This window comes from Schistocerca gregaria, chromosome 3 (genome assembly GCF_023897955.1).
Source record: "Schistocerca gregaria isolate iqSchGreg1 chromosome 3, iqSchGreg1.2, whole genome shotgun sequence".
In the NCBI taxonomy this organism is placed as follows: domain Eukaryota; kingdom Metazoa; phylum Arthropoda; class Insecta; order Orthoptera; family Acrididae; genus Schistocerca; species Schistocerca gregaria.
The window spans coordinates 91,503,485-91,575,573 of record NC_064922.1 but is presented as its reverse complement, the minus strand read 5'-3'; positions in this window follow the sequence as shown (position 1 = coordinate 91,575,573).

Here is a 72,089-nt window from a genome sequence, read left to right as displayed (position 1 = left end):
GGGTGGCAGCAGGACCTAGGGACGGCTGAAGAACCAACCAACAACCTAATCAATTGCCTTCCACCCAACCAACGGCATGACAACTGAAAATATCAGCGAGGACGAAGATCGAAGCAGTACTACGTCTTGATATTTGGCATCTAAACACAGTCAAGGCACATTCTCTCGCAACTGACCGCCTGGCTACTTCAGTACGCAGACAGCAATCATCTGCTCAGCGGAAATCACAGCAGCTACACAAAGTTGCACGCAAACGATTGCACCAAGAACTGCGACAATCCTAAAACCAATCACCGTGGAACAACGAGGAGAAATGACAAGTCACACACACAGAGTGTTTCCATAAGCTGTCGGCGACCAAATACACGTTGCCCAATGAGACGACGGTCCGAATGATCAACCGGCGGTCGTTCCCGCTCCGGTCTCCTTCCGTCGGACAGTTCAGGTGTGTGGCCAGCGGTCGGCAAGCACTGGCTGTCCGCTCCTCACTGGCGATCCGTCCCCGAATTAATTCCAGAGACACGATGACCCGGAAAATACTAGCGGTCGCTCCAGAGATGGTACGACAGTGCCCTTATCGATAAGTGGTGCTGCTGCCACTCACGGGTAAGCAAACGAGCAACCTAGTGACGCTAGTAAATAGAATTAAGAGAAAAACTAGGCTACAGACGTAAAGACGAGGTGACAAGCAGTAAACGGCCTGAAACCGAGCCGCGCATGTCTCAGTGGGATGTCGTGTGTAATGCTTCTTTATTACGGGTGACATCGTTTTCAAAGGCAAAACATGGATCTAAACTTGTAATGGTTGTAAATATTATAAATACTGTAAACTTATGTAAAGCTATATGAAAAATGTTTCTATGGGATCAATCATACTTGTGTTAAGGCAAGAGAAATATGTTTGTATGTTTATGTAAAGCTAATATGTAATATGTTTGTATGTATTTGTACCTATGTAAAAACCTATATATATATAACGTGTTTTTCTGTATATATCTGTATTTAGGTAACGCTAAATGATATATGTTCACTTGTATGTTAATTGTACTTGTAACATATGCCATACAAGAAAAGTTATGAGACTTACATAACTTGAAACTATTTGTGGACGTTTACTGTACGTCGCTGAACGTGTAACTACAAGGCAATTGGTGTCCAAAAGCGTATAATTGAGAAAGACTGCTCATGATACATTGCTATGTGTATAGACGTGATGAACTGTTAATGCTTGAAATTTCTTTATAGACTGTTAATTTAAAATTGTGTTACGAATTGTTTGGGTAAAGACTTGTCAACAGACATTTGTTCTACGACACAACTACTTGTGTAGGAATATTTATATATCGCCTGACAAACTGTGTACGTGAAATATTGTCATAGTGAAGAGCTCCGACATTTTGTCATAGTGAAGTTTACCGACACTTTTGAGCGCATCGCAAATTGACTTTTACAGCGCTACATCTCTGTATATCTGCATCTTTGCGAGTATGAATAGCAAGAACTGGTTCACGACTGCACCTACGGTCGCTTTGCTACAAAACAATGACGACCAATCGACGGGTGGAGGAATTTTGGACGGGTGCTCAGAGAGCAAAATGTTCTCGGAAATGACGGACACTCTTGTCTGGTCTAAAAGAGGATCGACTGCAGCGTCGTGACGTCCGAGGTCCTGCTCCCATGCCTTCACGGACGTACGTTGCGGAATGGGAATCCACCAGTCTTCTATCTGGCGATGTCCGGCCTAGGACAAAAAATAGTGGCATCAGTCTAAATAAACAGTGTAACCTGTGAAAAAATATAAACTGTGCTTCGAGTGATCGCGCACACACATTTGTATCAAAACTGCGAACTGTGACAACGTGATTCCAACGACATTTACGTAACATTTAACTGCCATAAACAATGCTCATCTTTATAATGTTATCGTATGTTTTCGGCTCATCGAACTGTGAACGACGACACGTCGTGAAAACATGTTATATCACAAACAAAATGACATTTCCAGCTCAATACTGTGCGAAAGAGACTATCAACAATAAGAATTTGTAATTTTATGTTAACGAATGTCATAACTTTAGGAATTTGTACCTGTTTTAAATGTTAATCTACATTTGTGACATCCATGATGATAAATATTGTCTCTGCGACGTCTTGTGCACATGAACACACGGACTGACTATAAAATATGTGTCACTGTGTCGTGTGATGAACTCGCTTCGCAACGCTCGCGCTAATTCTGAACTGTACGCGACTGCGCGTGCAATACCAACATAAAACTGCTATAGCCGCACGCGTAATATTCAAACATTGAAAATCTGTTTGTGTGAATATTACGATATGTATGTTAGATATGATATTTACGTGTATTTCTAGACTTATGTATGCAATGTGCTTTAGAGTGAGTTACTCGCCTGCACGTGTATCCTTTCGCCTCGCAACTCAGGGGACAGTTTAAAGGCACATCTGCATGCTGAGCTTTTATTAGAAGAAAACGTAATTATAAGTAATGAAATAAGGAAATAATTTGAGCCATAGAGATAGTCCACGGCTGTGTAAATATTCTATGCAGCCGCTGGAAACACTAAGATTTTTGATCGTCAGATGATTGGCAGAATAAGAGGCACCTTTTGTTTTCTGGGTCTTGTCCACATCGGATGTATTTAGGCGCACCGCCATTAATACTACATTATTTAATGAATACATTCACAAGTTGCAACCAAACGGCACTCGTTACTGCGTGATACAAGTCTCAATGTAAGTGTCGTAATTTAATTGTGTTATATTTCAGAATATACTGTTATGTATGTTTTATTTTGTATTTTTAGTCATTGTAAGATTGTTAGGTGATTTCGCATGGAAAAAGGTTTCTTACTTCTAAGCAAAAAGTCGCCCAGCTCGATCCACCGTCGTCTTCGGGTGCTGTCTTATTATGAAGTCCGATTTCAATCAAAATACAGAGAGGAGGAACACAGTTAAAATACATGAACGGACCTTTAACAAAAAAAGCCATGCTGAAGCGCCCAGAGTTTGTACGATATTTAATATTCATTACTATAATTCATTATATTGTCTCGATCTAGGTACGAACGAGTTAAAACTGAAAGATTTCTCGACCTGGCTCTGATAGACCGGGCATAAACCAGTTTCTTCCGGCGAGTTGTTTTTACCCAATAAATGGGATTATGGAAAATCTCCTATAATCTCTATACTGGATTCTAAGTGATTACGAAACAACTCTCATTACATGTGGCAACAGGTTGATCTTGTCAATGGTGGGTAGTACAGAAATGCATACCTGAAACCATTCATTACGAAAGCAAGGCAATTTTAGTGCTAGATGCTTCGTTTCAAAGAAAGATAACCTAATTCGTTTCTTAACCAGGATTCGTACCTCGTACGTTTCCATCCAGTTACAGATGATTTGCGTACTATTAGTCAGGCCACCTGCAGCATCAAAAATCCAAGTCGATGTTTCGACGATGGACTAACTGAAGATCGAAAAATGTATTACGCCAAGTGAAGATGGGTGAAAGCTCGAAACAAATATTGGCATAAAAAGAATTAACTAAAAAGTGGTTGGTTGTGGTATTTCTTAAAATAATAGAGTGCCCAACCACGGTAATCTACAACCAATAAATTGGATAAATTTTTATCAGTGAAGTATTGTTTCGCTTAATGAACCAAACAGTCTGAATCACGTGTTTCATTTGTTGAATTGTAACGACGCACACCAGTTGATGCAGTTTCAAGTAAGGTTCGTCTGTATCTTTAGCGTTAAATCTGAAGATAGACTCATTTGGCTAAACACAGTTAATAAAATGTGAGCTAGACTGTGCCTTTCACTGAATAAGAAAACAGAAGAGTGTCTTATCTTCCAGCACCGATTTTCTGTATTATTTTACTCTGTTAAAGGAAACAGAAAACAAAATTATGTTTTTCACCTCAGAAAAAAAACTCGATGTAAAATGTTTGTAGCGGACAGGAGCAACAAGCACCGTTACCGTATACGAATATAAAGATTTATCGTCGCACGGCTCACATGCTTTTACTAAAAAGCATGGAGGTTCTACTACAAGTCAGTAGGCTAAGAACAAACACAAATTCACAGTCTCAGAACTGAGAATGGTGACAGCACTACGAACCTGTCTTAGAATTTATCTTACATAGTATGACAGACTTTAATATCCGAGTCTTTTCACAACTAATTACATCGTCTTGGTGGCCAGGGTACTTCAGTGCTTCAGAAAACGATTCTCCATACACTCTTCGCCCGCATCTCGTGGTCGTGTGGTAGCGTTCTCGCTTCCCACGCCCGGGTTCCCGGGTTCGATTCCCGGCGGGGTCAGGGATTTTCTCTGCCTCGTGATGGCTAGGTGTTGTGTGATGTCCTTAGGTTAGTTAGGTTTAAGCAGTTCTAAGTTCTAGGCGACTGACGACCATAAATGTTAAGTCCCATAGTGCTCAGAGACATTTGAACCATTTGAACCATACACTCTTCCTAAAACTGAACATAGATACAATATCATTTAGCTACAATATAGCAGGTCAGCAACTGGAAGTAGTTAATTCCATTAGTTATCTGGAAGTACGCATTAGGAGTGATTTAAAATGGAATGAGCATATAAAGTTGATCGTCGGTAAAGCAGATTGCAGACTGAGATTCGTTGGAAGAATCCTAAGGAAATGCAGTCCGAAAACAAAGGAAGTAGGTTACAGTAAGCTGGGTGGACAAGTCATTCTCTCAAAATGTTCAAAATATCTTTAAAACATTTGTAGACAATTGTGGCCCATTGACATGCAGCTTTGTCATCCATAAGAATTCCACCTTTGTATGGGAATATTAAGTTGATGAAATGTTGCAAATGATCTCCAAATAGCCGATAATAACTATTTCCATTCAGTGATCAGAGAATCCAGCCCATTCCATATAAACACATCATATATCATTATCGAGCCAACGTCAGCTCGCACAGCGAATTGTTGACAAATTTGGTCCATAGTGGGGTCTGCGTCACACTCGAATCTTGCCACCAACTCTTATCAGCTGAAACTGGGGACTCAACTGACCAGGCCACGGATTTCCAGTCGTCTAAGGCCCAATGAATATGGTCACGAGCCCAGGAGAGGCGCTGAAGGCGATGTTGTGCTGTTAGCAAAGGAAGTCACAATTACTCATCTCCTACCAGAGACCATTAACCCCAAATTCCGGCGCACTGTGATGATGGACGTGTTCGTCGTAGGTTCCACATGATGTCTGCGGTTATTTCATGCAGTGTTGCTTGTCTGCTAGCACTGAAACTATAAGGAAAAGATTCTACTCTCGGTCGTTAAGTGAGGACTATCGGCCACTGCTTTGTCCGTGGTGAGAGGAATGTCTGTAATCTGGTATTCTCAGCACACTCTTGACACTGTGGATCTAGGAATACTGAATTCCCTAACGATTTACGAAATGGAATATCCCATGCGTCTAGCTCCAGCTACCATTTACCGTTAAAAGTCTAATAACTCCCGTTGTGCGACCATAAACACTTGGGAAACATTTTCACATGAATCACATGACTACCAATGACAGCTCTGCCAATGCACTTCCCTTTTATACACTGTGTACACGATACCATCGCCATCTGTAGAGGTGCATATCTCTATCCCATGATCTTTGTTACCTCAGAGTATTACTGACATTAATGGACCTTCTACCTGATTCTTAACATACTTTAATTACTTTGGACATATGGGTATTCTCAGCTCGCTGCATCCATGGATTCATTCTGGTGTTTCAAATCTCTACTTTCGTTACTTAGCTGGTCCCTGGTGATTCTTTCACTTTTCCTCTCCTCACGCTTGTTGCCAGCTGATACTATTCTATCTCTTGAGCCTTACTTAATATAAGGTTTAATGTACAATATGTGGTGCACAACTGCCGACCATTCTTAAGAATGCGTTTAGTGTGCAGTATGACATATTTGAAGTGGTAGACTGTACGCATTACAAAATTTATGGAACTGATTCTTATGCTTGCTGGAGAGTCTGAACGATTTCACCATAACCTTCTCCCTTACGAGAAATTCGTGGTCCCCAACCTTCTTATCTTCTCATCCATTCCTCTCCTTCTGGGTTCGCAGATCCTCTGTAGCGCCAATTCGTTTGTTTCTCCATGCGGAATCCGTCTCCTACGAGGAAAATCTAGCCCTCGAACTTTTTCTGACGTTGGCCAGAGTTTAAACCTTGCTACCGATCACTGATTATATTTCCGAAATCCCACGACCTGTACTGTCTGTGGTATTATTTGACAAGGTCCATTATCCACCGTTCGAAGGTTTAAAAAGCAAGTGACGTCCCGATATGTAAATGGGTACCATTCTATATCTCACCAGAGTCGTCTTCCACCATTATGACCTGAACAGAGGCCCATTGTCTGATGATTTCGTCAACTCTGCCTATGAGTATGAGGAAATTACTGGTCTAAGCTTTGGGAGTAAATATAGCAATCCTCGAAGTCAGCTGTTTATGACCACAAAAATATGGCGGAATCCATGGCGAGTGACAGGGAGCTATAACGTAAGACCAATGGATCCAAATGTCACAGGTTGTTCAGGACGACTGTATGCACTTGTGCCTTCATTGACTGACTACCTGATTTTGCATTCTGCGGTCATCAGTCCCGTAGACTTAGAAATGCTTAAGCCTAACTAACCTAAGGATATCACACACATCCATGCCCGAAGCATGATTCGAAGCTGCGACCGTAGGAACAAGGCGGTTCCAGAATGAAGCCCCTAGAACCTGTCGGCGACAGAGGCCGGCGTGCCAGTATCATAAATGTTCACAAGCAGGATGACTCTGACAATGTAGTCGAGGCTTATGCATTAACCAACCACCCGTGTATTGGCGAGTCAGTTCCTGAGGACGGCATCAGTGCGTTGGAAAGAAGTCGATTGGGGGCCTTTGGTATGCACAGTGAAGAAATTTCCGTGTCGCATCGTCATGGTGAGGGTGCGAGGGTTACAGGAAAAGGGCAGCAGAGGAAATGGGCAGCAGTGCATCGGTTACATGTTACAGGACTCCAGGAGAGCTTCCATTCACTGACCGCAGGCACACTAGTGTCATTTATGTCGCTAGCAGAAGAGCTTGGACAATGTCTTCGAGGCTTATGCAATAGCCCTACATCTGCCTAATAGGGAGACTAGTTCTGAGGGCAGCATTAGTCTCTTGGAATGGAGTTGACAGGGAACCTGTACTATGCAATGGTGAAGCAATTTTTGTGTCGCATCGTCAATGTGAGGGTACAACAGTTATAGTAAACAGGCTGTGGTGCATCAGCTACAAGTCCCTAGACTCCTAGGAGAGGTTCCTTGGCTTAACGAAGCCACACCAATATCATAGATGCACAGTATCTGACTGACTCTGATAATGTCTTGCAGGCTTATGCAACAGCCCAGCACCCACCTAATGGAGCGACGACTCCGGAGGGATGCGTTACTCTCTTGGACAGTAGTCGGCAGGGAACCTGTACTTTATCACGAAGAGAATTGTGTGTTGCATCAGAAATGTGAGACGGCGGCGGTTATAGTAAACGTGCAGCGTTGCATCGGTTACAAGCTACTGGACTCTCAGGATGGGTCCCATTTGCCGACAGTAGCCCCACCAGCATCATAGATATACTCCAGCAGAATGACTGATTATGCAAAAGCCCAGTATCCGCCCAACAGCGAGTCAGTTGCTGATGGAGGCATTACTCTCTTGGAAAGGTGTCGGCAGGGAACCTGTAGCAAGCAATCGCAAAGCAATTTTGGTGCCGCATTCTCAATGTGAGGGTTAGAGTAAAGGAGCAGCACAGTGCATCGGTTAAGAGCTACTGGATTCTCTGGATCGTTTCGATTCGCTGACCATAGTCAGTATCATAAATGTACACTAGCAGAATGAATCCGAAATAGGCATCAAGGTTTATGCCGTAGCCCAACACCCACTTAATAGATTGACAACTCCTGAGGGCAGCCATTAGTCTCTAGGAGAGAAGTCGGCAGGGAGCTTGTATTATGCAATCGCGAAGCAAATGTTGGGGTGCGAGGGGTACTATAAACCAGCAATAATGCATCGGTTACAAGTTACTGGACACCCAAGAGAGGTCCCATTCCCTGACCGTAACTTTGCCAGTATCATGGATGTACAGTAGCAGAATGCCTCCGACAATGTTCGTAAGGCATATGCTACAGCCCAGCGGCCACCTAATGACGAGACAACCCCTGTGGGAGGCCATTCCATACTGCAGGCTCCCTGTTATAGGAATCTTAGGTTGAGGTGATAATGTACTGAAAGCTATTTTAGAAAATAAAGAGGTTGAAAAATAAATGGTTCCATAATGTCATAGACCTTTTGAAGAATTTGAGATGTACCAGGTTAAGTAAGTTCAAAGTGTGAATGGTATGTTGTTCATCTTGCTTTGTATGGTTATAGATGATATGAATAGGAAATACAAGGTGCACTGAAGAAGTTTTAAGAAGAGACTGAAGACAGGAAAAGGATAGATCAAGCTGAAGGTGAAAGTAGGTAAATAAATATAAGTGAAAGAAAGTTAAAGTATATCAGTCATATAGTGAAGAAACAGTTTTTGAATTGAAACCAGCTAATATGTAAGTAATTTACAGTAAAATTTAAGGGGGATAAATTAACCATTGGTGGAAAAGAATGTGAAGGTGCAGATGGACCAATGAATCTAGTAACTGAGAAAAAGATTTGTATGGATGAGTGAAAAATTTGATCACATTAATTTATAAAATCATGCACATGTGTTATTCAATTCATGATATTATTCTGTTCTGATAATAAACCAAATAAAATAAGATCAAGTGAAAGTAAAAAATGTAAAAGTTTGGTAAATGAAACTGCTGAAAATTATTTTCCAAAATTAAGACAATGACTTTCAGTTTCAGATTTTTCCCCTACTGAAAAAGGTTAAGACTTAATAAAAAAATATATGGGAAAACCAACTGAATGCATTTGTGTGAATGATGTTAGAGGTTTAAGTGATATTTTAATAGTTACTCGTGAATTAGCTGGAAATAAAAATTACGATAATGTGAAAGTGGGAGTAAACCACATGTTACTTTTGAATTATTGATTATTTAAACGTTAAAGTTATTTCTTCACATATGATCAGATTTTTGAAGAACATGCCATACATATTCTGACAAAGTGAAAATTACATAAAATTAGTTTGTGACACTTTGATTCGTAAGTTGGGTTTTGAAATGCATCTACCTGGCTATAAATTTTGTTTTCTGGAGATCAAATTAGATGAAAGATTAACCTCTGGTGAGGAAGGTATAAATCCCTTAGAAGAGGTATGTAAAAAACCATAATAAACACTTAGAGAAAAGATGTGAAGCAGATAAACAACCTCAACTAGCTGCAAAAGAAAGAATTCACGCTTCTGAGACACCAACTGGAAAAAAATGAACTGCTACAGCAGTTAGACGAATAATTTGATGCAGGCTGGGATGGCCCTGAAGGGCGAAGTATGAAGTATGATCTTGCTTCAGCTGAAGCAAGCTTTACACTGCGCCTTTTTATAATGACTGTGGCTACAAAAATATTAACCCTCATAAATGATAAAGAAATTGATAAAATGTATGATGTGATAAAAGAAATTATTCATGTAGTGAAGGGAGACCAAAACTTAATAGTCATAGGTGACTGGAAAAGGGGAGAAGGAAACATAGTAGGTGAATATGGAATGGGGGTAAGGAATGAAAGAGGAAGCCACCTGGCAGAATTTTGCACAGAGCATAACTTAATCATAGCTAACACTTGGTATAAGAATCATAAAAGAAGGTTGTACACATGGAAGAATCCTGGAGATACTAGAAGGTATCAGATAGATAATATAATGGAAAGACAGAGATTTAGGAACCAGGTTTTAAATTGTAAAACATTTCCATGGGCACATGTGGGCTCTGACCACGATATATTAGTTATGAACTGTAGATTAAAACTGAAGAAACTGCAAAAAGGTGGCAATTTAAGGAGATGGGACCTGGATAAACCGAAAGAACCAAAAGATGTACAGAGTTTTAGAGAGAGCATAAGGTAACAATTGACAGGAATGGGGGGAAAATGCTGTAGAAGAAGAATGGGTACCTCTGAGGGATGAAGTAGTGAAGGCAGCAGAGGATAAAGTAAGTAAAAAGACGAACGCAAGTACAAATCCTTGGGTAACAGAAGAAATATTGAATTTAATTGATGAAAGGAGAAAATATAAAAATGCAGTAAATGAAGCAGGCAAAAAGGAATACAAACGCCTCAAAAATGAGATCGACAGGAAGTGCAAGATGGCTAAGCAGGGATGGTTCAAAATGGCTCTGAGCACTATGGGACTCAACTGCTGTGGTCATTAGTCCCCTAGAACTTAGAACTACTTAAACCTAACTAACCTAGGGACATCACACACATCCATGCCCGAGGCAGGATTCGAACCTGCGACCGTAGTAGTAGCACGGTAAGCAGGGATGGCTAGAGGACAAATGTAAGGATGTAGATGCTTCTCACTAGGGGTAAGATAAATACTGCCTACAGGAAAATTAAAGAGACGTTTGGAGAAAAGAGAACCACTTGTATGAATATCAAGAGCTTTGATAGGAACCCAGTTCGAAGCAAAGAAGGGAAAGCAGAAAGGTGGAAGGAGTATGTAGAGGGTCTATACAAGGACGATGTACTTGAGGACAATATTATGGAAATGGAAGAGGATGTAGATGGAGTTGAAATAGGAGACACTGCGTGAAGAGTTTAACAGAGCACTGAAAGACCTGAGTCGAAACAAGGCCCCAGGAGTAGACAACATTCCATTAGAACTACTGACGGCCTTGGGAAAGCCAGTCCTGACAAAATTCTACTATCTAGTGAGCAAGATGTATGAGACAGGCGAAATACCCTCAGACTTCAAAAAGAATGTAATAATGCCAATCCCAATGAAAGCAGGTGTTGACAGATGTGAAAATTACCGAACGACCAGTTTAATAAATCACAGCTGCAATATACGAACGGGAATTCTTTACAGATGAATAGAAAAACTGATAGAAGCCGACCTCAGGGAAGATCAGTTTGGATTCCGTAGAAAAGTTGGAACACATGAGGCAATACTGAACCTATGACTTATCTTAGAAAATAGATTAAGGAAAGGCAAACCTACGTTTCTACCATTTGTAGACTTAGAGAAGGCTTTTGACAATGTTGACTTGAATGCTCTCTTTCAAATTCTAAAGGTGGCAGGAGTAAAATACAGTGTGTGAAAGGCTATTTACAATTTGTACAGAAACCACATGGCAGCTATAAGAGTCAAGGGGCATGAAAGGGAAGCAGCGGTATGGAAGTGGCCTCTCCCTGATGCTATTCAATCTGTATATTGAGCAAGCATTAAAGAAAACAAAAGAAAAGTTCAGAGTAGGTATTAAAATCCATGGAAAGAAATAAAAACTTTGAGGTTTGCCGATGACATTGTAATTCTGTCAGGGACAGCAAAGGACTTGGAAGAGCAGTTGAACGGAATGGACAGGATCTTGAAAGGAAGATATGAGATGAACATCAACAAAAGCAAAACGAGGATAATGGAATGTAGTCGAATTAAATCGGGTGATGCTGAGGCAATTAGATTAGGAAAAATGAAGACTGGCAATGGCAAGGAAAGCATTTCTGAAGAAGAGAAATTTGTTAACATCAAGTATAGATTTAAGTGTCAGGAAGTCGTTTCTGAAAGTATTTGTATGGGGTGAAGGCATGTATGGAAGTGAAACATGGCTGACAAATAATTTGGACAGGAAGAGAATAGAAGCTTTCGAAATGTGGTGCTACAGAAGAATGCTGAAGATTAGATGGGTAGATCACATGACTAATGAGGAAGTATTGAATAGGATCGGGGAGAAGAGGAGTTTGTGGCTCAACTTGACCAGAAGAAGGGACCGGTTGGTAGGACATGAGGCATCATGGGATCACAAATTTAGCTTTGGAGGGCAGCATGGAGGGTCAAAAATCGTAAAGGTAGACCAAGGGATGAATACACTAAGTAGATTCAGAAAGATGTAAGTTTCAGTAAGTATGGGGAGATGAAGAAGCTTGCAAAGGGTAGAGTAGCATGGAGAGGTGCATCAAACCATTCTCAGGACTAAAGACCATGATAACAACAACAACAACAACATAAATGTTTTATCTATATAAATAAATAACCTTAGCATTGATTATGCCTTGCTACTGAGTGGCAAAATATAATGAAATCAGTTAAATTTGAACATAATAATGAACAATGGAAGGCTGTTGATAATTGTTTAAGTTTTCAAATTTACTCACGTAATTAGGTATATTTGTCATGAAAAAATTATCCAATACCTAACAAAAAAAGAAAGAATGATTGGGACTAACCAAAGATATAGTAGAATTTCTCCCTCTTTTATCTGGCAGCAGGTTTACTACCTGGTACAGCAGCTGGTACTACAACATAAGTAATGATGAAGAAAAAAGATGATAATGAACTAGAAGAACAAAAAATACATAATTTAGTCAAAGAGAAGAAAGCTGGCCCTGTAATAAAAGAACTACCCAAGTTATTTTGATGTAGAAACACTTCTAAGCAATTAAAATTAAAAAAATTGTTCTTGATGTTGTTAGGATAGATTAATTTTCTAATCATCCTAGGTAATATGAATCTGGAATAGTTAATTTAGATAGATATCATCATGCTAGCTCACAATGGATTTGTCATTATGAGAATAAAGATTAAAAAAATTGTGTATATTCCTAAAAAAGTGATTACATATCTCAGTTCAAGTGAGTTGTACTTCAGTAGGCAATGAATGCAAAAGGTTAATGAAGTAATTTGTAGCCATTTGTGTGTAGTTGTTTAAAAACTGATATCAGATAATATAGGTTTAATGAAACTATGTAAAATTACATTTTTTGGAAACAAGCTGTAGCCTAAAGGTGCAAAAAAAATCTTAAATGAAATTGATCAAAAACAGAGGGTTTAACCAAACAATTTGGTAAAGAAATTAGTTCCTTTTTTAAAGTAACTTAAGGATATATTGATGTAAAACATAGAAAATTAGTAGGTTTAAAAGATCCAGTAAGATTTTATGTTGCAGTTACCGAACAATACTTAGAAAAAGAATACATTAGAAAACATGAATATTCAAGTATACTACCACAACTTAGTAACTACATCTCTAAAACACATCTTAATCAAAAAATTAATCAACTTCATAGTGATAACTGTAACAATATAACAAATTACTTTACGAAAAAGGAAGTAGAAGAAGTATTTACAGACTGTCAAATCCAGATTTAATATAATATTAAAATGCTTAAATAAACTACAAACTAGAATGTATGACAAACATATCCTGAAATTTAATTTTGTTACTGGTGCTGAAGTATTGAAATACACATTATTGGTATGATGTGAAAAATCAAGAGAATTAGTATCTTTGTGGCCGATATAAATGGTGAGTTAATACCTACTGATTTCAAAGTAGAGATTAAAAGATATAATGTCGATGAACTGCAAATTTTATATCCAACACAATTAAATAATCATTGAAAATGAAAGGTAAAATATTTACCTTTCTATATCAATATGTTAAAACAGTACCTGTTTCAAGTGAATTATTCTTGTTAGGGGAATTGTTTTTAGAATCAAATGATGACAATATAATGCAGCAATAAATTTAAATCTTACTAAATTTTTAATTTATGTAAATGGACAATCAAATGTGGCGCTTGAAGTGCAGAAAATTTACGGAAACACATAATACTCAGAGTGTAACAGCTAGAAATGGAAGACAAAGAATTGGGGGGGGGGGGGGGAATACATACAGTATGTAAAATAAAAATAAGTAAATTTGTTAAAAAAATTGTGGGGTGATGGTCTGAATACATATGATAGATGTGTTTAATCTTACAGGACGTATTTGTGGAGAAATTATTAATGGATTACATAAACGTATGAGAAAATTTTTTAAAAGAATGAATGTTATTTCTTTTGGTATACATGATTTATGGAAAGAACATTTATTAGAAATGGATTCTGGCAATTTAAAAGAAATTTCAAAAATTATTAAAGTCTACAATATTTATTAACTACTATGGCTGTTTTTTTCAAAATAGGCTTGGGCAGTTCAAAGACTGTTCTATAGTCACTAGAAATCCAAGAAATTTACGAACAAGTATTGGTAGAGAATTCCATAATTAAAATTTTCAAGAACTTATGAAAAAGTATAAAGTAATCATTATTCGACCTTTACTGATTTAAAAGCATCTGACATAGCAACATTCAATAGAACGCTTGAAGAAAAGATATGGTAAAAGTTGACTTACAAGTATGTTATAAATGGATTGAACTGCTTAAAAAATTGATAGTAGAATACAGTAACACAGAAATTCAGATTATTAATGAAGACAGTGCAAGTTAACAAAAAATTAGAAACCAACCATAGTTCTGTCTGATGAAAAACATAAATATAAAGTCGGTGATAAAGTCAGAATTAACAAAATTAAAGGAATTTTTGAAAAAAAGGATGTACAAACATTGGTCAACACAAAGTTTTGATATTGAAGATTTTATTCACTAATCCAGACATATAGAAATGAAAGGCTTGGGATGGATAAAAAATGAAAGAAAATTTTCATGAATATTAGCTACAGAAGTGAAAATAGCCTTATGAATATCTAGCTGAGAAAATTTTAAGAAAGAAAGGAGTTTAAGCATTTGTTAAATGGTTGTTTTTTGATAACTCAGATAATTGTTGGGTTACTAAGAATTGGCTCATAAATCATTTGTGTTTTTCTTTTTTGATTTGGGAACTGATGACTCCACATTACTTTTTAACCCTGAGGGATCCTTGGGGGTCTAAATTTATCAATATTTTTATTTTCTCTGATTAAATGTTTTCTAATTGTGTAGTAACTGTCTTCATACTACAGCATCACTGAACATTAAACAGTCCTGTTGTTGAAACTTCCTGGCAGATTAAAACTGTGTGCCAGACCACGACTCAAACTCAGGATGGGGCACGAGTCGTGCTTGGGTAGCTCAGTTGCTAGAGCACTTGCCCGCGAAAGGCAAAGGTTGAGTCGCGGTCCGGCACACAGTTTTAATCTGCCAGGAAATTTCATATCAGCGCACATTCCGCTGTAGAGTGGAAATTTCATTCTAGTCCTGTTGTTCTTCTTAAATATTTTCACTGATGGTGTGACAGCTGAAGCAGATATACTTGGTGTTGATTCCAGTTAACAGAAAACTTATTTATTACATTTTACTTTAATATTTCCAATTTTTGTCACATTTTTCAAAATTAATGTATATAGAACAGACAGTAAATAATGTTTGTGGCTGCATGTCTGAAGGGCGTATCAAGTTGCTACTCCAAATATCTGTATAATATGTTCTGTATTTTTCAGTCACATGATATAAAATAGCTACCCCTGTATTCTTATATTCTTAAATTTTAGCCTTCAAATTTAAACCATGGATCATTCTCTTTATGAATTATCACAGTAACACAGCACTGACGATTATTCATAAAAAATCAACAGAAGCTTTGCTGTGCCCCTTATTTCGAAGATTATGGTACAGTAGAATAGACCCTCTGGAACATCTCCATGTAGATATTTCCATGGTATTCAGACTACCATGTCAAAACAGATACATTTGTATGATAATAAAATCGTCTATTTTGCACGAAAGTATTTCACAGCACTGCCGAATGAAATGTTCCCTTGCTCAGGTGCAAGCTTTGAACTGTCTCAGGATGCCATCGATGAGGTCATCAGACCTGGTCTAAACTGGTGATTCCGTGTAACTCGCACTGAGTATGTGGCCCTTATCAAAGTCCAAGACAATGTCAGTAGTTGAGCAAGGCCAGAATCAGTGCATTTTGTTAGTGCAGGTTGCCTACATCAGGGGAAGTATGCACTCTGGGGCTAACCTATTGCTCAATTTTAACAGCTATGAAACATAAGGTTCTCCTTTGATTGAACGGAACTTAACCTATTATTCTGCTAAAAGGGTCGTTCCTTTTGATTGACAGGCACTTAATGGGTTTCGGCATTTCTGTTGAAAGTGAGGCACCAGTATGATCGTGTCAGAGTCGTAAGTTGAATGGTAGAGTGACCGTGCATGATGTTATAAAGGGATATCGTGACTAGTGAGCGAGTCTGTATCATGTTACAACCAGAAGGCCTACTGAGGAAGTTGCTCAGTGTATGCAATGCAGTCGAAGTGAAATGGTGTAAATATGCAGTCACTTCCAATTGACAGATGGTTTTTAGGCCTTACCTCCTACAGATGGCCCAAATTCGACAAGTGCACAGAATGATTGACATTTAAGACTTCTGAGCAAAAGCAAACTTGTGCTGAATGCTACAAAACTGAATTCTGCGTCAGAAGTGGTTACAGGTCGTCATCTGCCACATCAAATGGTTAGGAGATGATTACATGATGTGCATATCTATTCCCTACGAACATGGAGAGCAATAAATTATGCACCACAGTACCATTGGCTCCGTTAATGATGGACAATAAATCAAGCAGAATGGATGCCCCTGCCCCGGCATTGGCGTGGGTGTTGTTTACAGATAAAACGCCAGTCTTTCGTACTATGGGAAGTGCAGGCAAAATGTTCAGAGACAAACTATTGATATTGAATGCTTCCAACAACGTGTCTCACATGCAACATAATATCGTGTTGAAGAGATGTGGGATGGCACTACATGGGGCTACTGTACACCTGAAGTGGTTGTTGAGGGCAAGATCACTTCTGTGCTGTATGGGGACAATATTCTGCAGCCAACAGTGGAGAATTACCACCAACATTTTAATGACAATTTCATCTTGATGGGAGGTAACTCGTGTGCTCATCATGCTGTACTTGTGGACACATTTCATCAGCATTCTAGCACCACCTGAATGAAGTGGCCTACCTGTTCCTTGTACATGCACCCATTTGAACATATGTGGGGTCGATTAAAACGACATTAGTAGTGGAGCTAGTCCGTCATCAATACATTTTGTTTAGCAGGTTGCCTACATCAGGGGCAGGTTTGCACTCAGGGGCAAACCTATTGTTCTCCTTTGATTGACAGGTACTTAACCTATTGTTCTGCTAAAAAGATCCTTCCTTTTGATTGCCAGGCACTTAACCTATTGTTCCCCCACCCACTCCCCTTCCCTTCTGCCCCCTGACCCCTCGCTGCTGCAGGTGCACTTTCAGGAGCCACACGAAATGGCCATGCAGTTAGAGCTGTCATGTTAGTGACTGCACAGCATCTCCCACCAGAGGTTCAAGTCCCACATTGGGAATGGATGTATGTGTTGTTGTTTATGTAAGTTAGTTTAAGTAGTGTATAAGTCTAGGGACTGATGACCTCAGTAGTTTGGTTCCTTAGGAATTCACACACATTAGAACATTTGATCATAAGAGTCTATATTATCACACCAGCAGTGCAGTTACACGTCGTCGATGGCGAACCCTTGTAATAAAATTCCTGAAGTCTGAAAGTGATTCGGTTGTGGTTGTTGTTCTTGTGGTCTTCAGTCCTGAGACTGGTTTGATGCAGCTCTCTATGCTACTATATCCTGTGCAAGCTTCTTCATCTCCCAGTACCTACTGCAGCCTACATCTTTCTGAATCTGCTTAGTGTATTCATCTCTTGGTCTCCCTCTAGGATTTTTACCCTCCACACTGCCCTCCAGTACTAAATTGGTGATCCCTTGATGTCTCAGAACATGTCCTACCAATCGATCCCTTTTTCTAGTCAAGTTGTGCCACATGCTCCTCTTCTCCCCAATTCTATTCAATACCTCCTCATTAGTTATGTGATCTACCCATTTAGTCTTGAGCATTCTTCTGTAGCACCACATTTCGTAAGCTTCTATTCTCTTCTTGTCTAAACTATTTATCGTCCATGTTTCACTTCCATATTTGGCTACACTCCATAAAAATACTTTCAGAAACGACTACCTGAAATTTGAATCTATACTCGATGTTAAATTTTTCTTCTTCAGAAACGCTTTTCTTGCCATTGCCAGTATACATTTTATATCCTCTCTACTTCGACCATCATCAGTTATAACAAAACTCCTTTACTACTTTAAGTGTCTCATTTCCTAATCTAATTCCCTCAGCATTGCCCGACTTAATTCGAATACATTCCATTATCCTCGTTTTGCTTTTGTTGAAGTTCATCTTATACCCTCCTTTCACGACACTGTCCATTCCGTTCAACTGCTCTTCCAAGTCCTTTGCTGTCTCTGACAGAATTTCAATGTCATCGGCGAACCTCAAAGTTTTTAGTTCTTTACCCTGGATTTTAATACCTACTCTGAACTTTTCTTTTGTTTCTTTTACTGCTTGCTCAATATACAGATTGAATAGCATCGGTGATAGGCTGCAACCCTGTCCCCCTCCCTGTAGTTTACCCCTGTCACTTTCATAATTTTAACGAGAGTATTCAAATCAACATTGTCAAAAGCTTTCTCTAAGTGTACAAATGCTAGCAACGTAGGTTTGCCTTTCCTTAATCTTACTTCTAAGATAAGTTGTAGGGTCAGTATTGCCTCACGTGTTCCAACATTTCTACTGAATCCAAACTGATCTTCCCCGAGGCCGGCTTCTATCAGTTTTTCCATTCGTCTGTAAAGAATTCGCGTTACTATTTTGTAGCCGTATTTTCCAGCTGTGGCTTATTAAACTGATAGTTCGGTAATTTTCACATCTGGCAACACCTGCTTTCTTTGGGATTGGAATTATTATATTCTTTTTGAAGTCTGAGGGTATTTCGCCTGTCTCATACATTGTGCTCACCAGATGGTAGAGTTTTGTCAGGACTTGACCTACCAAGGCTGTCAGTAGTTCTAATGGAATGTTGTCTACTTAGGGGGCCTTGTTTCGACTCAGGTCTTTCAGTGCTCTATCAAACTCTTCACGCAGTATCGTATCTCCCATTTCATCTTCATCTACATTGTCCTCAAGTACATCGTCCTTGTATAGACCCTCTATATACTACTCCCACCTTTCTGCTTTCCCTTCTAACATTAGAAGTAGGTTTCCATCAAAGTTTTTGATTTCATGCCACAGGTTCTCCTTTCTCCAAAGGTTTTTTTTAAATTTTCCTGTATGCAGTATCTATCTTACCCCTAGTGAGATAAGTCTCTACATCCTTACATTTGTCTTCTGTTACCCAAGGGTTTCTACTAGCCCTCGTCTTTTTACCTATTTGATCCTCTGCTGCCTCCACTATTTCATCCCTCAAAGCTACCCATTCTGCTTCTACTGTATTTCTTTCCCCCATTCCTGTTAATTGTTCCCTTATGCTCTCCGTGAAACTGTGTACAACCTCTGGTTCTTTCAGTTTATCCAGGTCCCATCTCCTTAAATTCCCACCTTTTTGGAGTTTCTTCATGGTATGAAACCGATATTTTCCAATACCTCACGCATTCTGTCTCGATGCCAAGTAAGAAGTTTTGTGATATATCCCCTGAGTGATAATCGATGATTGATTCAGAAGGATCACGAACAGTAGTAGATGGTGTGATGATTTTAAATAGTAAGAAATGTACACTGGCTTTCCATATATCTAGTGCCACGCTTTCCATAGAATTGATGTCTACGTTTTGGAATCAAGTCTTTCCATTCAACCAACATACCTGCGTTGGGGAAGTCCCTTAATGGTCACAGCCTCTAGTGAATCATATTTCTGGCCCTCTCATGTCTCGAAATGAGCCACCTGTCTCGAAGCTTTCTGCTACAGTAAAATTCCAACATGGTTTTAAGTGGCCCCTATGCCTTTTGCAGCTACCCCTCAGACTCTCCACTACCGTCCTTGCAGTTTTGCACGTGTGACTGTTCCAATGTAAGTCGAAACTGAGTAGAAGTCAAAGGTATATCTACCACATTCTGCAACACGTGTAGAAACAGACAAAGCTGATTTACTGTGACAGAACTGTGTTTTGAACATTCGATGGAAATGAAGCCTGGTACTGCAACATTAGGTAGTATAAAAGACATTCAGTAAGTACATGGATTTTGCTACTGAATTGTGGTGGTTCTCCAAACGACAAGCAGGTGCTACAAATCCACATCCCTCACGGACCATTTGCATCTATCACTTCAACATTCTATCGCCGTTATTCTGTTCCATCAACCAGAGCAAGGACGACTTCGATGTCTGTGTCGGGTTCTAAACTGACACTATAACGTTCTGATCCATTGCCTCGCGTAGAAAACTAGACGTCGCACAGTGTAAATCATGTTGTTACTGCACCTGCCACAGACACGGGATAATTTTAAATAAAAGACAGTTACAACATCAGCAAACTGGAAGAGTTTGGCGGCATTATGTAGAGCTTTCAAACTGCTGTCCGAAAGTGATTGACGACCTCTACATTTAAACTCGTCTGTCACAGTGACGAAATAGCTAATGGCTCCGCATTCCATTTCGACTGATATCTCATATTGCAGTCATGTACATGATCACTGTTTCGGTTATATCCATCCCCAGATTGTGTTGTCTCCCCAACAAAACTCTTTCTCTAACTCAAACAAGCGATGCCAGTCAGTCATTATGTGGTAACCAACAGCGTACCAGTGGACAGATGGTATGGAAAAGACACATATACTGAAATAAGAAGCATTACAGTTGATTGTGTGAACAATTTTACCAATTTTACAGTGATTTCAACACCGGCCAATAATGTGACAGCATGTTTCCCAATTTCTTTATCATAGCCTGACCACCCCCTTCGCACTTTGCAAGTATGATTGCGAATGTGGAAAGATGACTGTACAGTACGTCCATGCATTATTAATTGTAAAAACATCTATCGTCAAAGTGCATCAGACAGCACTCTACATATTTCTGACACTTCGAGCATAGGTTTTACTTTACGATCTATATACTGATGGAAGTCATAGGGCATTCTTGCAATCTTAGGGTAAAATTAGAGACTGAAATATCCTCTTACACTGTCATTGACCAACCCGCACTGCAGCACCATTACCAGTTTAATCTGCAATCTATATGCTGATGGGAGTCACAGAGCATTCTTGCAGTCTTAGGTTAAAATTGGAGACTGAAATACCCTCTTACACTGTCACTGACCAACCCGCCCTGCAGCACCATTACCAGTTTAATCTGCAATCGACCAGAAGTAGACCGCTACATTCCACGTTTTGTGAAAGAATGGAGCTTGCTGAGTCCTGACCCATCCAAGTGCACAGTGCTTCCACACTGGCGGCATCACTAATTCGGCGGGCAAATTCCGTAAGAGCCAATCATAACGCTCGATTCATTCACAAGACATTCTTTGTGCTGGGATATAGTAGTCTCTACATAGCAGTGAGAGCGTCTGTGTATGCTGAAAGCAGGAAGGGTAAGACGTGATGGACGGGGTACCGTGTTAGGAACATCAGGAGGAATTCATTTGGCGTTATACCTCGATATTTTCGTAAACAGGCTCCGTTAGGGCAAGAATTATCGTGCATACAAGCCGAGACATCACGAAAGCTCCGATAAAATCTCACATTATTTCTGGGACTCCATAAAATTTCCGAGAGTTCAACTTAGTTCTTATTTTAGATAGCCATGTGACCTTAGTATAACGTTGAGAACGCTGCTAGATGCACCTGCGATGGTATGTAGCTACATGCAGCAATGCTTCAGCCACACGTCATGCATATCCCGTTAGAATCGCGAGCGGTCGAACAGATTTCTATTGCACGATCTGTGATGTCAGTTTGAGCGTCACACATGTCCTGTTACGATTGTAACAATGCTCGCTGTGTTATTCTGGAACGGATTTCTGCAGCGTCTGCGAGGGTGAGTCTCTTGGCAATTAGGTCTTCACTGGGTGCAGGCAGAGAGAGCGAGAGGGATCCCACCAGCAGTAGTTAACACTCACACGTGACTTGGCGCTTATTTAGACAGACATGTGACTTCAGTATAACACTCGAAGAATTTCAGCTGTAGAGGTGACTTTGACATACTGTCAGTAGCGGCGTGAGACGGGTGGATCACGATGGCTTGCGTCCAGCAGTGGCTCGAGGTGGTGTCGATGTGTGCATGCCCTTGGAGCATCTGCGCTGTGCAAGTAGGTCTCCACTCCTGTCAGGCCGCATCAGCAATGGTGCCTACGTGATCACGTATTTAGAGAGGAATGTCTCAGGTGTCAAATATGAAACGGATGCCGCTGCCTCGTGCTTGAGGGACCCGAATGGATACCTGTGCATGGCTTGGCAGCTGACAGCTGCACCACTTTTTGGGGGCTGCCAGTGCATCCCAGCTTCTGGGAGCGTGTGTGGTAGCCTCCTGTGCGGTCCAGTGGACAGGGGTTGGTGGGTGGTGCCTGGGCACGTTCTTTGCGTGTCTACTGCATCGCTTTGTGAGCAGGTCTGCGGGCTGTGCTATGCATTATTTGGACTAATTTACGAGTTGATTTGGTGTCTGCACATCAGTGTACTGCATTATTTAGGAGGAGTTTGCTTGTTTATGTGCTGTGTACTGAAATTACTTCGGCAATTTAGGAGTTGTCAGTATTTTGTAGACGGTAATTTACGAGTAGTTTGCAGGTCTGTAGGCTGTGCCGTCACCCAAAGCATGTCAGAGCGTGTGTTTAGTATCAGTGTGATAAATATACTATCTCAAATCCATTCCTAAGTTAATTGTTCCAAAATAAATAAAGTATACTCCTTCCTCTCTCCAGTAGCCCAGGGCAGGCTGAGTCATTTTCACCTCCAGACAGCCATCTTGGGTTACCTCACAGAATGGACGACAGCGTCGTTGGTGGCAGTACAGTGTTCTTTGTCAGTTGATCTCCAGAACTCAAGGTGACCACACTGTTTCCTGGCATTTCCCTCCACGCCAGACCGCCATCTTTGATTGCATCGCAGAACGGACGACAGAGCCCAGGCAGTACTGGTACAAGGTAAGTTGGACTCCAGACCTTGGGGTGAACACACTTGATGGTGGTACTGCCTCTAATTGTTTAAATAAATAGTGCATGCAAAATAAAGACTTACGTGCAGTGCAGCTTGACCCTTGTCCCGGTCAATTCCTAGGAAGAAGAGGCAGTCAGATGACTTAGGTTAGTAGAGATTGCCCAAGTATCCTTTTTCCTACCATTTTCTTAGGTTAGTGGAGGTATCTGTGGTCCTGATGGAACTTCCGCCGTTTCCTGAGGGACAGGAGGGGGATGTCTGGGGACTTACCAGTGGATGAGTGGTTACTTAATTGGTCAATTTAATTAAGTAGTCAATCAAATTCATAAGAGTGAGAAGAGCTATTCCAATAACTCAGACCTGAAATGTACCTGTAGCAATGAGGGGGATAGGGGGCTGGAGGGAGGGGGAGTGGATGGTGGAAGAATAGGTTAAGTGACTGTCAATCAAGAGGAAGGTTCCTTTTAGCAGAACAATAGGTTAAGTAACTGCCAATCAAAGGAGCACAATAATTTAAGCAACTGTCAGTCAAAGGAGAACAATAGGTTTGCCCCAGAGTGCAGAACTGACCCTGATGAAGGCAACCCGCCAAACAAAATGCACTGACGATGGCCTAGCTCCACTACTATCGTCGTTTTAATCAACCCCGTATATGTTCAAGTGGGTTCATGTACATGGAACAGGTAGGCCATTCCATTCAGGTGATTCTAGAATGCTGGTGGAATGTGTCCACGAGAACAACATGATGAGCACACGAGTTACCTTCCATCAAGATGAAATTGTCATTGAAATGTTGGTGTCAATTCCCCACTATTGGTTGCAGAATGCACAGAAGTGATCTTGCCCTCAACAACAACTTCAGGTGTGCAGTATCCCCATGTAGTGCTATCCCACCACATATCTCCAACACGATCTTATTTTGCATGTGAGACACATTGTTGGAAGCATTCAATATCAATACTTTCTCTCTGAACATGTTGCTAGCACTTACCAGGGTGCGAACAGATTGGTGTTTACAGACGAAACATCCATGCCAATCCTGGGGGCATCCATTCTGCTTGATTTCTTGCCCATCGTTAACGAAGTCAGTGGTATTGTGGTGCACGATTTACTGCTCTCCATGTTCGTTGTGAACGGAGATGCCCATCATGTAATCGTCTCCTAACCGTTTGATGTGGCACATGTCGACCTACAGCCACTTCTGACGCCGAATTCAGTTTTTGAGCATTCAGCAAAAGTTTGTTTTTTCTCAGAAGTCTAGATGTCAGTCATTCTGTGCACCTGTAGAATTTGGAGTGTCTGTAGGATGTACTGCGTTGCATACACAGAGAAACTTCCTCAGTAGACCTTCTGGTTCAAATGGCTCTGGGCACTATGGGACTTAACTTCTGAGGTCATCAGTTCCCTAGAACTTAGAAATACTTAAACCTAACTAACCTAAGGACATCACACACACCCATGCCCGAGGCAGGATTCGAACCTGCGACCATACCGGTCGCGCGGTTCCACACTGTAACGCCTAGAACCGCTCTTCCACCACGGCCGGCTAGACCTTCTGTGCGTAAGCTGATGATATGAACTCGCTCATTGGTAACGATTTTCTTTCGTAGCATGATGCATGGTCTCTCTACCGTTCGACATACGTCTCTGATGCGTTCCTACTTGTGCTTCTACATCTACTACATGTACGTCTACATGGTTACTCTACAACTCACGCTTAAGTACCTGGCAGAGGGTTCACCGATCAATTTTCATACTACTTCTCTACCATTCCACTCTCGAATTCCGCGTGGGAAAAAGGAACACCTAAATCTTTCCGTTCGAGCTCTGATTTCTCTTATTTTATTATGATGATCATTTCTCGCTACGTAGGTGGCTGTTAAAGTATTTTCGCATTCGGAAGAGAAAGTTCGAGACTGAAATTTCGTAAATAGATATCGCCGCAAAGAAAACCGCCTTTGTTTCAATAACTGCCACCCCAACCCGCGTATCATATCAGTGACGCACTCACCTTTCCTTGCACTATTTCGATGCCTTGCGTCAATCCTACCTGGTAAGGATCCCACACGGCGCAGCAATATTCCCGCAGGGGACGCACAAGCGTAATGTAGGCTGTCTCTTTAGTGCGTTTGTCTCATCTTCTAAGTGCAGTCTTTGTTTCGCCTTCCCCACAATATTATATATGTGGTATTTCCAGTTTAAGTGGCTCGTAATGGTAATTCCTAGGTATTTAGTGGAATTGACATCCCTTAGATTTGTGCGATTTGTCGTATACCCAAAAGTTATCGGATTTCTTTTAGTACCCATGTGGATGACCTCGCACTTTTCTTTGTTTACTGCCAATTGCCACTTTTCCGCACCACACAGAAATTCTCTGTAGATCATTTTGTAATTGGAATTGATCGTCGGATGATTTTACTAGCCGGTAAATTAGATCATTATCTGCAAACAATCTGAGGGGGCTGCTCATATTATCACCTCGATCATTTCTGTAAATGAGCAACAGCAGAGGGCCTATGACACTACCTTGCGGAACGCCAGATATCACTTCTGTTTTATTCGTTGATTTACCGTCTATCACTACGAACTGTGACCTCTCTGAGAGGAAATCACGAATCCAGTCACATAACTCCATATGCACTCAATTTCATTAATAGTTGCTTGTGAGGAACGGTATCGAAAGCCTTCTGGAAATCTAGGAATATGGAATCGATCTGAGATCCGTTGTCGATAGCACTCAATACTTCATGGGAATAAAGAGCTAGTTGTATTGCCCAATAACGGTATTATCGGTATCAGAGTTGGTTATATATCAATAATTCATTTTCTTCGAAATGGTTCATAATGTTCGAGTACAGTATATGTTCCAAAATCCTACTGCAAATAGAGGTCAGTGATATGGGTCTGTAATTCAATGGGTTACTCCTATTTCCTTTCTTGGATATTGGTGTGAGCTGTGCTACTTTCCAGTCTTTAGGAACAGTCTTTTTGTCAAGTGAGCGGTTGTATACGATTGATATGAAAGGCGGTATTGTGTCCGCATACTCTGAGAGGAACCTGATTGGTATACCATCTGGACTGGAAGACTTGCCTTTCTTAAGTGATTTGAGTTGTTACGCAACATCTAAGATATCTACTTTACGTCACTCATGCAAACAGCTGTTCTGGTTTGGAATTCTGGAATATTTACTTCATCTTCTTTCGTGAAGAAATTACGGGAAACTGTATTTAGTAACTCCGCTTTAGTGGCACCATCATCGGTAACATTTCCATCGCTATCGCGCAGTGACGGAATTGACTGTTTTTTTGCCACTTGTGTACTTTACATACGATCAGAATCTCTTTGGGCTTTCTACCAGATTTTAAAGGGGGTAGGACGTCAAACTGGCCGACTTGGAGCAGGAGAGGCATCACAGGACATTTTAATTTCCACTGTCTATACTTTTACAAATAAATTAATATTTATTTTTTACATGTGAAATGTCATCATCTTTTCACTTAATATTGGCTGCATTCGTTGCTATACGTACACTGTTCTTCATAAGTATCGGAGATTCTTCGATGAATTTTGCACAACATACAAACTATACTTACAGGTGTATGAAACTCTAGAATTTTCCAAATCTATTAAAAACTGTGCTAAAAATTGAGATAATTAACCATAAAATTTGAGTTTTTTTCTAAACATGAAGTTTAAAATGTAACAGCTCATTCAATTTTTCATTAATTAAATAAATTCTAGAGTTACACCCTTAAGTATGGTATGTATGCTGTGAAAAATTCATCGAAGAGTCTCTCTTACTTGTGAAGAAAAGTGCACATACAGCAACAAATTCAGCCAATAGAAAGTGAAAAATGACGAAATTTCACAGGTAAACAAAATTATTTTGTTGTACTTTTGACCTTACATTGCTATGAGTTTGAATCCTGAATCCTTTCTGGTCGTGTTGAAAAAAGTTTTATGAATTTATTTGTAAAAGTATAGACAATGGAAATTAAAATGTCGTGTGGTGCCTCTCCTGCTCCAAGTCGGGCCGTTTGACGTCCTACCCCACTTAAGACAATGTTTCGTTGTGGAAACTATTAAAAGCATCTCGCATTGACGTCAGCACTGAATTTTGAGCTTCCAAGGAACTCATTCAGTCTTAGGGATTTTGCGTACTTCTGAATTTGGCATGCTTTCTTCGTTCACTTTCAATAGAAATGCTGAAATCCATTCGAATGTGACGTTCTATCCGTAATAATGCTAATGATAACTGCGTGTATGTTCACGTCTGAGGTGAAATTCCGATCAGTACAGGATCAGTCAAGACGGCAATACAACACCTCTAGTCTCAGCGGCGATCTGTGTACTGGGCGACCTCGTTGGCAGGTGGTCGGTCGGACCTCTTCGCTACTGCTGTCATCGAAGCCATCTTGTCAGCAGCTCAAGGGGAACGGATCGGCTTCGCAGCCGGCGGCAGGGGTCGTGCGTGGCGGCACTCAATTTTCCGCTCCATCGACTGCTGAGCGCTCGGCCATTACATCAAACCACCAGGGGAGCCGACCTCTGTCTCAGGAAAGAGGGAGAGCCAGGCTCGCCGTCCCAACTCGCAAGTTGTGACGCAGAAGTGAGGTCCCCCAGCAACCCGTCGGCGCCACTGTACACCGGTTCTAGACACATCATGCCGTCAGTTTATCTCAGTTCACCGCTTAAGGCTGGATTCTGAATATCATCGCTTTTGATATCCTTATGCAACTTCACGGCTTGTTTGACCGACATTGTCCGTACATTTTACACATTTTAATGGCTGCTATTAAATCCTGTATGGTTGGTACGGTGGAAAGAGTATATAGAGGGACTATACAAGGGCGATGTACTTGAGGGCAATGTTACAGAAAGGGAAGAGGATGTAGATGAAGATGAAATGGGAGATATGATGCTGCGAGAAGAATTTGATAGAGCACTGAAAGATCTAAGTCGAAACAAGGCCCCAGGAGTAGACAACATTCCATAACAACTACTGATAGCCTTGGGAGAGCCAGTCCTGACAAAACTCTACCATCTGGCGAGCAAAATGTATGAGACAGGTGAAATACCCTCAGACTTCAAAAAGAATATAATAATTCCAATCCGAAAGAAGGCAGGCGTTGACAGATGTGAAAATTACCGAACTATCAGTTTAATAAGTCACGGCTGCAAAATACTAATCCGAATTCTATAAAGACGAATGGAAAAACTGGTAGAAGCCGGCCTCGGGGAAGATCAGTTTGGATTCCGAAGAAATATGGGAACACGTGAGGCAATACTGACCCTATGACTTATCTTAGAAGCTAGATTAAGATAAGGCTAACCTACGTTTCTAGCATTTGTAGACTTAGAGAAAGCTTTTGACAATGTTGACTGCAATACTCTCTTTCAAATTCTGAAAGTGGCGGGGGTAAACTACAGGGAGCGAAGGGCTATTTACAATTTGTACAGAAACCAGATGGCAGTTAGGGGACTGATGACCATAGATGTTAAGTCCCATAGTGCTCAGAGCCATTTGAACCAGATGGCAATTATAAGAGTCGACGGACATGGAAAAAAAAGGTTCAAATGGCTCTGGCACTATGGGACTTAACATCTACTGGCATCAGACCCCTAGACTTAGAACTACTTAAACCTAAGCAAACTAAGGACATCACACAACACCCAGCCATCACGAGGCTGAGAAAATCCCTGACCCCGACGGGAATCGAACCCGGGAACCCGGGCGTGGGAAGCGAGAACGCTACCGCACGACCACTAGATGCGGGCAGGACAGCAAAGGAAAGCAGTGGTTGGGAAAGGAGTATGACAGGGTTGTAGCCTCTCTCCGGTGTTATTCAATCTTTATATTGAGCAAGCAGTAAAGGAAACAAAAAAAAAAAAAATGGAGTAGGTATTAAAATCCAGGGTGAAAAAATCAAAACTTTAAGGTTCGCCGATGACATTATAATTCTGTCAGACAGCAAAAGACTTGGAAGAGCAGTTGAACGGAATGGATAGTGTCTTGAAGGGAGGATATAAGATGAACATCAACAAAAGCAAAACGAGGATAATGGAGTGTAGTCGAATTAAATCGGGCGATGCTGAGGGAATTAGATTAGGAAATGAGACACAAAGTAGTAAAGGAGTTTTGCTATTTGGGGAGCAAAATAACTGATGATGGTCGAAGTAGAGTGGATATAAAATGCAGACTGGCAATGACAAGGAAAGAATTTATGAAGAAAAGAAATTTGTTAACATCGAATATAGATTTAAGTGTCAGGAAGTAATTTCTGAAAGTATTTGTATGGAGTGTAGCCAAGGTTTTTCTTTCGTGGTTTCAGGGCGCAAAACTACAATGGTCATTAGCGCCCTGACTAAGTTAAGAATGCACCGCGAGGCACAAGGTTAAAACAGCAACTAAAAGGGACAACACTATAAAAGACGTATTAACAGACATAGGATTCAAAAACTACAGCGTAATCAAACGTCCTTAGACAGGTGTGTCAAGTTGGTAAAACAAAGAACGCGAGCAGCAGCTCCTCGGTCATCCGCTAAAATGGCATCCAGAGTATATGGCAGGCCAAGATCAAGACGCAGTGTAGTAAAATCCGGACAGGACGTTAAAATGTGGCGGACCGTCAGCAATTGCCCACATGGACAGAACGGCCCCGGCGCTGTCGTCAGCAGATGGCGATGGCTGAACCGGAAGTGTCCAATTCGTAGCCGGGCCAAAACGACCTCCCCCGCCGAGAAGGACGTGAGGAGGACGTCCAAGCTGCGGGCCCGAAGCTTGTTGTCCGTAAGTGCAGCCCAATCGGCATGCCACAGAGATAAAATGCGCCGACAAATGACCCTGCTACAATCTGATGAAGAGACACAACAAAAAGCCGTCCGAGGCTGGAGGACCGCAGCCTTGGCCGCGGCATCTGCAGCTTCGTTCCCAGGGATACCGACACGGCCAGGAACCCTCATAAAGCTAACTGGAGACCCGTCGTCCACCAGTTGCTGAAGAGAGCGTTGGATCTGATGCACGAAAGGGTGAACCGGATACGGATCACTGAGGCTCTGGATGGCGCTCAGAGAATCGGAGCAGATGACATAAGCAGAATGTCGGTGGCGGCAGACGTAAAGAACAGCCTGATAGAGGGCAAAGAGCTCAGTTGTGAAGACCGAACAATGGCCATGTAGCCGGTATTTGAAACTTTGTGCCCCGACATTAAAAGAACACCCGACCCCGTCATTGGTCTTAGAACCATCTGTATAAATGAAGGTCATATTAATGAACTTCGAACGAAGTTCGACAAAACGGGAGTGGTATACCCAACCGGGGGTAACCTCCTTTGGGAGCGAGCTGAGGTCAAGTCAACCCGAACCTGAGCCTGGAGCCAAGGTGGCGTGTGGCTCTAGCCCACTCTAAAGGTTACAGGGAGTGAAAATCAACGTGTTGAAGGAGGCGACGAAAGCGAGCTCCAGGGGGTAGCAGGGCAGAGACATGCAACCCGTATTGACGGTCGAGAGAGTCGTCAAAAAAGGAACGATACGATGGGTGGTCGGGCATTGACAGTAGCCGACAGGCGTAACTACAAAGCAGTATATCGCGCCGGTAGGTGAGTGGCAATTCACCGGCTTCAGCATGAAGACTCTCGACGGGACTAGTATAAAACGCTCCGATCGCAAGACGTAAACCCCGATGTTGTATGGAGTTGAGGCGGCGTAAGATGGACGGCCGTGCACAGGAGTATACAAAGCTCTCATAATCCAGCTTGGAGCGGACGATCGACCGATATAGGCGAAGCAGGACGGTTCGATCCGCTCCCCACGACATACCACTGAGAACACGGAGGACATTTAGAGAACGGGTACAACGGGCAACCAAATATGACACATGTGGAGACCGGCTAAGTTTCCTGTCAAATGTAAGACCTAAAAATTTTGTTTTCTCCACGAATGGGAGAGCAACGGGACCGAGTCGTAAGGACGGTGGGAGAAACTCTTTGTAGCGCCAGAAGTTAATACAGACCGTCTTCTCGGCAGAAAAACTGAAGCCATTGGCGACACTCCAGGAGTAAAGACGGTCAAAAGAACGCTGAAAACAGCGCTCCAGGAAATATGTACACTGCGCGCTGCAATAGATGGTAAAATCGTCCACGAAAAGGGACCGGGCAAGTGCATTATCGAGTTCCCGCATGGTGAATGGGGCATTGTAGTTTTCACAATTCTAGGAGTGGAAATTAGGTGGCCGTGCCTCCTCTGCCTGTTTTCGGCGGAGGAAGGCAGGGGGGTAATGAGTGGAGCTCGAAACCTCTGCGAAAAAGCGGCCGAAGGCATTGGACACATCCTCAGGGGCCACAAGGACGTCATTCGCGACCGTCAAGCCAGAAACTGGTGAGCGGATCTTAGTGCCAGATAGCCGGCGCAGGCTTCCCCAGACAACAGAAGAAAGAGTAGAACTGTTGAAGGTGCTTGTGAAAGCAGCCCAGCTGGCTTTCTTGCTTTCTTTAAAAATACGACGACACTGCGCACGTAATCGTTTATAACTGATACAATTCGCCACTGTAGGGGAGCGTTTAAAGGAGCGTAAAGCACGCCGACGAACACGTAAGGCGTCTCTACATGCTGCGGACAACCCGGGGACCGGTACATGACGTGGAGAAGAAGTAGTGTGAGGGATGGAATATTCAGCAGCAGTGAGAATGACTTCCGTGAGTTGTGCAGTCTCACTATAGCAGCTTGTGAAGGTTGGATCCTGAAAGGTCGCCCTGGAAGAGAAGAGCCCCCAGTCTGCTTTGGAGATGTTCCAACTAGTTGAGCACGGAGAGGGGATATGATGCAGGAGATGGATAACACACGGGAAGTGGTCGCTCGAATATGTATCAGAAAGTGCATACCACTCAAACCGGCGTGCAAGTTGGGTAGTACATACAGACAGTTCTAAATGGGAATAGGTGTGACATGTGTCTGAAAGAAAAGTAGGGGCTCCAGTATTGAGGCAGACAAGACTGAGCTGGCTGAAAACGTCTGCTAACAGGGAGCCCCTCGGACAGGATGCTGGAGAGCCCCAAAGAGGATGGTGAGCATTGAAGTCTCCAGTTAACAAAAATGGTGCAGGTAGCTGAGCAATAATTTGCATCATGTCTGCCCTGGTAACGGCAGACGACGATGGAGTGTAAACGGTACAAATGGAAAATGTAAAAGTGGGGAGAGTAATGCGGACGGCAACTGCCTGCAGGCCGGTGTGCAATGTGATGGGATCATAGTAGATATCATCCTGGACCAGCAACATAACCCCTCCATGAGCCGGAATACCTGCCACAGGGGGTAGGTCAAAACGCGCAGAGGTGTAGTGTGCCAAGGCAATTTGATCGCATGGGCGTAGCTTCGTTTCCTGGAGGGCTACGACGAGCGGACGGTGCAAGCGCAGCAGCAATTTCAAGTCCTCTCGGTTGGAGCGAATGCTGCGAATATTCCAGTGGGTAAGTGCCATCGTGAGAAGAAGAGGATGCAAGAAGGGGTCATCTCGAAGGCCGCTGATTGCCCGGCTACGACCGAGCACTGCCGCCGCTAGCAGTAGGCGGACAGTCATCGTCCATTTGTTCTATAGGTTCATCGGCCATCTTGTTAAGATGGCCGGGAGGGGGAGCTTCCTTCGCTGTTGAACGGCCAGATGTTCGGCTACCAGCGGTGCGGCCAGGCGAAACGGATGACGGCCTGGGGCGGCAACTGCTGGGTGGCGCAGGAGAAGAAATGCGCCGTGGCGGGGAAGGAGAACTGTGCTTCCTATAAGCCTTCTTTGAAGGCCGTTTTGTGGAAGTACTGGTTGATGGCTGAGAGTTCGAGGTACGTAGGAGGTCTGCACGAGACGGTTCCTTCTTGAAAGCCCGTGCATCTGACTTCTGGGTCTTCGTCCTGGCAGAAGCTGACAAAGGTGCTTGTGTCTGAGGGGTGACGGGAGGAAGAGAAGAAGTCGACCGGGAGATCTTAGCACTGGCCGAACGGACGACCGTAGTGCTGAAGGTCAGATCGCATGCCTGCGTCGCCACCTCCCTGGTAGTCCGAGGAGAGGCTAGGACAGTACTGTACTTCCCCGCTGGGAGCAGCGTGGGCTTCCTACTAGCAAACAGCTTGCGAGCAGCTGAGGTGGACACTTTCTATTTGACCCGAATTTCTTGGATACAGCGTTCTTCCTTGTAGATGGGACAGTCGCAGGAGGACGCTGCATGGTCACCGTGACAGTTCACACAACGAGGAGACGGAGGTGGACAGTCACCCTCATGGGCATCACTGCCACAAGTGACACATTTAGCCTCATTGGAACAAGACTGGCGAGTGTGATTAAAGCGCTGACACTGGTAGCAGCGCGTAGGTGTCGGGACATAGGGGCGAACAGAAATAACCTCGTAGCCCGCTTTGATGCGCGACGGCAGCTGAACACTATCAAAGGTCAAGAAAAGTGTCCGGGTCGGTACAAGGTCATTGTTGACCTTTTTCATGACCCTGTGGACAGCCATCACGCCCTGCTCAGCGAGGAAAGACAATCTCCTCGTCGGTCAATCTGTCGAGTGATCTAGTATATACCACACCATGAGACGAATTTGATGTGCGGTGAGCCTCTACCCGGACAGGGAACGTGTACAGGAGTGTGGCCCGAAGCAGTTTTTGTGCCTGAAAGGCGCTCTCAGTTTCTGGTAACAAGGTACCGTTACGCAACCTGGTACAAGACTTGACCGATCCGGCTATGGCATCTACACCCTTCTGGATAACGAAAGGATTGACAGAGGAAAAATCCTTTCCGTCCTCAGATCGAGAAACTACGAGGAACTGTGGGGCAGGCGGTAGTATTTCTGTCACTGGTTTCTGGTCAAGTTTCCATTTGTGGGCAGAAGTCGAGAGAGAAGAAGAAGAGAAATCCATTGTGGAAGAATCGCCCGTGATTGCCAGCGTCTCCGATGGCGCGCTCCTTCCTTGTGGGGACCCTCTCAGAGGGCACTCCCGCCTTAGGCGATTGTTCACACCTCAGGTCACACCTCCCGAGAAACGGACGGAGGGACCAATCGGCATGGTCGGAAGGTGTCAGCTCAGGCAATCACCCCTCCCTGGGCCTGGCCTTTACCAGGGGGTACGTGCGTGCCTTACTTGTGTACCCAGGGCGGGGAATTACGCGTTACCCCGTCACCGGCTACGCGTGCGAACGCGTGGGTCGGCCTTCAGGCACGCACAGGGAGGAAGGAAGAAGAGGAAAAAGAAAGGAGAGAGGGAAAGAAACTAGAGACTTTCTCAAACGCAGAGGCGGAGACCAGAGAAGTTTCAAATGGCTCTGAGCACTATGGGACACAACATCTGAGGTCATCAGTCCCCTAGAACTTAGAACTACTTAAACCTAACTAACCTAAGGACATCACAAACATCCATGCCCGAGGCAGGATTCGAACCTGCGACCGTAGCAGTCCCGCGGTTCCGGACTGCAGCGCCAGAACCGCACGGCCACCGTGGCCGGCCACCAGAGAAGGCAAGGAGAAGAGTAAGGAAAACAGTGAGATGGAGAAGAACAAAGAAAGGAACCAACCAAAGGAAGGAAGAAACCAGAAGAAGTGAAAAACCAAAATGAACGAAAATATAGGTCGCGGAACCGTCCGTCTCCGGACGCAGGCGCTAACTACCCCCTGGAGGGGGAGGGACTCCTTTTAGTCGCCTCTTACGACAGGCAGGAATACCTCGGGCCTATTCTAACCCCCGGACCCACAGGGGGAGTGTAGCCGTGTATGGAAGTGAGACAATAAATAGTTTGGAGAAGAAGAGAATAGTAGCTATTGAAATGTAGTGCTACAGAAGAATGCTGAAGATTAAATGGGTAGATCACATAACTAATGAGAAGGTACTGAATAGGATTGTGGAGGAGTTTGTGGCACAAGTTGACAAGAAGAAGGGATCGGTTAGTAGGACATCTTCTGATGCATGCAGGGATCACCAATTTAGTATTGGAGGGCAGCGTGGAGGTTAAAAATCGTAGAGGGAGACCAAGAGATGAATACACTAAACAGATTCAGAAGGATGTAGGCTGCAGTACGTATTGGGAGATGAAGCTTGCACAGGATAGAGTAGCATGGAGAGCTGCATCAAACCAGTCTCAGGACTGAAGACCACAACAACAACAACATGGTTGGTAAATACGTTACGTTAAGCAACCAGGCTGCTCACCTTTGCAGGAATGAATCTGTTGGAAAGCAAAAGATGTGTCCTTCGGCTGTTTCTTTGTTGGCGTAAAGTTCTGCATTTGTCAAATACTGTAACGTGCAAACTCGTACTAACATTCGCAAGCTCACGTTCACGTTTGATTTCATGCTCTTAGATTTAGTATCAACGCCCATTTTTTTAAATTATTAGAACTAAATAAAGATTACCTGAATGTAAATGAATTGAGAAACGCTGGTCGATAAAATTCTTGTCCTTTTCTACTACTTAACTTCTTAACTCCAACACGTAACTATTTTTTAGTAACTTCTAATGGATAAGAAGTGCGTCTGAACGCAAATCGTGAACTACATACTTTGTACCAGTCTGAGACTTTCATTCTGTGTCTTTTGGCTTCCTGAAATGTCTTAGTATGCCTTTGTTAATGCACCTCCATTCAAGATAACTTGTCATCTGGAGAACTATTGCTATATTAAATTCCTCGTCTTACGCGCTCAACGTAGAGACAAAAGCTGTACACTTTGTGACTTGAAAGGAAGTGGAGCCTATCGAGGCAAAACAATAGCTTTATGAAAGGCTGTTTCCAGTTCTTATACTAGTATTGAAACGTCTGCCAGAGCTAGAAATTTCATAATGATGTAACTGAACAAATACTACAGTCCCCTTTTGCACTGCAGATTCCGTCTAAAGTTGTCTTTTCGCGAATCGCAACACTTTAATTAACTGTCTCTTGAACGTACTTCGTACTACTTGACTTACCATCATTTCATTTATTCGAAAATAGGTATTCAACAATTTATTGACTCTTGACGGCTTTCCTCTTTCAGTTTTAATGTTGTATAGTGGGAAGGATTGGAGACTCTTAAGGAATGGGAACTGGGTCCCAACGGAAATAAAAGGAACGTATTCTTTATAAATAGCCGAAGAGATCCACTACTGTTCGATTATACTGCTGCTGGTAAATCACTGTAACAGTCATAAAAAACGTATGCGTTACCGACAGCAACGGCCCAAAGTTGAATGACATCTACATATATACTCCGCTAGCCACCAAGCGATGTGTGGCAGAGGGCACAATTCGCTGCCAAGTCATATTTACCCCCATCTGTTCCACTCGCGGATCGCGCGAGGGAAAGACTACTGTCTGAACGCCTCAGGACGAGCTCTTATTTCCCTTTGAATGATGATCATTACTCGATTTGAGAGTTGGTGGTAGTAATACGTGCTCTACATCCTCAGCGGAGATCGGATTTCGGAATTTAGTGAGCAGCCCCTTTCGTTTAGCGCGTCGTCTATCTGCAAGTGTGTCCCACTTCAGACTTTCTATGAGATCTGTAACGCTCTCGCAATGGCTAAATGTACCAGTCACAAATCTTGCCGCTCTTCCTTGGACCTTCTCTATCTCTTGAATCAGACCCAAATGGCAAGGGTCCCATACAGAAGAACAATACTCTAACACTGGACGAACTAACGTATTGTAAGCTAGTTCCTTTGTTGAAGGCCTGCATCGCTTTGGGATTCTACGAATAAACCGCAATCTAGAGTTCACCTTACCCGTTACCTGTGTAATCTCATCATTCCATTTGAGATCATTTTGAATAGTCACACCCAGATACTTGACGGATGTTACCGCTACGAATGACCGATCATTTATTTTGTACTCATACATTAATGGGGATTTTCGCCTTGTTATACGCAGTGGGTTACACTTACTAATATTGAGAGATAACTGCCAGTCATTACACCACGCATTTATTTTCTGTAAATCCTCATTGATTTGTTCACGACTTTCGTGTGATACTACTTTCCTGTAGACTACAGCATCATCGGGAAAGAGTCTAAGGCTGTTGTCAATACCATCAACTAGATCTTCTTTGGCAAATCGTAAAAAGCAGAGGACCTAGCACAGAACTAGTTGGAACAGTTGCAAAAGTTACAGGCCAGCGTTGTAACTCATTGAGACGTTCGCTGTTGGAATTCAGAGAGCGTACTTCCCAAAGAAACTCGTGCAACTTATTATTTTCCCACATACGTTTCGCGACATGATCAAGACGAGAAAACGAGAGAAGCTGGAGCTCGCATCTTAGTTTACCGACAGTCGTTTTGTCCGCTCGTTTGTACCAGCTGTGGTAGCAGGCTATTTTATTTATCTGATATTATTTATGAGCGTTTAGGTGGACGAAGATTTGGATTCCTACCAAATGAATCGTTATACACTTATAGAAAACAACATAACAACCTCTATAATAAGCATACTAGTACTAACTACCACTACACTCTTTCCTTATGCACAGTAATTTATTTAGATTTCTCACGCACTTCTGCGAGGACGTAAAATGTACGGGTGTATTTCACTGTGTAGTGTTTACCAATTTACTCTCTCGCTTTTGTTTTTGCGTAAATCTTAGTGCGTATCCTTGTGCGAGGCGGTCTCCTCATGCAGTTTTTCTACCTCCAGGAGCGCCACGTCGAACGTCACGTGGCTATGTTTAAATCTCGTTTGTTTAGAACAGTGCTTTACAGTTTATTTCCTACAGTAGCTTTTGTGTAAGCAGAGTTTCTAGTAAAAAAAATAGCGCTTGACACGCCTATTTTCAGCAGACAAATTTATTTCTGTCTTGAGAACTTGCGAATTTTGCTGTCTCATCCTATAGTGAGAATTCTGTAGGGTACACTTCACTGCGTGTTTATTTTCCTCATTAAATTACGCACATTCCATCCTGGGTAGTGCTGGTTGGTTGATTTGTGGGAGGGGACCAAATAGCGAGGTCATCGGTCCCATCGTATTACGGAAGGATGGGGAAGGAAGTCGGAAGCGCCCTTTCAAATGAACCATCCCCGTGGTCGCCTGAAGCGATTTAGGAAAATCACGGAAAACCCAAATCAGGGTGCCGGACGCGGGTTTGAACCGCCGTCCTCCCGAATCGGAGTCCAGTGTGCTGAGCAGTGCGCCACCTCGCTCGGTCTCAGTTGTGTTAATATTCTGTATTTCTGGGATTTTTTAGTGCTTTATAAGTTAATACTGACTGATTTTCTTGATTTTTTTGAGATCTTATTCAATTTTTTTTACACAGTACGATATGGCTGGAGACTGTGCTTGTGAGTGGACATACGGAGAATTGGCTGCAGTCCGTAAACAGCCAGAACCTGCCTAGGTACTTCGACAGTTTTCTGGCTAGTGTTCCAAGCTGCGGCGACATCGCGGAGCCGGTGACGATACCTGTGACACCTTTGGTGCCGCTGGAATGACTTGACGGCCAGGTTGTCGCTCCATCTTCCGATACGCAATGTCCGACGGGTCCGTCCCCATTCTAGGCTGCATGGCGGCCAGCGGTGGGTACACGCGATTGGGTGGACGGTGAAAGAGTGAACAGGCCACACGGCTGACTCCTTACACCTTAGCGACAGGCAACAGTTGTTACACTGAGCTGATAACCCTTCTGGGCCAACACGGGATGCCTAACTTTTGGGCTAGCGGCCGATTCTCCTGTCCAGTCCGTGCAAATGCAGAGGGCCAGTGTATTGGTCATCGCGAGCTCGTTCGTTAGGCGGGTAATGGACACCTCAGAGAAATATTTATCAGTCAAGTAAGGACCTGCTGTCTGTTGTTATATAACAGGTTTTATCATACAAATTCAGTTTTACTATTAGTACATTTCTTCTGAGAATTTTACAAAAGGATGAAATAAAGAAAATAACAAATAAGAACTATACAAACAAGTTACCAACACGTTTAAACAAAATATAATAGGCTGTGGATGTATTTTAAATTAAAATTAAAATTAAAAGCGTATTTAATGGGAAAAACAAGAGAAGGCAATTTGACTTAGATATGACGTGTCAGTTCTTCCCTTTATACCTTCTGCTTGTGTGGTTACGTCTGTTACATGTGTCGTCTTGACTGTGGTAATACTTCATTAATAATGTGTATTGATTAATTAGATTACATAATCATCTTGACGTTGAAGCTACTTTTTCCTTGTTTACTTTAACAGTACATATGTTTTTGGATGGGGTCCGCCTTTAGCAAAACACAATTTTGTTTTACATCCGAAACATGTTCACTGCTGGTGTAGCATCATCAGTGGGCTTTCATTTTATGGCTTTTTACCACACGGTGTGCTTTCCCTGAAGTATTATGTCTTTATAGTGCCTGGTTTCTTTCACATTTTATCATGTTTTCTTTTTTCCTCATCTTCTTCACAGAGAAGTTATGTGTGTCTACATCTACATGGATACTCTGAAAATCACATTTAAGTGCCTGGCAGAGGGTTCATCGAACCAACTCCACAATTTCCTATTATTCCAATCTCGTGTAGCATGCGAAAAGGACGAACACGCATATCTTTCCGTAGGAGCTCTGATTTCCCTTATTTCATCGTGGTGATCGTTTCTCCCTATGTAGGCCGGTGCCAACACAACATTTTCGCATTCGGAGAACAGCGTTCGTTTTCGTGAGAAGATTCAGTCGCAACGAAAAACGCATTTCTTTTAATGATGTCCAGCCTAAATCCTGTACCATTTCAGTTACACTCTCTCCCATATTTCACGATAATTCAAAACGTGCTGCCGTTCTTTGAACTTTTTCGATGTACCTCTTGAGTCCTATCTGGTAAGGATCCCACACCGCGCACCAGTATTCTAAAAGAGGACGGGCAAGCGTAGTGTAGGCAGTCTCCTTAGTAGATCTGCTACATTTTGAGTGTCCTGCCAGTAAAACGCAGTGACAGCTCAATATACAGAACTTCACAGTAAAGAAGACGAGGAAAAAAGAAAACCTGACAAACTGTGAAAGAAAACAGTCACAATAAAAACGTAATACCTGGGGAAAACCACACCATGTGGTAAAAAGCCATAAAATAAAAGCGCACTGATGATGCTGCAACTGCCGTGAACATGTTTGGGATACAAAACAAATCTGTGGTTTGTTGAAGGCAGACCCATCCCAAAACACATGTATAGTTACATTACAGTGTGTTTCAGAACTTAAGGTAACAGTGGAGTTTGGGAACCGGTTTTTCAATGTCATAGTGAACTGCATCGGGTGCGAGGTCTGGGTAAAACTTCGAGAGAGTCACACCTGATCCACCGAAAGAAGAAACATGTCACTTCTTCAGATAGAGCTACATTATATGAGACGGCGTTCCAAGCAACCACATAGGGAATTACAGTTTGAGATTGATTCGATGTACTGTTGGAGAATCCTACCTTACTTTTACTATGTTTGTATATTTTTGTCGTCTTCTCTTCCTGTGTCTGATATAGCATTATAGCAACCGATACAGTGTTTGTGTTCGTATCTGTGTCGTTTACTATGTACTCTCAGATGTGGAGTCTATCTTATTCTAGCGTATGGTCTCTTTGTATGCCATCTGTAGTTCTCGGGTCGCCATACTTCGTCTGCTATGTCATTTATAGATTTCTAGTCACCCTGCCTGAATAATAGCTGCCCTATATCGTGATTCTCTAAACTCGTTACGTGTCGTAGGGCATCGTAGATGAGCACTGTATGTTCACGTATGCCACTATCACCTCTGCTTTAGGCCAAACATGTGGAGATGCGAAGGATACAGGGCGGGGCCGGTGACAAAACGCACCATGCCGCGTGTTGGATTTATGTACTTCAAATACATTTGCGCTCTCATACTAGGGAAGAAAGAGTAAACTCGTCTTTCCTCATGAGTTGTGTCCCATTCATATTGCCATGTATCAATACTCTACTTGTTTAATTTCCTTTTGTCGGTTGTGACTCGTCCAGTTATTTCTCTCATTTTGTCGCACCTTCCCCTCTTCAGACGGTAGGCAACTGCTCTGTGGCGAATTGTAATGTGTATACGGAAAACTCCAAGTACCACACACAGTGCCTCAATCGACGTCGTGTCGAAGGCCACCGATATTCTGAGTAGAACACCCCTGTTCAGCTTGTCCGTCTGATCGCTTCTTATTCCCATGTTGGTGTGCTGTCATTCCCATTTCCTACGGACGGTACTGTAATTTTTAATTTAGGTGTTTGGCCGCCTTCATCGGTGTTTGATGCAACCGATACCAGCTTGGGCCTCAAGGAAAACTGCCCAAGTGGCCGTTATCTAAGGCGAAATGGACGCTTTATAGCCAGCCGGCTGTGCTTAAGTACAAGGACAGCGTCCACCGTTGGGTGGGTCAGATTTCCTATGTCATCCATGCACCAACTGACTCAGCTTTACCTAAAATGTCAGGCTGTCACAGAAAGCAGCCTGTTCCTTGGTGGAACGATCAGTGTCGTGGCTTTGTACGGTACAGGCGAACAGCACTGCGCTGGTTCACGCAGTGTCCAGCAGCAGAGAACCTTCGAGCCGTTCAGTCAGCGAGAGCAACAGCCTGACGGACAGTGAGGGAGAACAAGAAACAATCATGGTACGAGTTTCTGAAGTCCATTAATCGGTGAACTTCCACCACTGCAGTATGGGAATTCGTAAAGAAGATATCTGGGTAACGGCTGCCATGTCCATTAACTGCCGTATAGGACAATGGAGTCCTAGAATTAACGCTCGCAGTATCGCTGACACCATGCCGCGGTACTTTTACGATGTGACATCGTCCATGATTCCAATTTCGAGTTTCCACCCCCTATCATGAAGTTCGGGTGAGAAGACGTCTTGCTCTTACCTCCGAAAATGACGAGCCCTATAACCTCCTTTATCCCATGTGGGAACTGGACAAAGTATTAGATGCAGCTCGTCAGATATTTCCCAGGCCAGACTTCATACATTATGGTGTGCTGCATCACCTTAACCCCGAATCTGAAGATATCTTGGTCTCTTTAATATGGAATCAAGACACTCCCATGAAGTGAATCGATAATGGTTGCTATGTGTTGTGTACATAGTTCCGCGTAGTCAGCGCGTACACAACTTTCCCACTAGAGCAGGCCCCGCTAAGCACAACAGCGCAGGCGCAACGCTTGTCTATCTCCACACTACGAGATGGCGCTGCCATAGAGACGGACCAAATTCTGCTTCCACCGATCCGTGTATTAATATGTAACACAGACAATGAGATTGCTGCTAACGTAGAACCTTTTCTCCTCGCGGATCACACTCCCACAGTGATACATGAACGCGTGAGGTATTATAACGAGTGTACAGGCCTCCGATTAGTCAGTCTGCATTAGTCTGCACCAATCTGTACGAGTTCTACATTTGTCTGTACCAGTCTAATAAGATTACCATATTCCAGTACACAGCCATGAAGATAAATGTATAGGCACTTTTGTGAAGTATCAGAGATATGTGTGAGTATAAGATTAACGTACAAAGACCAAAGGAACTTCGGATTGCCAATTATAAACAGCATCCAGAATCAAGTTAAGTAAGGTTTATGATTGTTGTTATTTTAATAAACGTGTGTGAAAATTAATCAAGTTCTGTTTAAAGTTGGTCACTTTCAATCTGCTACTCTAAGCGTGCAAGTGGCATTTCTATCGTCTGACCTAACGGCAGAAGATAAATACGCCACGATAAGACCAAGAGACATATTGCTGACACTTGCCTACTTCGTTAGAGCGACAAGTCAAATAATCTGATTGTGTGTGTACTGAAGGTCTTACAGTACGCACACCACACTATGCATAAACCACGGAAGGACCATACACTCCAAAGCAGCTATCGGAGTGTTGCTCTGTCAGTACGCATACAGGACTACTCTTTCCGATAGATATCCTCAAGTTCATGGTATCCCAAAGAAAAGCGTTTTAATCGTTACTTTGCTCGCAGTGAGGAGTCCTGTGCAGTGCTAGTTATTTGTGGGTGACGTTTCTATTTTCTGTTCCACTTCTAGTCTCATATCTTCCTCTCGTCAGTTACAGTTGACGCGTGAGCGGCTGGAAGAATGGTCTGCTGGGTCAGATTTTAATCTCCATCCAGAGGAAACAGTCTGTATTTATTTTAATCGTGATCGTTCTCTTTTTACACCTACAGAACTATGGCTGTGGGATACTGTTTTACACTTTAAGGAAATGGCGTGGTTTTTAAATCTCTTATGTGATGGCAAACTTGCTTGCTTACCACATCTCATGGAGCTCAAAACAAGACCCCTTAAAGCGCTGGATATCAAGAAGCGCCTGAATGGTGAATGGGAAGAACTGGAGTGCTGATAGATCCTGCTTGCTGCTGCTCTGTAAGGCTTTCGTGCTGTCACATTTTGACTATGATTGTACGGTCTATCGCTCAGCACGATGAACGTGTTTAAAGATGCTGAACTCCGTACACCAGGAGGGCATCAGATTGGTTACAGGAGCCTACAGGACGAGCCCTACACCTCGTGTGCAGAGGCAGGGGAGCCGCCATCGGCCGCTCGGCGGCGGTTCCCTGTGGCTGAACAGTCGCTCAAATACAGGTCGCTTCCGACTTCGCTGGCTTTCCTTGCAGCTATTAATACCTGCGAATCCTTAGAACGACTCTACTGCACTCGCCCACGAGGGGCGAAACCATTCGGTATACGGGAAAAGCAGCTTTCATTGGATCTGGGATTGTCTCCGCCAAACATACCTAGAGAGGATTGGTGCAAAGCTCATCCCTCGTTGTCATAGAAACCTAGAATAACTTTACATCTAACAGAGTGCAACAAAATGTTCACTCCATAATACGTTTTTAAGAAGACATTTATTACCATTTTACATGGTTGCAAGGACTCTACCATGGTATACTCAGATGGATCCAAAGAAGGGGACGCTGTCGGCTGTTCTGTAATTTTTCCTACCTCTGTTTTTAGGCTCCGTCTGCCTTGTGCGGTTACTATCTTTGACGCCGAATCCCATATGATTTTGAAAGCTGTGGATCAGATGAAACGTGAACGTGTATCCAAATCCCTCATCTGCTCTGACTCGCTTGGTGAGCTGCAGATAATCCGGCCCATGTACCCAGCAGATGGAACTGTCCAGACCATCCACACATCCACGACGCCATCCCGCACTGGAACACGCAAGGAAAGGAGGCCTCTGTCTGCTGTGTAGCGGAACACGTGGCTATCCGTGGGAATGAGTTGGCCGATACCACGGCCAAGAAGGCGTGTACCCTTCCAAGCGTAACCGTCTTCCCTATCCCTCTGCGTGTGGCGCTGTAATGCCTGCGGAGCTCTGTCATGCGTCTCTGGGAGGAAGAGAGGCTTGGAGTGACGGAAAATAAGCTTCGATCAGTAAAAGCGACTGTGAGGCCATGGCGCACCTCCTTCTGGCCAGTCAGAATTGATGAAACGTTTAACGAGGCTTCGAATAGGAAACAGCCCCCTGACCCACTTCTTCCTTTTCAGATGTGAAGTACTACCTGTTTATGATGTATGTGATGTGCTTATTACCGTTCGCTACATTTTAACCGACTGTATTTTATATATTTTCAACATTTCACGGCCCTGCCTGCAACTGTATAAATATTAATTTTAATAATCAACAGCCTCAGTAGCACCGTTGACTTACCTAGGTTTCAGTCGGGAACTCTGTTCCAGTACAGCACTCGTGGCTGCCGTATCACGGTCGCGAAGTGGGACCGAGGCAGTTTCAGGTATGTTTTACAGTCTAACTATAATTTATGGATTTGTAGTTTTAGCTTGACGATGTCCACTATGGACAAATGGTAGTTTTATTCTGAAGAAGGTTGGGTTATCCCTAATGAAACCTAGGTAAATTCTAGGTAAACGGTGCTACTGAAGCTGTTGATTCTTAAAATTGTATATTATATAATGACGAGAGGGTTCAAGATGGTTTAGAGACTGCCCTTAATTTTAGGTGATAATGAGCTGAATGTGGCACGTATCTTACGATTTTGTGTTTTGTCTTGTCTTCTACCATAGCTCTTAGATCGAAGTTTTTAGTATGATAGAGAACGACTGGCTCATGTAATTACTATTTTTATGACCCGCCCATCTTATTTTCGAGACTTAGTGGCTGTCCAGATTAAATATTCTTGTTTGCGATCGACTTCCCTGACCCGCTTGCTCCATTATACACTTCGTAAGTGTCTTGTGTGTTCATATAACAAAGAATACAAGGGAGCGAAGGGGGCGTATTTGATCATATGTCGTAGCTCAGGCTATCCTCATTTTGTGTGCTATAGCCCCATTCGCCTCACAGTCAGAGTACGGGAGCTGATCGCCAAGTTGGGCACCCTGAGGATGCAACAACAATAACAACAATCTTTACTGCGTAACGTGACAGGTTACACAATTAATTACGTTGTTGTTGTAGTCTTCAGTCCTGAGACTGGTTTAATGCAGCTCTCCATGCAACTCTATCGTGCGCAAACTTCTCCAACTCCCAGTACCTATTGCAACCTACATCCTTCTGCGTCTGCTTGGTGTTTTCATCTCTTGGTCCCCTTCTACGATTTTTACCCTCCACGCTGCCCTCCAATACTAAATTGGTGATCCCTTGATGCCTCAGAACATGTCCTACCAACCGATCCATTCTTCTAGTCAAGTTGTGCCATAAAATTCTCTTCTCAAAAATCCTATTCAACACCTCCTCATTAATTATGTGATCTACCCATCTAATCTTCAGCATTCTTCTGTAGCACCACATATCAAAAGCTTCCATTCTCTTCTTGTCCAAACTACTTATTGTCCATGCTACACTTCCATATTTGGCTACAATCCATACAAATACTTTCAGAAATGACTTCCTGACACTTAAACCTATACTCGATGTTCACAATTTCTCTACTTCAGAAACGCTTTACTTGCCATTGCCGGTCTATATTTTATATCCTCGACCATCAGTTATTTTGCTCCCCAAATAAGAAAACTTTTTTCGCTCCCTATATTTTACCCCGCCACTTGCAGAATTTAGAAGAGATTATTCCAGTCAACATTGTCAAAAGCTTTCTCTAAGTCTACAAATGCTAGAAACGCAGGTTTGCCTTTCCTTAATCTAGCTTCTAAGATAAGTCGTAGGGTCAGTATTGCCACACGTGTTCCTATATTTCTGCGGAATATACACTCCTGGAAATGGAAACAAGAACACATTGACACCGGTGTGTCAGAACCACCATACTTGCTGCGGACACTGCGAGAGGGCTGTACAAGCAATGATCACACACACGGCACAGCGGACACACCAGGAACCGCGGTGTTGGCCGTCGAATGGCGCTAGCTGCGCAGCGTTTGTGCACCGCCGCCGTCAGTGTCAGCCAGTTTGTCGTGGTATACGGAGCTCCATCGCAGTCTTTAACACTGGTAGCATGCCGCGACAGCGTGGACGTGAACCGTATGTGCAGTTGACGGACTTTGAGCGAGGGCGTATAGTGGGCATGCGGGAGGCCGGGTGGACGTACCGCCAAATTGCCCAACACGTGGGGCGTGAGGTCTCCACAGTACATCGATGTTGTCGCCAGTGGTCGGCGGAAGGTGCACGTGCCCGTCGACCTGGGACCGGACCGCAGCGACGCACGGATGCACGCCAAGACCGTAGGATCCTACGCAGTGCCGTAGGGGACCGCACCGCCACTTCCCAGCAAAGTAGGGACACTGTTGCTCCTGGGGTATCGGCGAGGACCATTCGCAACCGTCTCCATGAAGCTGGGCTACGGTCCCGCACACCGTTAGGCCGTCTTCCGCTCACGCCCCAACATCGTGCAGCCCGCCTCCAGTGGTGGCGCGACAGGCGTGAATGGAGGGACGAATGGAGACGTGTCGTCTTCAGCGATGAGAGTCGCTTCTGCCTTGGTGCCAATGATGGTCGTATGCGTGTTTGGCGCCGTGCAGGTGAGCGCCACAATCAGGACTGCATACGACCGCGGCACACAGGGCCAACACCCAGCATCATGGTGTGGGGAGCGATCTCCTACACTGGCCGTACACCTCTGTTGATCGTCGAGGGGACACTGAATAGTGCACGGTACATCCAAAACGTCATCGAACCCATCGTTCTACCATTCCTAGACCGGCAAGGGAACTTGCTGTTCCAACAGGACAATGCACGTCCGCGTGTATCCCGTGCCACCCAACGTGCTCTAGAAGGTGTAAGTTAACTACCCTGGCCAGCAAGATCTCCGGATCTGTCCCCCATTGAGCATGTTTGGGACTGGATGAAGCGTCGTCTCACGCGGTCTGCACGTCCAGCACGAACGCTGGTCCAACTGAGGCGCCAGGTGGAAATGGCATGGCAAGCCGTTTCACAGGACTACATCCAGCATCTCTACGATCGTCTCCATGGGAGAATAGCAGCCTGCATTGCTGCGAAAGGTGGATATACACTGTACTACTGCCGACATTGTGCATGCTCTGTTGCCTGTGTCTATGTGCCTGTGGTTCTGTCAGTGTGATCATGTGATTTATCTGATCCCAGGAATGTGTCAATAAAATTTTCCCTTCCTGGGACAATGAATTCACGTTGTTCTTATTTCAATTTCCAGGAGTGTAAATTGATCTTCCCCAAGGTCGGCTTCTACTAGTTTTTCCATTCGTCTGTAAAGAATTCACGTTAGTATTTTGCACCCGCGACTTATTAAACTGATAATTCGGTAATTTTCACATCTGTCAACACCTGCTTTCTTTGGGATTGGGATTATTATATTCTTCATGAAGTCTGAGGGTATTTCGCCTGTCCCATACATCTTGCTCACCAGATGGTAGAGTTTTGTCAAGACTGGCTCTGCCAAGGCCGGCAGTAGTTCTAATGGAATGTTGTCTACTCCCGGGGCCTTGTATCGACTCCGGTCTTTGTCAAACTCTTCACGCAATATCATATCTTCCATTTCATCTTCATCTACATCCTCTTCCATTTCCATAATATTGTCCTCAAGTACATTGCCCTTGTATAGACCCTCTATTTACTCCTTCCACCTTTCTGCTTTCCCTTCTTTGCCTAGAACTGGATTTCCATCTGAGCTCTTGATATTCATACAAGTGGGTCTCTTTTCTCCAAAGGTCTCTTTAATTTTCCTGTAGGCAGTATCTATCTTACCCCTAGTGAGATGAGCCTCTACATCCTTACATTTATCCTCTAGCCATGCCTGCTTAGCCATTTTGCACTTCCTGTCGATCTTATTTTTGAGACGTTTGTATTCCTTTTTGCCTGCTTCATTTAAAGCATTTTTATATTTTCTACTTTAATCAATTAAATTCAACATTTTTTCTATTTCCCAATGATTTCTACTAGCCCTATTCTTTTTATCTACTTGCTCCTCTACTGCCTTCACTACTTCATCCCTCAAAGCAACACATTCTTCTTCTACTGGATATCTTTCCCCCATTCCTGCCATTTGTTCCCTTACGCTCTCGCTGAAACTCTGTACAACCTCTGGTTCTTTCAGTTTATCCAGATCCCATCTCCTTAAATTCCCACCTTTTTGTAGTTTCTTCAGTTTTAATCTACAGTTCATAATCAATAGATTGTGGTCAGAGTCCACATCTGCCCCTGGAAATCTCCTACAATTTAAAACCTGACTGCCACGGTCGCAGGTTCGAATCCTGCCTCGGGCAGGTGTGTGATGTTCTTAGGTTACTTAGGTTTAAGTAGTTCTAAGTTCTAGGGGACTGATGACCACAGCTGTTAAGTCCCATAGTCCTCAGAGCCATTTGAACCATTTTTTGAACTGCATCGTCAGTACAGCTCCTCTGGTACCTTTCCTAAAGCCAATCTGATCGTCGTGTAACATCATCAATTTTCTTTACTGTTCTTCGGCATATTATTCTTGTCAGCATCTCGGATGCTGGAGCTGATAAAAGTTGACTGTGCGATAATTGTTGCACTTGTCAGTTCTTGCAATCTTCGATACTGTGTAGGTGATGTTTATTTCGGAAGTGAGATGATATACTGCCCGACTCATACAGTTTACGCACCAACGTCAACAGTCGTTTTCTGGCCGCTTTACCATTGGTTTTAGAAATTGCGATAGACCGTTATCTTCCCTCTCTGCCCTATTCGATCTGGAGTTTTCGAAAGCTATTTTAAATTCTGATTATAATACAGGATGCTTTAACTGTTCTACGTAGCCTCCTGTTTCTTCTTTTCTCTCGTCATCAGACAAGTCTTCCCCCCCCCCCCCCCCTCATAGAGCCGTCTATGCGCTCTCTCCTCTGCATTTAATAGTGGAATTCCGATTGCATTTTTTATGTTATTACCCTTGCTTTTAATTTCAGTAATGGTTGTTTTGACCTTTCTATATTCTGAGTCAGTCCTTCCGACAATCATTTCTTCTTCGATTTCTTCACATTTTTCTTGTAATCATTTCGCCTTAGTTTTCCTGGACTTTTTGTTTATTTCATTCCTAAGTGACTTGTATTTCTGTGTGCCTGAATTTCAAGCAGAATTTTTGTACTTCCTTCTTTCGTCAGTCAATTTCTGTTACCCATGGTTTCTTCTGTTACCCATGGTTTCTTTGCAGTTACCTTCTTTGGCCCTACGTTTTTCTTTTCAACTTCTGTGACTGCCCTTTTTAGAGATTTCCATTCCCCTTCAACAGTACTGCCTACTGACCAACTTCTTATTGCTGTATCTATATTCTCAGAGAATTTCATGCGTGTCTCTTCATTTCTTACTTTCGTATCCCACTTCATTGCGTACTGAATCTTTCTCACTAGTCTCTTAAACGTCAGCCTAATGTCAATCGCTACTAGATTGTGATCTGAGTTCATATCTGCTCCTGGGTACAACTTGCAACGCAGCATCTGATTTCGGAATCTCTGCCTGACCATGATATAAACTGACTAAAATCTATCAAAAAGAGGCACTGTCTGCAGGGGAGTAACTGTCAAAACTAAGTTTTCGAAAACAGCCACAAGTCGCACTTTGTCTTTTCTATTATGGCCGATTTCGCTCTTCATATGAACAGGAGCATCATCGGGATACCCAGTTTAAAGTTGGCTGACAGCATAAGGATTGCCTTAAGAGTTGGCCTACAGCTCTAAAGATAAATTTGGCTGTACTATAGTACATAAACTTACGTTTAAAGTATGTTGGAAGTACCGTAGTAAATGGTGACATTGACGTTTACACAGCCAAAAATGAAATTGACTCAATTCCATATTTGGTGCTGTCAATGTCAGTGTCATAGTTTGCTATTAAACGTAAGTTTAAGTACGATAGTACAGACAAATTAATCTTTAGAGCTGTCAGCCGACTACAAAGGCAATCTTTAATGCTGTCATCCAGCTTTAAACTGTGTGTCCCGATGATTGTTCATTTGGAGAGCGAAATTGGTCATAATAAAAAATACACAATGCGACTAGTGACTGTTTTCGAAATCTTAACTGAAATTTTCCCGTATCTCCCGGCCTTTTCCAAGTATAACTCCACCTCTAGAGATTCTTGAACAGAATATTCGCTATTAATAGCTGAAACTTAATACAGAACTCAATTATTCGTTCTCCTTCTTCATTTCTTGTTCCAAGCCCATAGACTCCCGTAACCTTTTCTTCTACTTCTTCCTCTACAAACGCATTCCACTGCCCCATGACTGTTAGATTCTCATCTCCCTTTACGGACTGTATTACCCTTTCAATATCCTCATATACTTTCTCTCTGTCTTCATCTTCGGTTTGCGACTTCGACATGTATACCTGACCTCTTAGCAGAACAAAGCGATAAACGTAAAGGTAATTCCCGGAGTAGCCCAAGGAAGTGTGATAGGACCATTACTGTTTGTAATGAACACAAATTACCTAGTAGAAAGCGACGCAAGCTATTTCAGACTGTTCGCAGGTGATCCACTTGTGTTTAGACATAGGTCGCCTGTTACACAACGCTATGCAATCTTTAATCTATCTGAAGATATCTGTGTTCCCTTAACTGGGTGAATGGACACATGTAGTGATTGTGGGAGACATGTCAAAACTTTCTATTGTGTAAAATAGCACCGCCGGGTCAGCATTATGCACAAGAGGGCTGATCGCTTCAGAAGACACGGCTCTTTCCCTAAGCTTCCATAGGGCCGCGAAACCCTAAGGGCGCTCAGTATGCCTGTGAACGCTCTCCTTGTCGGATGGACAGAGTGCGCCCTTTGCAGTCAGCCAGTTTTGTCGAATCGCGGAAGTGACCGCAAGCGTGACGAATCTACTTCCCGCGCATGGCAAAGAAGAATTCTTCTCCGACATTTTATGCTTCCACAGCATGGGTTTTCTTATCGTGGGAGCTCCAGCAGCCACCAGCCCCTACTAGTGATTTAGATAAATAGAGGCGAGAAAGCAATCGGTGGGCCAACCTTCGGACAACTAAGTAATAGACAGTGGGTGCTGTTTTAGCAGGTTCTCCCCTGCGATTTGTGCTGCAACGAGAAATCCTGGTTTGTCAGACTGGTGTTCTGGTGCGGGTGTGTGCGGTGTTAGCGAGGCTGGAGGGCAGCGCATGGGCCCGCGAGCTCTTATTTTTGGCCGCAGAACATTGGCCTGCAGAAATGGACGCGTTCACTTTTCGAGTGAGTGTCGCAACTTACTAGCAACGCAGTCCCTTTACCTCCAAGCAACTTGCAAGTTTAAACTTCCTGGCAGATTAAAACTGTGTGCCGGACCGAGACTCGAAGGCGGGACCGGCACACAGTTTTAATCTGCTAGGAAGTTTCATGTCAGCACAAACTCCTCTGGAAACACCCCCTAAGCAATGTCTCCGCAATATCCTTTCTTTCAGGAGTGATAGTTCTGCAGGTTCGCAAGAGAGCTTCTGTTAAGTCTGGAAGGTAGGAGACGAGGTACTGGCGGAAGTAAGGCTGTGAGGACGGGGCGTGAGTCGTGCTTGGGTAGCTCAGTTGGTAGAGCATTTGCCCGCGAAAGGCAAAGATCCCACCTTAAAGTCTCGGTCCGGCACACAGTTTTAATCTGCCAGGAAGATTCATATCAGGGCACACTCCGCTGCAAAGTGAAACTTTCATTCTGGGAACTCGCAAGTTGTGTGTCCTTTTAATCGTAACATCTACATCTACATGTACATGATTGCTCTGCAATTCACATTTAAGTACTTGGCACAAGGTTCATGGAACCCCAATCATTCTATCTCTCTACCATTCCACTCCCGAACAGCGCGCTGAAAAGCTGTAAGTAGGGTGTTTAGGGTCTTATATTGGTAACGTCGCCGCCACATAGCTCTCTGTATAAAAATCACTGGCTGTGCTGTGTGCAGTCTGCGGCTGGTTTGCATTGTGGTTGGCCTTGTAGTGTCGGGCAGCTGGATGTTAATAGCGCGTAGCGTTGTTTAGTTGGAGGTGAGCCTCCAGCAGTGTTGGATGTGGGGAAGTGAGATGGCAGATTTTTGAGAGCGGGTGATCTGGACGTGTGTCCATCAGAAACAGTACATTTGTTAGAAGGGATATCATGAACTGCTATATATATTATGACTTTTGAACACTATTAAGGTAAATACATTGTTTGTTCTCTGTCAAAATCTTTCATTTGCTAACTATGCCTTTCACTAGTTAGTGCCTTTAGTAGTTTGAATCTTTTATTTAACTAGCAGTATTGGCGCTTGCTGTATTGCAGTAGTTCGAGTAACCAAGATTTTTGTGAGGTAAGTGATTTGTGAAACGTATAGGTTAATGTTAGTCAGGACCATTCTTTTGTAGGGATTTTGTAAAGTCAGATTGGGTTGCGCTAAAAATATTGTGTGTCAGTTTAAGCACAGTCTTGTGCAATTGTTCAAAGGGGATGTTTCACTGCAATCTTCTGATTTTTTTCTTGTAGTTTGTGTAATTAGTGTAGCTATTGTTTATTGCTGGCATGTAAACTCCGCCATTTCTCCTCCGATATCCACCACTGCTGGCGGCTCACGTCCAACTGCGCAACACTAGGCGCTGTTCACATCAATCTGCTGAACACTACAATGGCAGACAACAATGCAAACTATTCACAGACTGCGCACAGCACAGCCAGTTATTCATTACCAATAACAAAACCTAAACCGCCTACTTACATAGCCCCCATGCTCCCCACAAAAAATTTACAAATGGTTTTGGCACTGGCAAATACAGATTTGAAAAAAATTTTCATAATCACAGTAAGAAAGATATCAAATGCACACACTCATTGATACAATGTTGGTGAAAAGCTAAAATTTTCTGACAGTCCATAAAGACAGTCCTGATCGTTCATCACAGTAAAATTGCAGTGTGTTTCTCAAAGTCTGAGCATATAAATAAAATGCACTCAGAAGTAATCGATTTCCATGCAGTTTTGAAAAAGTAGTGTTGTCCTTCCAACGGAAAGTCAGTGCTGACTCTTGACATGCAGACAGGTAATGGGCCACAACAGAGCAAACCCACAGCAGAGTCAGTCGAAGTTGAAGACTATTGGTAGGTAGGTCATCACAGAGCAGATGACTGTAGTTTTCTTAGAGATTACGGTATTGGTGGGCCACCAGAGGTGTAGACCCCCTACAGTCCTTGTAGAAATAATCGTATTGGTGAGTCATCAAAGGTGTAGACGCACTGTAGTCCTTGTAGAGAAAATGGTACTGGTGGGCCATCAAAGATTCAGACCCACTGTAGTGCTTGTAGGGACGGCCAGCAGCCATCTGTTGCGACCGTGCAGGTGCACAATCACCATCGAAGAGTCTTGTGGAGAATATAGCAAGTCCATGAACCACCACTTGAGCACTCACAATTTTTTTTAATGTCCTTAGAACCAGCAATGCTGTTAATCAGTCCCTTGCTGACTTATGAACACATGTCCAAACACTAACAGTCCCTACTTCTCACATATTGTCCATATACTATGACCAACAGAAATGTGTGCAGTGAAATGTAACTTACAAGTTACTTAATTTGATGAACTGGTGTCGATTACAATTTTATAGCACAAGAATACAATAACAAAGGTTACAGAACACATCATTCAAAACAAAATAATACAGATAACATTTGTAGTAATAGAGGCCTTACAAAACAAGAGAAATAAACATATACATGAGTGTTACAGGAATTATAACATAAATTAATACATAAAAGATCAGAATAACTTTTGAAACACACATGCGCATTAAAACAAAACAGAATAAATAATGTCTAAGCATCTTTACAAGGTAAATAACACAGTATTTGAAAAAATCTACAACAGAAATCTTATTGTCTAAAGACAAAGACAGGAAAAAGACAAATAGACAAGGATACATAAACACATAGCGGAATAACACAGAAGAAAGACAGGTTTCGTTTTCAGGGTAACATTTGGTACTCCAGTCCAACCAAAAACTTCATTCCATAGATCTTTCGTCTTATTTCAACATTTGTTTCCACCAAAAAAATCCAATCCGAGCTTGCCTTCTGTATTTATATGTTCATACATTTCTTACCTAATTATTTATTTTCCATTATCTTACCTCATCATTTATTTCCAAGAAAATCCTACCCAAACCTGTTGTCCCCAAACCCTACTTTTTTGTTCATATCCTCTTTCAAAACACTTTTTGGCCAAACCATTTTCTTATAGCTTCTCAATGCATTTCTTCCCATTCATCGCAACTCATTCTCTTATATAGTGTACCCCCTCTTAAACTAACTTAAGTCTACTGAGCTCATATGTATGTATATATAAACACCAAGGGACAAGGAAATGCAGCAGCACATGACAAATTAACACAGACAGCAATGACAAAAAAATGCAAATTGGCAAAGGAAATGCAATATTACAACTAATATAAAGCTATGTGCAGCAACAAGAAAAATAAATCAGTAGTAAAACTGGCTTAGCAGAGTAACACAAATTAAAATTCAGTAGCACTATGCCTGGCAAACAGCAGCAGCAAATGCAGTAACTTATACCGGAACATGACAAAGCTCAAGCAGAAAAAATAGTACACTAAAGACAACAATGCAGATAAGGGAAATATCTGTTCACATCTTAATATCTATGTTATTAAAGTGGTGCACCATAAAAACTTATTCTGTGAAATATTAACAAGTACTTGAAAAGATTATGTATGCAGTTACTGTTATTAGTCCCTTCTTATTGTTCTTTTCTTTCCAAGTGCTCCTTTTTCGAAGAATGTGGATCATAAAATTATTGTTTACTATATCTGTTGACAGAAAGTTTTCACATTAGCAAATGCATTTAATTTTATTTTATTAAACCAATGATGCAATACAATCTCGAAAACAGATAGTAAATGAAATAAGGAACCATGTACGCAGCAAAGCATAAAAATATCATTCAATAGTCATGGGGCATTTCGTAAGTTAGTGGAAATTCTCTCAATTCTCGTAGAAAGATACTTGTCATAATCAGGTATGCAGATGTAAGAATTTTTCCAAGTAATAAGGGTGTCGTATTTGCAATGCTTTCTAGATAGAAATGTCAATAGGGAGGTTAATGGCCTCTCCTTTTTTCCACCTGTGCCTTCGAAAGGCACACATTAATGGCTTTTTCCCAGGCAACTATCGCACAGCTGGGTGCTTACATTGACCTACCTTCCTTACCGAAATATTTACGACATCAGTTTCCGCTACAGTGACAGTTTGATACCAAGAAACTTTCACAGGTCGAAAGATTTGCGTTACAAATCTGTAGAAACAAAATCCTTTAAATATAACAGTGTCCAAAAAATTTTCGCCGGCATTGTGATACATTCAGGCATATACACACACATTTCATAACTCTTATAGTACGATTCTTGGTTTCCAACATCCTTTTTCACAAGTCAGAGTCCCTAACCACTACTCATTATTCCTTACCTTATTACAAAGATACATATTCGTCAACACTTCATCAATATTTCATCATAACAGATACGTAGCATACTCAAATTCGTCATACAGCATCGGCTTATTGATCATAAACATACCTCAGCAGCGTAAAACAATAACAACATCATAACACCTCAGTCAAATCTCAGAAACATCGTAGCTTCCTCCAACAAGTACAAAACCTAAGAAAAATTCTGTGCTCATTTGCATAGTGTCATCTACTTCAAACGTACTTTACAAATCATGATCCCAAACCAAATACATCATTCAAAGCTCTCATAGTATCACAATGGTTCCGAAAAAATATGAACAGTTCACACAGTACAGACAAAATACAATTTCGTAAGTGTGAAGTTATACAACTGTGTAATTGCGTAAACATCTGTCACTGATGTAGTAAAAAAAATGTTTGTCCCTCAGTTAAATGTCAGATAGCTGTGTGATTTATGTGTTAGAGAAATATGGTACCGATGTCTGAAGTTGTATAAGCAAATACCATGTTAGCTAGGGCTCCTTGTGCTTGCCTGACACATAGTACACAAAGGAAGTGTGTACCCCCCTGAGGATTAATGTAAATATACCCTCAGGTGTTACAGATTACAGCAATGGAATGAAATGTATCATGGAAAACCTTTGTATCATTGTACTTCAAATATCTTTAAAAATAAATGTTTTAAGCACAAAAGTAATCAAACAAAGACGTGTACTGCAGCGCTAAACTGTGCGTCTTGTTGTAAGATAATCACTGTGGAAGTGTCGTAGTTATCGTCCTCTATAAGCAAAGTTCTGCAGAAGTCAATGTACTTACCTCATGATAAACAAAAGTGAAATGCTTTGCGTATAGATATCTTAGTTATTACGCTTATTACCGTGATGAAGAAAGTACTGCGCTGTAACGTATTGTTTTGGTATGGAAAAGGCTGTCTCATTGTAGCTATACCACAAAAATTACTACTAAAACATGTTTTGCTCACCAGAATAATTCAGAAAAACTGTGCAGATATAAAACAGATACAGCGCAAAAGCAACAATGTAAATTGTGTCACTCATTAGTAGCGTCGTAATATAATCGTGTAGCTGTCGTGTGAGAAGCTTAACACTAGGCTCCAAAGTAAACTGAGACATAATAGTGACGACGAGCGTAGCTTATCAGCACCAATGTGTAATGAATTAACAGACATTCGAAGTAGTAATTTGGTAATTGCGCATAGGGAAATGGAGCGGGCGGCAAATAATGGTGTAGACAGTGAAACAAATAGTGAACAGGGATGCATTATCGATCGATCGGTCGGCAACAGTTCGCTTCAGGAATCCGAAATGACAGAACACAATATTGCAAATACTGTTGACTCAGGTTTTGGGTCCTCACCCTTTTCTCAAATGAGTCAACACACATTTTCTGCTTGTCAAAACGTGAATGTTGCCGGTGAAAATGCACTGCCAAAAAGCATAGAGAAACAGATTCTAGACACTAATACATTATTATTGCAATTAATGCAACAAATGGAACAAAATCAGAGACAAACAGAGAAAAAGCTTCAAAAGTTAGACACAATGGAACAAAATGTTCAAAAGTTAGACACCATACTTGAACAAACACGTGAAGATTTAACTACTGAGTTACATAAAATCGAATCGAAATGTCAAAAAGTCTGTAATGACGTAAAAACACAAATTTGTGAGCATTTTCAACCTATTTTTTCGCGGCATGAAAATGCATTACAGAATCACGAAGCAGCCATAAAAGAACTGCAAACTGTTGTTCATGAAAAATCATGAGACTTTGCAAGCTAAAATTGACTCAGTTGCATCTACCGATTCGGTTACGCAACTTGCAAAAACTCAGGAAAACTTAAATGACACAGTAGATACGATTTCAACACAAATGGACACTCTGAAACTTGGTTCAGAAAAAAACACACAGAGGAAATAATTTCACTATCGGATAAAGTAGCCGAACTTTCAGATCAGTTCGCTAACTTATCTACAAAGGTAGATGATGATCTGAATGATACAGAAGAGTGCGAACAAATTAGGAAATTCAAACAAAATCAGAATCAAATTAATACACAACACCAAAGAGAAATCCGGGAAGTGCAAGATCAGTTGGCACAAGTAATACAAGAATTACATATTTCAGAGGACACTCGAGCTCCAGTACGGGAAGAGGGACACATAAATAAGGAACAACAACAAAATAATAACACAGGACACTTCGGAAATTATGAAAGAAATTGGCAAGGCGCATTTAATTTTGAGATGGAACCGCCGAAACGACGTAACAATGAGCGATGTGCGACTCGACGACACTATGATTTTGACTATAAGCTGTTCATTACTACACGTAAATTTAAAACATTTAAGAATTCTGACAACGACATTCATCCAATTCTCTCATTGTTTCCCTCCCAACTGGTCATTGAACTACAGATTAGAATTTATGTGTGGCTACTTAGTGAATGAACCAGCTGTAAGAATGCAATCGGTCATTCACGATTGTCACAGTGAAGGAGAATTTTATCATGCCTTCCTCTCAGCTACACACGACCGAGTAAAACATAGCACATCATAATGGTGAAACTTTTCGAACAATCTGAATTCTCCAGTCTTGTGAAATATTTTGAAGACATGTTGCACAAGAATCAGTACCTGTCAAACCCATACAGCCCCCCAGAACTCATCCGCATTTGCTTAATCAAATTACCTGAATATTTACGACATATTTTGGCAGGACGTTGCAAAGACGACATTGAAGCTTTTCAGGGACTCTTACAAGAATTAGAAATTGACACTGACAATCGCGGAACGCGAAAACAGGAACACAACAATTATAGATCACATCTGTCGCAATTCCGCGATGAAAGAAATAATAACTGGACACGACAAGGCCATTCTCACAACACAAATCGTGACCAAAACAGACACCACCCATATGACAACCGTTGGCAGAGTAGTAATATATACAGGGAAAGATCACCTCTGCGCTGTAATGACTATCACAGAGACAATCAGAGAAACAGACAATATGGGATCAAAAATAATTATTATCAAGGGAGACAGAATAACTTAAGACGCAACGGTACATCGCGCAGTTACGATCCAGGGAGAAATTCTCCACCATGTGACCGACAAGAAAGAAACTATGGAATCTATCGACATGACGACAGACGATATGATCCTAACGACAGACCTGAATTGCAACAGAACTGGCGAGATTTAAACAGGGCAGCGCCCTCTCGACAAGGTGAATTTGTATATGTTAGGTCTCCAAATCCCAATAACGATGCACGCCAACAAAGAGACAATAGGCAATGACTGACACCGCTGGCAGCCACAAAACGTACTTATGAAACTGACGACGCAGCTTTCGTAGCTAGTAATTAAGTAAAAATAGAAGACATTAGGGACATCTTACTCCAGGAACACGACGTAAAACGTAACAACATCGCATATCCTGTGATTCACATTACAGTAAATGATGTAAAATTTACGGTAGTACTTGACTCAGGCAGTCCGATTTCAGTAATTAGTGAAACAGCCTTTAGGAAATGCAACAAATCGAACGATTGCCCCACACTTCCGTTACGTAAGATTAAATTACAAGGTGCAATCTTTGGAAAAAGTGTAGATGTACGCCAACAAACCAACTTAGAATTCTTTTGCCAAAGCGACTGCTTTTCTATGAACTTTCTTACTGTTCCATTATTGTCGACGGAAATTATATTGGGAGTAGACTTTTTGAATGAATACAAAGCAATCTTAAACTTTCACGATGCTGAAATAAGTTTAGAGAAGGAAGGTAAGTCAATACCTTTCAAATTTGAAAGATTGGCTCTCAAACCATGACGAAGAAATTAATCGGCTTTACCTCCTGTTAGACAACAGTTCGGAATTTTCGATGGAACTTGACACTAACAATCACTCTGCAAGTACTGACAGGGATGATATCGACTTCGCATTTGATACTAATGAGTTAATTCAGAATAAAATTCAAACAATTGAGAATTGTAATGACACTGATATGCAGGACCTTTTTGAGATTTTACAAGCACATTCCACAGTTTTTACTCAGAAAACGGGAACAATCAAGGGATTTCAATACCAATTTCGTGTTCGTGAGCATGCTAAATTTTGTGTTAGACGATACGTAATTCCGGCACATTATAGGGACCGTGTTAGAGTAGAAATACAATCTATGGTTGAAGAGGCCATTATTGAGACTGCAGTAAGCTCATACAACAATCCATTACATGTTGCTGAGAAGAAAAATGGATCGATCAGGCTTGTCTTAGATTCGAGACAAATCAATACTATTATTATTCCTGAAACAGACAGACCGCAAACGTTGGAGGAACTTCTTCAAAATTTTAATGGTGTAAAAGTGTTGTCTTCTATTGATCTCAGATCCAGCTTTTATCAGATCGAGCTTCATCCAGAATGTAGAAAATACACAGCTTTCCTTTGTTTCTCCGTTTCTTATCAATTTCGGAAACTTCCTTTTGGTTTGAACACTTCTTCGGCAGCGTTCATTAGCGGGCTAAATTCCATGTTACCTGATTTCTTAAAACGTCACATCACCTTATATGTGGATGATATTCTAATAGCAGAAGGCTCATGGGAACAACATAATCGCATCCTCAACAGTTTGTTACGTATTTTTGCAGAATCTGGAATTACAGTTAACTTGGAAAAGTTTGAATTCTGTAGGACAAAGGTGAAGTTTTTGGGACATATTATTTCTTCTGAAGGCATTCAGCCGGATCCTGAAAAGTTAGAAGCAATCAGAGCCATTCGAGTTCCATCCACAAAAAAACAAGTCCGCAGTTTTCTAGGTCTCGTAAATTTTTACCGTCGTTTTCTGAATATGCAAATTCTAGTTACACCAAAACTTCGTTCTCTCACTGGAAAAATACTATTGGGAACTGGGACGAACAAGCACAGTTGTAATTCAATTCTTTGAAAGAATCGCTACTTAACGCGCCAATACTAGCTCATCCAGATCTATCACAAGATTTCTGCCTTAGCACGGATTCTAAGGTCGGTCTTGGTGCCCATTTATTTCAAGAAGCCGCAGAAAATGACACTACTGTTCAGAAAACCATTGCTTTTGCTAGCCGAGTGCTAACAAAATCTGAAAAAAATTATTCCATTACTGAGTTAGAAGCTTTAGCTATCGTTTGGGCATTTAACAAATTCCGTTTCTTTCTTTCTGGTAAGCACGTAGAAGTATACAGTGATCATAGTGCATTACAGTTTCTTATGTCTTCAAAATTAAATCATGATAGGTTAAAACTTTGGGCATTGTTTCTGCAAGAATTCCACTTCACAATAGTCTACATTCCCGGCAAGGAGAACATTGTTGCGGACGCACTGTCACACGCACCGGCTGGGCTTGAGAAAAGTAACACAGAAGGCAACCTCGAGAAAAATTTCAGTATTCTTTACATTCAGAAAGTCGCCTTTGAAAACTTCATCACCACATCTTTAAAGGACATTGCTCATGAACAAGATAAAGATCCGATTTGGAAAGACATCAAAAGTAAATGGCATGAAAAGACACACACTCAGTTTCGGCATTATCATCTGGTTAGAAACAACATACTCTTCAAACGGTGCACTGTTGATGACAAGCTATAGGTACTTTGCATTCCAGACGATTTCGTTAGTAAGCTCATTTGGTACATTCATTTCAGCTACGCACATTTTGGGCCACGAAAATGTTATCATCTTCTGCGAACAACTTGTTATTTTAACAATATGGAATAGAGAATTCGAAGAGTCTTGTCTATTTGTAAACTTTCTCAAAAAGCTAAACCATCTACTATCTCACATTGTGCTCCGTTGTTTCCTATCATTCCTTATAAACTAAAAATTTGCTGCTGTTGATCTCTTGGGACCCCTTGTCAGAACATCGAATGGATTTTCGTACGTTCTAGTCGCTGTTGAACTTACTTCAAAATTGGTTTCTTTCACTCCGTTACGTAAAGACACTGGACGGTCTGTATCCAACGCCTGTGTTAAAAATTTCTTACGTGAAGCTGGACACGTTAGTTAAGTCATTTCAGATAACGGACAGCAATTCAGATCTGCTGTTTGGTCACGCATGCTTCGGAACCATAAAATCGAACCTGTTTTTATTTCATTGTACTCACCGCATTGTAACCCGTCTGAACTCATTATGTAAGAAATCAATAAGCTTTGCAGACTTTATTGTCACAGAAAGCATCAGCATTGGAACATAGATTTACACTTATTTCAAAACGTGCTGAATGAAATGCCTCATGACTCCACTGCTTTACCACATATTCTTGTACTAAAGAATGAAGAACCACCGAACAGAATCCGAGAGCTTGTATCTTTTCCGAATACATGTAAACTTCGATACAAAGACGTAATTGATTTAGCTATTAAAAATATAAAATCTGCAGCAGACAAAAGGAGAAAACTACATGATAAAGCAAATTCAAAGAAATTATATATTGGTCAGAAAGTTTTCATTAAAGCTCATTCATTGTCACATAAGAAGAAACACTTGAGTCACAAATTCTTTCTTGTTTACAACGGACCTTACAGAATCCGACGTATACCACATGATAATTGCGTTGAAGTTGAAACTCTGCGTACTAGGAAGAGTAAAGGATTGCACCACATTTCACATGTAAACCGCTTATTGAAAGATAATATGCTTTATAACTTAGTCTTTGCCATAAAATTTTTCACTTCAGGTTACTAGTATGCTTTGTCAGTCTTAGAAACTGTTAATATGCAACAATGTTTGAAGTCAAGAACCAAGAGAACTTATTTAGACAGTATTTACGAGTGCATTGTTATAGTGAACAGACGACACAGTGTTATTGTGTGTGTACATTCTTGCTTGATAGTTGCACGATTACGTAACGACTATAAGGCTGACACACTTACAACATGTACCGGTACTGCTAATGAGATTTTAATTCAACATTTTGGTTTACTTGAAAATACATTCTAGATTTAAAGTACTTTCTAAGAGATACCACATGTCACAGTGGTTCGTTTTATTTGACAGCTACACGATTATATCACGACGCTACTAATATGTGACACAATTTACATTGTTGCTTTTGCGGTGTATCTGTTTTATATCTGCACAGTTTTTCTGTATTATTCTGGAAAGTAAAACATGTTTTAGTAGTAATTTTTGTGGTATAGCTACAATGAGATAGCCTTTTCCGTAGCACAACAATACGTTATATTATAGTACTTTCTTGATCACGGTAAGGTACGTAATAACTACAACATCTATACGCAAAGCATTTCACTTTCGTTTATGATGAGGTAAGTATATTGACTTCAGCAGAACTTTGCTTACAGAGGACGATAACTACGACACTTCCACAGAATTATCTTACAGCAAGACGCACGTTTAGCGCTACAGGACACGCATTTGAGAGATTAATTTTGTACTTTAGCCATTTATTTTTCAAGATTTTTGAATTATAAAGAAAGATTTCCATGATACATTTCACCATTGCTGTAATCTGTAACACCTGAGGGTATAATTACATTAATCCTCAGGGGGGCACACGCTTACTTTGTGTACCCTGTGTATGGCAAGCACAAGGAGCCCTAGCTAATATGGTATTTGCTTATACAACTTTACACATCAGTACCCTATTTCTATAACACAGAATTACACAGCTATCTGATCACTTAACTGAGAGAGACAAATATTTATTTTACTGCATCAGTGACAGATGTTTACCTAACTACAAAGTTCTATAACTTCACACTTATGAAATTATATTTTGTCTGTACTTTGTGAACTGTTCATATTTGTTCAGAACCATTGTGATACTATGAGAGCTTTTAATGATGTATTTGGTATGTGATAATGATTTTTAAAGTACGTTTGAGGTAGATGACACTTTTGACATGAGCAGATAATTTTTTTTAGGTTTTGAAATTATTGGAAGAAGCTACAACGTATTTGAGATGTGATTGATCTGTTATGATGTTATTATTACGACGACGATATGTAATATGCTGTCGAGGTATGTTTATGATCAATGAGATGATGCTATATGAGGAATTTGATTATGCTACATATTTATTATGATGAAATATTGAAGAAGTGTCTACAAATATGTATATGTGTAATAAAGCAAGGAATAATGAGTAGTGGTTAGGGACTCTGGTTTGTGAAAAAGGAATGTGGAAACCAAGTATTGTACAGTAAGAGTTATGAAATGTGTGTATATGCGTGAATGTATCACTATGCTGTCGAAAATTTTTTGGACACTGTTATATTTACTGGATTTTGCTTATACAGATTTGAAACGTAAATTCTCGACCTGTGAAATTTTTATATGAGACTGTCACTGTAGTGCAAACTGGTTTCGTAAATATTTCGGTAAGAAAGTTAAGTGACCACCTGCATGTAATGCGTCGTGGCACCCAGCTGTGCGACAGTCGCCTGGAAAAAAGCATTAGTGTGTGCCTATCAGAGGCACAGGTGGAGAAAAGAAAAAAAAGAGGCCATTATCCTCGCTATTGATATTCCTTTGTAGAAAGCATCGCAAATAGACAAGCTCAAACTTGAAAACATATGATTATACTGTGGAGCTCTTAATTTATGATATTTACTAAACTGCCTAACGAAATGATGAGAAACATTTTACATCTATTGTCTTTCTAGTGGAGAGATTGCCCATTTTGTTTAATATCTAGTTTCTAGGTGCACTGCAGCACTGGTTAAATTAAAATTTAATAGACGTACCAATATAGATATTTTATGCCTACAGATTCAGTAATTTTATGATCTAATTCCAAAAAAACGAGGAAGCACAAAAAGACGTTTCCCTTCACAGGAATTGCATACATAAATTTTGTCAATGGCTTGTAAGTTTTTAGTAATGTAAGTTAAGGTGATGCATCACTCTAGTATTAAGTTGTGATATAGGTATTAAACATGGCCATTTTTACTATGACATTTTTTCTGCTTGAGCTTTGTCATGTTTAGGTATAAGCTATTGCATTTGATGCTGCTTTGCCAGGCATAGTGCTACTGAATTTCACTTTGTATTACTCTGTTAAGCCAGTTTTGCTACTGCTTTATTATTGTTTTTGCTACACATTGGCTCAAATTAGTGATAATGTTGCATTTGCTTTGCTAACTTATATATAACTTATATATATATTGCTGCTTGCCTTGCCAATTTGCATTTTTTTGGTCATTGCTGTTTGTGTTAATTGTTATGTGCTGCTGCATTTCCTCGCCCCTTAGTATATATATCTGAGCTGAATAGATTTAAGTTAGCTTAAGAGGGGGTAGACTATATAAGAAACAAACTATGATGAATTGGAAGAAATGCATTGAGAAGCTATAAGAAAATGGTTTGGCGAAAAAAGTAGTGTATACTGGAGAAAAACTATTTTTGAAAGAGGATGTTAACAGAATTCAGAAAGCAGGCTTAGATATGACTTTTTGGGAATAACGTTGAACTAAGGGAAATCTCCATGCAAAATACTGCAGTAAAACAAACCCTGTCCTATCCTTTTGTGTTATCCCTCTATATGTTTGTGTTCCCTTGGTATTTGTGTTTTTCCTGTCATTATGTGTTTAGCAGATGTTATGTTGTATAATTTTACTGATACTATGTAATTTACTTTCTAAAGATGTTTAGACATTATTTGTTCTGTTTTGTTTTAATGCTCACGTGGGAAGTAAATTTTTTGAAAACTATTCTCATTATTTTATATATTTACTTATGTCATAATTCTTGTGACACTGATGTATATGTTTATTTCTATTCTTTTTTAAAGCCTCTATTACTACAAATGTTATCTGTATTATTATGTTTTAATGAAGTTTTCTGTATCTTTGTAATTGTATTCTCATGTTATAAAATTGTAATGGACACCAGTTCAGCAAATTAAGTACCTTGTAAGCATTCTTTCAGTGGACACGTTTATGTTGGTCATAGTATATGGACAATACGTGAGAAGTAGGGACTGAAGTGGGTCTGCACCTTTGATGGCCCACCGATACCATTATTTCTACAAGGACTACAGTGGGTCTGCACCACTGGCGGCCCACCAATGCCGTAATCTCTACCAGGACTTCAGTGGGTCTGCTCTGTGACGACCTACCTACCAATATTCTTCAAAACTTCGACTCACTCTGTGGTGGATTTGCTCTGTTGTGGACTATTACCTGTCTGCATGTCAAGAGTCAGCACTGTCTTTCCGTTGGAAGGACAACACTTCTTCAAGACTGCATGGAAATCCACTACTTCCGATTGCATTTGATTTAAATGCTCAGATTTTGAGGGAAAAAAACACTGCAGTTTTACTGTGATGAATGAACAAGACAGTTTTTATGGACTGTGAGAAAATTTTAGCCTTTGACCAATATTGTATCAATAAGTGTGTGCATTTAATATCTTGGTTATTATAATTATGAAAAATTTTATCAAATCATTATTGGCCAGTGCCAAAACAATTTGTGAATTTTTTTGTGGGGAGCATGGGGGCTATGTAAGTAGGCTGTTTAGGCTTGGTAACGTCGCCGCCACGTAGCGCTCTGTATGAAGTTTTCTGGTTTGCTGGTTTGCATTGTTGTTGGCCATTGTAGTGTCGGGCAGCTGGATGTTAATAGCGCGTAGCGTGGTTCAGTTGGAGGTGAGCCTCCAGCAGTGGTGGATGTGGGGTAGTGAGATGGCAGACTTTTGAGAGCAGGTGATCTGGACGTGTGTCCATCAGAAACAGAACATTTGTAAGAAAGAATGTCATGAACTGCTATATATATATATATATATATATATATGACTTTTGAACACTATTAAGGTAAATACAATGTTTGTTCTCTGTCAAAATCTTTCATTTGCTAACTATGCCTTTCAGTAGTTAGTGCCTTCAGTAGTTTGAATCTTTTATTTAGCTAGCAGTAATGGCGCTTGCTCTATTGCAGTAGTTCGAATAACCAAGATTTTTGTGAGGTAAGTGATTTGTGAAACGTATAGGTTAATGCTAGTCAGGGCCATTTTTTTGTAGGGATTTTTTAAAGTCAGATTGAGTTGCGCTAAAAATATTGTGTGTCAGTTTAAGCACGGTCTTGTATAATTGTTCAATGGGGACGTTTCAAAATGAACACCTAAACCTTTCTGTTCGAGCTCTGATTTCTCTTATTTCATTTTGATGATCATTCCTACCTATGTAGGATAGGCTCAAAAAAATATTTTCGCATTCAGAAGAGAAAGTTGGTGACTGAAATTTCGTAAATAGATCTCACCGCGACGAAAAACGTCTTTGCTTTCATGACTTCCATCCAAACTCTTGTATCATATCTGCCACACTCTCTCCCCTCTTACGTGATAATACAAAACGAGGTGCCCTATTTTGCACCCTTTCGATGACCTCCGTCAATCCCACCTGGTAAAGATCCCACACCGCGCAGCATTATTCCAACAGAGGGTGAACGAGTGTAGTGTAAGCTGTCTCTTTAGTGGACTTGTTGCATCTTCTAAGTGTCCTGCCAATGAAACAACGTAACCTTTTACTCACCTTCCCCACAATATTATCTATGTGGTCTTTCAAACTGAAGTTGTTCGTAATTTTAACACCCAGGTAATTAGTTGACTTCACAACCTTGAGAATTGTAGTATTTATCGAGTAATCGATTCGCAACGGATTTCTTTTGGAACTCATGTGGATCACCTCACACTTTTCGTTCTTTAGCGTCAACTGCCATCTGCCACTCCATACAGCAATCTTTTCTAAATCGCTTTGCAACTCATAGTGGTCTTCGGATGACCTTACTAGACGGTAATTTACAGCATCATCTGCGAACAACCTAAGAGAACTGCTCAGATTGTCACCCAGGTCATTTATATAGATCAGGAACAGCAGAGGTCCCAGGACGCTTCCATGGGGTACACCTGATATCACTTCAGTTTTACTCGATGATTTGCCGTCTATTACTACGAACTGCGACCTTCCTGACAGGAAATCACGAATCCAGTCGCACAACTGAGACGATACCCCACAGGCCCGCAGATTGATCAGAAGTCGCTTGTGAGGAACGGTGTGAAAAGCTTTCCGGAAATCTAGAAATACGGAATCAACTTGAGATCCCTTGTCGATAGCGGCCATTACTTCGTGCGAATAAAGAGGTAGCTGCGTTGCACAAGAACGATGTTTTCTGAAACCATGCTGCAAACCGACGTCAATGATATAGGTATGTAGTTCGATGGATTACTCCTACTACCCTTCTTATACACTGGTGCGACCTCCGCAGTTTTCCAATCTGCAGGTACAGATCTATCGGTGAGCGAGCGGTTGTATATGAATACTAAGTAGGGAGCGTAATCTGAAAGGAACCTAATCGGTATACAATCTGGACCTGCAGACTTGCCGTATCAAGCGATTTTAGTTGCTTCGCAACCCCTAAGATATCTACTTCTATGAAACTCATGCTAACAGCTGTTCGTGTTTCAAATTCTTGAATATTCAATTCGTCTTCCCTGGTGAAGGAATTTCGGAAACCTGCGTTCCGTAACTCCGCTTCAGCGGCCCAGTCGTCGGTAACACTACCATCGGCACTGCGCAGCGAAGGTATTGACTGCGTCTTACTTTCTACCAAAGACAATGTTTCGTTGTGGAACCTATTAAATGCATCTCGCATTGAAGTCCGTGCCAAATTATCCCGCATCTATAAATTTTAGCCAACCTTCGAAAACTGTTGCCGCAGTGTTGGGGTTTATTATTCAATAGTTTCCAGTAATTGTGTGCCTCTCAGACGTGCAGGTCCTTTTCTTGATACTTGTTTCAATTTGTCATATATCATTGAGGTGTAATAAATTGTCTGGTTTAATAAACTGATCTTTTTGTGAAGAGTCTTTGTTAATAATTAGGTTAACGGTGTTGCAGACCCAAGTTTAACCATGTTTTAGCATTTAGTGAATAGTTACGATTCCCCGATTTTTAGTCTCAAGCAAGCTTCTTCTCATTATACCATTCTTACAACAAATCCTATTTTTTTAGGGTATCGTTGAGCTCAGATTCTATTGCACAGCCGGCAGGGTGGCCGAGCGGTTCTAGGCGCTGCAGTCTGGAACCGCGCGACCGCTACGGTCGCAGGTTCGAATCCTGACTCAGGCATGGATGTGTGTGCTGTCCATAGGCTAGTTAGGTTTAAGTACTTCTAAGTTCTAGCGGACTGATGACCTTAGAAATTGAGTCCCATAGTGCTCAGAGCAATTTGAACCATTTTCTATTGCACATCCACATCAACGACATAATGTAGATAATTAAACGCTATCCATTTAACTTTTATTTCGCTCAACTGCATGACTTTCATCATGCGCCCCTTGATTATTGAAAAGCTTATGAATATGGCTAGTCACATTTGTATATATTAATCTGTGTTTTTTAAATTGTAGATTGCAGCAATCAGTCATCCTTTTTAAATTTTATTCTGCAGATCTAGATTTCGGCTAGAAGCTAGCCATTCTCATTGGACTATTATTTCCGCTCAGAGCATGTAAGTCCCTGTTGATCGGGCTTGACCCACGGTTCATTGAATACTTACTAGAATACTTACATGCTTTCAGCGGAGATAATAGTGCACTGAGAATGGCTAGCTTCTAACCGAAACCTAGATCTTCATAATAAAATTTAAAAAGGACGAATGATTGCTGAAATCTATAATTTTCAAGTCAATATAACAGCCGGTGGGTAAAACCGCTTTCCGAATGGAAGGTAACCTGATGAATCTGTGTTTTCATTGTGCCAGCGATCATTTGCAATACAGGTACTCCCACTCATATCAGTCTGAGGACGACCTTTTTTTTATATAGTTCGTGAGCCGCAGGCAAATTGTATGACCGCCGCCGAACCCCATAGTGCCTCAGTGCAAAATAAAATCAATATAAAAGGAGCAGAACTTGGAGGAAGGTCACGTTTCGTCTACAAGAATGTAGCTACTCCAGAAGACAGTATCGATTTGCAGAACAACTGTGTGTGGATTCATGAATATTCCACGCCTTGCCATCTGACTCTGAACGTATCTAAATTTAGCTTAGGTAATGAAATTCACTACTGTACAAATACACTGTTCATGACTACAGTAAAATACCTAGGAGGAATTATCCAGAGCGACCATTCGCAAAATGACCATGCAAACAAATAGTAGGAAAAGCAGATGTCAGGCTCAGATTCATACAAACAATATTAAGAAAATGTAATTCATCCCATAAGGAAGTGCCTAATAAGGCAATTGTTCGACGGTTTTTGAATATTTCTCCTCAGTCTGGGATCCTCATCTGGTAGGATTGATACAAGAGATAAATCAAGAACGATACGTTTCGTCGTGGGTTCGCTTAGTCGGCGCGAGAGATGATCAAACTACAGTGGCAGATGTTTCAAGAGCGGCGTTGTCCATAACGGGGAGGTTTACCACTGAAACTTGGAGAGACCTCTTCCCGGGAATAATCTGTATTATTTCCTCCCACATACTTCGCCCATAATGACCACGACGAGTAAATCCGTGAATTTAGAGCCAATACAGAGGCTTACTGTCAATCGAATTTCACCGTGCCATTCACAAGTGGAATAGGGAAGAGGGACTTGTGTTCAATACAGAGGGCATTACAGTCATTTCAGATGTATGACATACCGATATAGATCAGCAGCTAGAACATCTAGTATTTTTGAAACCACTCCTCATTGTTATTTCCTAACATCCAGAGTAACTAAAAAACCATGAACTATCTGCATCCTGACTTTAACCAGTGACACTACTCTTTGTATTAGAACCTCCTACAAGATTTTACAACATCTCTCTCTTCCAACATACAGAAAAACAAAGACAATCTGTGTGTTGACACTGAGCATATTATACATACTGCTCCACTGGAGCAGGTAGCCAATGAACAAATTCGCTTGCACAGCCCTGTGTAAAGTTTTGTCACCTGTACTACGAAGAAGATTGTATCCCACATGATAATAATCACAAGAGACGGTTCCTGTGTTGTCCTTTCATAAGAAGTTTAATACATTATTTTCAGCTGTAACACATCCAAGCAGTGTGTGACTACAGCTTTGTACATTTTGTTTTGTACCCTGACTTCGAGGTCTGTGTGAGTTGTTTCTATCCATTGGCTTTCACAGAAAACTGGATACTGAATGGTGTAAACTATGCTGCTCCCACAACACACAAGAAATAAAACATGGAGGCAATGTTTCTTTTTTACAAAAATGTAGAAGACAATGCAACACATGGAAACTGGAAGATTTTACAGCATTATGGAGCTTTTGCAAACAGCTGTCTGAAGATGATGACTATACAGTTAATCTCATCTTCCACAATGATGATGTAGCAGATGTCTCGATCTTCTGTTCTGAAGAACATTGTTCCCTCATTTTGTAGTCATGTACGTGATCACTGTTTCAGTGCTGACCATAGCTGGAAGGTGCTGTTTATAAGAAGTGTGGGATATTAGAAGCAAAGACATACATTTATATTACTGGTGAAAAAAATATGGAGGGCATCACTGTATACAGAAATAGTATGAGTCTGAAGCACTGAGGAATGCCTCCAAACAACTGTCTGAAGGTTCCCCATGTTCCACAGTGGGAAATAGCAGATGTCCAGTGTTCCGCCAAGGCTCTCTCCATCTGAAACAAGTGGTGTCTGTCAATCATCATGGAGTAATCAAATGCTTGCCAGTGGATGCATGGGATGGAAGAGACACCACTGATTTGTGCCGATGTACAGTAATAAGCTCCATAGTCTACTTTATTAGTTGTTCCATAATTTCAACACGAGCCAGTGACACAGCAGAATGATTCCCTATTTCTATACCATCGCTAAAACCCCTCTCCACTAATCTGCAAGGACCATATACTAGGTTACAAATGGAGATAGATTTCTGTGGAATATGTCCATTCAGTCATATACACCAAAGTATACCAGACACTGCCCTATACCGATACAATTAGGTTATCTACATATTTCTAGCACATCGATCATAGTGCGCAAGTTACGATTATGACTGGTCGTCTTCCACTGTCTGCATTGGAGTCACAGAGTATTCTCGCATTCATAGACATCGACATACACTAAATAGAGCAAATGCGCGACATCTTTAAAGTATAAGGCCCTAAGTGACTGGGTGCATTCGATTACAGCCCTATGCTCTACTGTCTGACCAATGCGCTGTTCTGTTTTGTACAAAAGAATAATACTCACAAAGAACTCTCTCCCTCAATCCAATGAACATGTAGCATACATAATAGCGGAATTGGAACGATCATGTGCCG